The 72,089-nt window shown below is 34.6% G+C and overlaps 3 protein-coding genes across 4 annotated transcripts in view; 1 reads left to right on the forward strand and 2 right to left on the reverse strand.

The window, feature by feature from the left end:
- The first annotated feature begins 1,036 nt into the window (after window positions 1-1,036).
- LOC110447263 lies at window positions 1,037-14,191 on the forward strand. The gene is made up of 7 exons (XM_021492836.1): window positions 1,037-1,160; window positions 2,360-2,530; window positions 4,573-4,739; window positions 10,566-10,659; window positions 11,172-11,292; window positions 12,085-12,157; window positions 12,815-14,191. Exons 2-7 carry the CDS (start codon window positions 2,395-2,397, stop codon window positions 13,172-13,174), a joined length of 951 nt encoding a protein of 316 aa, XP_021348511.1. The 5' UTR covers window positions 1,037-1,160; window positions 2,360-2,394; the 3' UTR covers window positions 13,175-14,191.
- Window positions 14,192-24,416: 10,225 nt separating this feature from the next.
- On the reverse strand, window positions 24,417-47,925 carry LOC110447264 (NFX1-type zinc finger-containing protein 1-like). Its single transcript, XM_021492837.1, has 3 exons — window positions 47,834-47,925; window positions 31,018-36,348; window positions 24,417-30,086 (listed from the first exon to the last, which is right to left on the reverse strand). Exon 2 carries the CDS (start codon window positions 36,266-36,268, stop codon window positions 31,037-31,039), a length of 5,232 nt encoding a protein of 1,743 aa, XP_021348512.1. The 5' UTR covers window positions 36,269-36,348; window positions 47,834-47,925; the 3' UTR covers window positions 24,417-30,086; window positions 31,018-31,036.
- Window positions 47,926-58,579: 10,654 nt separating this feature from the next.
- LOC110447265 overlaps window positions 58,580-72,089 on the reverse strand; it is a 49,231-nt gene continuing 35,721 nt past the window's right edge. For both annotated transcript variants that reach the window (XM_021492840.1, XM_021492839.1), the window contains exons 2-5: window positions 66,485-66,674; window positions 65,479-65,711; window positions 63,568-63,867; window positions 58,580-60,902 (exon numbers count right to left, since the gene is read on the reverse strand). In XM_021492840.1, coding sequence (XP_021348515.1) covers window positions 60,370-60,902; window positions 63,568-63,867; window positions 65,479-65,711; window positions 66,485-66,672 — 1,254 coding nt within the window. In that variant the 5' untranslated portion in view covers window positions 66,673-66,674 and the 3' untranslated portion in view covers window positions 58,580-60,369. The remainder of the gene's footprint in view (window positions 60,903-63,567; window positions 63,868-65,478; window positions 65,712-66,484; window positions 66,675-72,089) is intronic.

A 72,089-nucleotide genomic window follows, 5' to 3' on the forward strand; every position in this document is an offset into this window, starting at 1 on the left:
CCATACTCTAAATTGTTTTATTTGTTTATGTTTCATAATGGATATTCGAGTTTCAGCGAGAAATAAATACCAAAGAATTAACCTATTCCTGAACATAAATCAAAATATGTCATTAATCCTTAAACTTTCTGTTTCCCTTTGCATGTAAGTAAATAAACGTGTGTATCACAACTGGATATGATATGTTATGGCAGTTTTTATTAATAGATATTATCGGTTTGTAGTGAGGTAACTTACATCATTGATAGACGAAGTTTCCAAAAGGATAGTGGACGATTATCATGTTCATTACATTAGATATAATGTCAGATCGTCTGAGGACACGGAGGTTACATATTTGCAGTTTACAGTTTGATAATTTATTAATGATAATTAGATAAAGATGATAACCAGCTATCATGAATTAAATGTGGTTTTTTTTCCAATAGCGTTCATATAGTATCAGGAAAATAGGATTCTCATGAAATTACATGATTTCTGTTTCTAATCGGAGAAAACCTGCCACGAATTGCGAGGTCACAATTGAAAAATCCCTTTGTACATAATATTTTGCTTGACTGACGAATTAGGAAATATATATGCTACAGGAAATATACAAACATTTTGTATGTTTATGCAATATTTCAGGAGTAAAGGAAACATAGTGGTTATATGTGAAATATATGTATGTATCATTAACTAAATCTGTCAGAATTTCAAACATAACAGTTCCTTAAGCTTTCTATAAATCCAATACACTATACTGTTTCTTTAACACATTTAATGCAAATCATAATTGTAAACAGATAGTTTCATCCCTGTCCTTCTAACCTGCGTAATTAAGTATACATGTATGTGTAGTCACTTCAAGTGTTATCGTAAAATATGCATTATTGCCGAGATAAAATCTACTTTAAAGGGTAATTCTACGTGTGTATAAAGTGTCGACCGGTCTTCGTAGCAGCAATGAGATATTTGCATCACATCTTACGTGATTGATTACAAACTTTACTGAATCATCTGAAAGCGAGTGTCAAGTACAAATTTACCAATGACATGTGTGATATGTGTAGTCACCCACACACGGTCACGATCCTATAATCCGTTGAAGTGGACAGGAATGATAGTTTTATTTCGGTCAAGGTGCAAAGTTTATCTTAACTGAGAGTAAACAAGCAAATGTAAGTATATAGATGGTATAAGAGAAAAACATGATTTTTTTTGTTCAAGATTAAGAATTATCTACTGTATTGAAACATAATATTTAATATTTGTTAAACGTTATATTTAAAAAATCCTATTGCTTTGTTTTTGTTTTCCAGTATTAATTTTTTATTTATAAAATGTCAATATAAACAAGATAGATATTTCTTTATTTACTAAAAGGGCAACTGCGATATAATGAAGTAATAAGTTTGTAGGTAAATCAGAAAAAATAAAAATAATATAAAATAAATGTAACAAATAAATACGAATAAAGAGTACCATATTTTAAGGACAAAATTGGATTCGATATACAAAACCATGATCAATTATTAAACAATTAGGATAAGCAATAGGTATCAGGAACTCATACAAGTATTCGGAGGTACACTCGGGTTTTCTTACAAGGTATGCGATTTAAAGATAACAGTTCTTGGTTAACGACCTAAGTTTACTCAGGTTTAGTTGTGCTACATTGTACATGTATATGCTATATAATACATGTGTTGCTTTATAATCCGTTTGACCACCTTATCTATTCACACATTCATGTTCTGGAGTAGCCAATAAAACGAGTCATGTAGACTCATCATCATAGGATGCTTGTGTGTTATTACTGGTCAATGGAATGTTAATAAGGATGAAATTAATCTTCACTGAGTGCCGTAGCGAGCTCATTATTTGTTATATTTTTACTTTTACTTTAAATTGTGTTCGAGTATTTAAAAGGAGATATTTTTTTGCCATTTAATCTGGATATATTCTTTGCTTACAAACAGTTGTATTTAGGGGAAATCAGTATATTAATTGAAAATTGCCACTCTCGATGTTGGTGCTAAAATAAAGGTATTTAATTTAGTATTAGGTGAAGAGTTTGATAAAATCCCTGTATAGCTTACTTTTATAAGAAGTCGGAAATAATTGCCTAGAAGCGGAGGAAAGGAAGTACCGATTTGTGTATAGTAAATATGTGTATAGCAATTCGGCATTTATATGAAATACAAGCAAGTGACTATATCTAATTTTCGGAATAAAATTCATCAGTTTGGTGTTAAAAGCTAAGGCTAAGGTTAAGCTTGTTTAGAACAAATTCAGGAATACTGAACAGTTTTTGAACTTCTGTTTGTGTTCAAAACAAACTTAGCCTTTATGAAATATATCTGTTCTATATTTACAGTAATTCCGTTATCTGACAACCAGGTGCGCCTATGAATGTATAGGGCTGGAGTCGTATACTGTTCCGTATTCACACGCCCACCTCCGTTCATGAAAATGTTGACGTTACTTCTCGCTTGTTTTTCATTTCTGGGACAGATATACGGCTCCTCCGTTCCCTTAAAAACCAGAGGTTAGTTTTAGCAAACAACTTTACATTTACATTTTTAGTAAACCGTAGTTTTATGTTTATTTTCTATGTATGTATGAAACTTTATATACTGTTTATGTATTATCAGTTTATACAGTACACATGTGCATATTTTGATACAAAACTACTTGTAAAACAGTGTTGTACTTGGTAACGCGTGGCTGTATGTATAACAAATGTATCTAGTAGGGGGTGCTTGTATGTATGATAAATGAATGTAGTAGCGGGTGGCTAAATGTATAAAAAAATTACCAAATTTATCTAGTAGAGGGTGGCTGTATGCATAATGAATATATCTTGAACATGGTTTCTGTTTGTAAAATAAAAGTGTCCTCTAGCGGGTGGCTGTATATATATATAAAATATCTTTTAGAGGGTGGTTGTATGTATAATAAATGTATCTTGTTTTGGATGGCTGTATGTATGAAAAATGTATCTAGTAGGGGGTGGCTGTATGTATAATACATGTATCTAGTAGGGGGGGACTGTATGTATAATGAATGTATCTAGTAGCGGGGGGCTGGATGTATAATAAATGTATCCTGTTGTGGGTGTCTGTATGTATAATACATGTATCTTATAGCAGGTGGCTGTATATAAAACGAATGTATCTTGTAACGGGTGGCTGTATGTTTGAGCTGTAGTATAAGTATGTATAATGAATGTATCTAGTAGGGGGTGGCTGTATGTATAATACATGTATCTAGTAGGGGGTGACTGTATGTATAATGAATGTATCTAGTAGCGGGGGGCTGTATGTATAATAAATGTATCCTGTTGTGGGTGTCTGTATGTATAATACATGTATCTTATAGCGGGTGGCTGTATATAAAACGAATGTATCTTGTAACGGGTGGCTGTATGTTTGAGCTGTAGTATAAGTATGTATAATGAATGTATCTAGTAGAGGGTCGCTGTATGTATAATGAATGTATCTAGTAGAGGGTGGCTGTATGTAGGAGATGTAGTATAAGTATGTATATAGCATTACAACACTCACACATAATAGGAATGACAAGACGAATTCATCCATATTTTCAGGATTGCCTTGGAACATATTGAATGGAACTTGTTTAGTGGGACCTTGCAATGATTTAGTGTAACTTTCAAAGGCGTTAGACAAAAATTGAAAATTTAGGTAATGACGTCCACATCACCTTATCAAATGATAATATTTCATTCAAATTTGCTAGTAAGCATTCTTAAGACCAGGGTAGAAAACGTTTTAAAAGAAGATAGTTGTCTCACTTTGGAATGAGAGGCGTTTGCTCCTTGAATTCTATTTTGTACATGTAAATCGGTATAGAACATATGCTTGAATTATACAGAATTTGTTCAAATAAAAGACCGCAACTTTGTTATGAAATTTTGTAATACTTTTCATAACTTAATTTCGACTCACAAAACAACAACAAAAAACAAACAAAAAGTTGTTTATGTACTGTTTAACTGCTGGCTGATATATGATACTTGACAGGACAATCTGAGAAGTAAGTTAATGGTTAGTTTTTTTCCGTTTTGGATGAGATCAGCATTTTCGATAATGTTCTTCTGAGTTGAATCTGCGATACACATACCGATATTTCTTTGCTCAAACAACGTATAATACCTAGTATCAAAGTTTTACTTTACTGAGTGAGCGATTTGTAGTGTGTACCTGTACAACGATGTGACGTTATTTGAACATTTCGCTTATCGGTAGAGCGTGTATACACACCGTACCGAATAGGTTACTATTGGAGTGTAGTTATCACCCCTCTCCCATATAGGTCAGTAGTGGGTCATACAATGGACAGATTTTACAAATCGCACACTCAGTCAAAAGCTTGAGAAAGAGACTAATTAGTCTTGAAACGTTGCGACACGTTTCATGCGTACAGTATTCGTGTATAAAGTAAAACTTTGATATTACATTCTTTGAATTTAGTTTAAGAACGCATAATGCGTGATTTTAATGAATACTCATTCGGGTGATATTGTTTTAAAGGGAATATTGCAAATAAAGTCATTGATTTGTTTTCTAGCTTTTCCAAGTTTTCTACCTGGAACTCAGTTGGGTCACGTCAATGCTGTTGAAGAAGCTTCCGGTTTATGCGCCAGCAGAGTAAACCCGAACATCTTGTATACCCACAATGACAACGGAGATGGACCCAAACTCTACGCCATCAGTGCTCTCACTGGAGAACTAAAGGTATACAAAATACATGAATTGAACGAAGGTAAAACATGCATTGCTTGTCACTATTTTACCCCCCCCCCCCCCCCCCCAAAAAAAAACAACAACAAGAGAATACCAAGCATATACAAAACCACAAGGCATTCTAGTAAGCATACTAAAATCATCGACCTTTATATCACACAAAGAAACAACATATTTCCATGCGAGATCCTGATGACGACCAGAAAACTCGTACATAGCCTTCATCCTAAGAAACCATGTGTTACACGTTTGTTCGTCAACAGTCGAAATCAAAGACCGAAGTCATTTTATTCAAAGCAAGATTTTCAGTACCGAATTAACCGCGACATGTAAACACCGGTAGGGGGAGTAGGGTTGTAGCTATCAAGAAAAAGAAAACTCACAATAGGAAAGCTATACTTACACATTTGATTCCTTCTTTTGACCGGTTTGGTTTGGTTTGGTTTAGTGTTGTTTAACGTCTTATCAACACCTGTGGTAATTTAAGGACGGCCTCCCCTATCTGCAAGATTCATGCGTGTAGTACTAGTGTATGTATGTGTGTTTTGGGAGGCCGCGATATGTTCGTGTGTGTTTCCTTGTGTTAGCGCGGTACTGATGCCGACTTTTTAGTGCTACCTCACTGAAGCATACTGCCGAAGACATCCAGCAGGACACCTACCCGGTCACATTAACCTGACAACGGGCGAACCAATCGACCCACTCCTGAATTTCTGAGCGTTATGCAGGAGTAGATACTACCATTTTTACAGACTCTGGTATGTCTCGGCCAGGGGAGAGAACCCAAAGCCTTCCTCACAGTGGCGAACGCTAAACTAAAGGCCAAAAGTGAAGCATTGTCAAGAGAGACATTAGGAAGGAAGTTGTTTAGAAAGAAGAGAAAAGATAAGGTACCAAATTTAGTCGCCTCCTACGTCTTTTGACGGGATCATGATATTGTCACACGTGAACGGGAATCAATGTCCCGAATCTATCGCATTTGGTTCAGCCATCGTTGTTTGTCAATGTTCATACGTCGTTTTGTTTGTTAGTTCTCTGGGATATTTATATATCTTGTTGTTAATTGGTACTCAAGTAATTAACTAAAATGTAAGTTTTAAGGTACATGTTTAGTAAACAAATGTTTAGAATAGCACACACGCCGTTTTACAACATGTGTTACAATATGTCGGGTGCTAGATGGGACTGGTCCAGTTGTTTAGCTCTGGCATGAAAACATATATGTATTTACTGTACACGTACTATTAAGCTCTTTCGGTTATAAGCGTTGATTGTTTGTAAATGATTTGAATTGATTGATGGACTGTGCATTGCAGTAGATGAAGAGTGACGCTACATCATATATATCTACTTCGTGTCAAGTTGACCAAAGTTGTAACTCTTTACCTGGTAAACTGAAAGCGCAAGCTTATTAGCTTGGTCGGAAAAAGGAGTTTATTTCAAAAGTTGACAATTATATCAGCCTCCACCACACTTAGCTACGGTTGTGTTTGGGATTGCGTATCGGTATATAGCTTATATGGTTTTGCATATCTGTATATAGATTGTATGGTATTAAGTCTCTATATATAGATTATATGCTATTTCGACTCTGTATATATATACTGCATGATATTATGTCTCTGTAAACATATTGTATGGTATTATGTCTCTGTGTATATATAGTGTATGGTATTATGTCTCTGTATATATATTGTATGGTATTATGTCTCTGTATATATATTGTATGATATTTGTCTCTGTAAACATATTGTATGGTATTATGTCTCAGTGTATATATAGTGTATGGTATTATGTCTCTGTATATATCTTGTATGATACAATGTATTGTGTCTCTATATATAGATTGTATGGTATTATGTCTCAGTGTATATATAGTGTATGGTATTATGTCTCTGTATATATCTTGTATGATACAATGTATTGTGTCTCTGTATATGGATTGTATGGTATTATGTCTCTGTATATATATTGTATGATACAATGTATTGTGTCTCTGTATATAGATTGTATGGTATTATGTCTCTGTATATATATTGTATGGTATTATGTCTCTGTATATATATTATATGGTATTGTGTCTCTGTATATATATTGTATGGTATTGTGTTTCTGTATATAGATTGTATTGTATGGTATTGTGTTTTTTATATGGAATGTATGATATTATATCTCTGCATATATATTGTATGTTATTGTGTCTCTGTATATATATTGTATGATATTGTGTTGCTGTATATATATTGTATGATATTGTGTCTCTGTATATAGAATGTATTATATGGTATTGTGTTTTTGTATATAGAATGTATGATATTGTGTCTCTGTTTATAGAATGTATGATATTGTGTCTCTGTATATAGATTGTATGGTATTATGTCTCTGTATATAGAATGTATTGTTTAGTGTCACTGTATATATATTGTATGGTATTATGTCCCGGTATAGATATTGTATGATATTGTGTCTTTGTATATAGATTGTATGATATTGTGTTTCTGTATATATATTATATGGTATTGTGTCTCTGTATATAGAATATATTGTATGGTATTGTGGTTTTGTATATGGAATGTATGATATTGTGTCTCTGTATATATATATTGTATGTTATTTTGTTTCTGTATATATATTATATGGTATTGTGTCTCTGTATATAGAATGTATTGCATGGTATTGTGGTTTTGTATATGGAATGTATGATATTGTATCTCTGTATATATATTGTATGAAATTGTGTTTCTGTATATATAATGTATTGTATGGGATTGTGGTTTTGTATATTGAATGTATGATATTGTATTTCTATATATATATTATATGGTATTATGTCTCTGTATATAGAATGTATGATATTGTGTCTCTGTATATATATTGTATGAAATTGTGTCTCTGTATATAGAATGTATTATATGGTATTGTGTTTTTGTATACCGAATGCATGATATTGTGTCTTTATATATATATATTGTATGGTATTATGTTTCTGTATATATATTGTATGATATTGTGTTTCTGTATATATATTGTATGATATGGTGTTTCTGTATATAATAGATTGTATGATATTGAGTTTCTGTATATAGAATGTATTATATGGCATTGTGTTTTTGTATACCGAATGCATGATATCGTGTCTTTATATATATATATTGTATGATATGGTGTTTCTGTATATATATTATATGGTATTATGTCTCTGGATATAGAATGTATGATATTCTGTCTCTGTATATAGATTGTATGGTATTATGTTTCTGTATATATCTTGTATGATATTGTGTTATATATTGTATGATATGGTGTTTCTGTATATAATAGATTGTATGATATTATATAGATTGTATGACATTGCGTCTCTGTATATAGATTATATGACATTGTGTCTCTGTATATATAGTGTATGGTATTGTGTCTCGGTATATATATTGTATGACATTGTATTTCTTTATATAGGTTGCATGATGGTGTGTTTTTGGATATAGATTTTTTGGGATTGTGTCTCTGTATTATGTCTCTGTATATATAGTGTATGGTATTGTGTTTTTGTATACCGAATGCATGATATCGTGTCTTTATATATATATATTGTATGATATTGTTTTTCTGTATATATATTATATGGTATTGTGTCGCTGTATATATATTGTGTGGTATTATGTCTCTGTATATATAGTGTATGGTATTGTGTCTCGGTATATATATTGTATGAAAATGTGTCTCTGTATATAGATTACATGACATTGTGTCTCTGTTTATAGAATGTATTATATGGCATTGTGTTTTTGTATACCGATTGTATGATATTGTGCTTCTGTATATAGATTATATGACATTGTGTTTCTGTATCATATATATTGTATGTTATTGTGTCTCTGTACATAGATTGTATGACATTGAGTCTCTGTATATAGAATATATTGTATGGTATGTATATAGGTTGCATGATATTGTGTTTCTGTATATAGATTGTATGGTATTGTGTCTCTGTATATAGATTGTATGACATTGTGTCTCTGTATATAGATTGTATGATATTGTGTTTCTGTATATAGATTGTATGATATTGTGTTTCTGTATATAGATTTATGACATTGTGTCTCTGTTTATAGAATGTATTATATGATATTGTGTTTTTGTATACCGATTGTATGATATTGTGTTTCTGTATATATATTGTATGATATTGTGTTTCTGTATATAGATTGTATGATATTGTGTTTCTGTATATATATTGTACGATATTGTGTTTCTGTATATAGATTGTATGACATTGTATTTCTGTATATAGGTTGCATGATAATGTGTTTCTGTATATTGATTGTATGATATTGTGTTTCTGTATATAGATTTATGACATTGTGTCTCTGTTTATGGAATGTATTATATGATATTGTGTTTTTGTATACCGATTTTATGATATTGTGTTTCTGTATATATATTGTATGATATTGTGTTTCTGTATATAGATTTATGACATTGTGTCTCTGTTTATGGAATGTATTATATGATATTGTGTTTTTGTATACCGATTGTATGATATTGTGTTTCTGTATTTATATTGTATGATATTGTGTTTCTGTATATATATTGTATGGTATTATGTCTCTGTATATAGAATGTATGATATTGTGTCTCTGTATATAGATTGTATGATATTGTGTCTCTGTATATAGATTGTACGACATTGTATTTCTGTATATAGGTTGCATGATATTGTGTTTCTGTATATATATTGTATGATATTGAGTTTCTGTATATAGATTGTATGATATTGTGTTTCTGTATATAGATTACATGACATTGTGTCTCTGTATATAGATTGTATGATATTGTGTTTCTGTATATAGAATGTATGATATTGTGTTTCTGTATATAGATTGTATGACATTGTGTCTCTGTATATAGAATGTATTATATGATATTGTGTTTTTGTATACCGATTGTATGATATTGTGTTTCTGTATATATATTGTACGATATTGTGTTTCTGTATATAGATTGTATGATATTGTGTCTCTGTATATAGAATGTATTATATGACATTGTGTTTCTGTATATAGATTGTATGATATTATGTTTCTGTATATATATTGTATGACATTGTGTTTCTGTATATAGATTGTATGATATTGTGTGTCTGTATATAGATTGTATGACATTGTGTTTCTGTATATAGATTGTATGATATTGTGTTTCTGTATATAGATTGTATGATATTGAGTTTCTGTATATAGATTGTATTGTATTGTGTCTTTGTATATATATTGTATGGTATTGTGTTTCTGTATATATATTGTATGACATTGTGTTTCTGTATATAGATTGTATGATATTGTGTCTCTGTATATAGATTGTATGATATTGTGTCTCTGTATATAGATTGTATGATATTGTGTTTCTGTATATAGATTGTTTGGTATTGTGTCACTGTATATATATTATATAGGATTGTTACTCCGTATAAACATGTACACTTTATTATATTGTGTCAATGTATATAGATTGTTTTGTATTGTGTCTCTCAATATAGAGATTATAAAATTGTTTTAATTTGTTCCTGTTTAAGCGAGTTATGTTATACTTACACGCAAAGTGAAACAAACCTTAGGTATGTTAAATGTTAGGACGTATTTATCTGGAAACAATAATTCTTTATATTGAAGCTTGTTTCGTGTCCAAGTAAAGTTTACAGTCAATGAAGTATTTTCTGTTGATGTCTACTTAGTTAATATTATCAATTTGCTAAAGATGTTAAGTGCTATTCTATTTTTTGTTGTTGACGCTTTGGGTTACAATTTTTATTTTACTTGATAGAAAACCATTCACGTGCATGGCGCTCATAACTACGACTGGGAGGATATCGCTTGTGGACCTTGTGATGTAAATGGAGGAGACTGTGTATATATAGGTAGGTTCGAAACGCGGAGTAAATAATGATATTTATTTTTGGGGTGTCAACTGAAAGTGAATGGGTTTGTTATAGAAAACGTAAAAATGGTACCTTTCGTATTTCTATAATTTGGTTTACTCGATTAATAATCAATACAAAATAAATATCAAATTAAAATAAAAATGAAATTAAAATGAAATCCAAACTTGAAATGAACAAAGAATGTCCCTGTAATTATTTTAAACTTAGCAGAATCACTTCCTAATATCTCTACACACGTAAACCTAGGAGTAGGTTAAATCCAGTTAAAAGCTCTTTATTTTGTCTCATTTATTCTGAATTATTTCTCGAAAGACTATGATTCGTTAAAAGCAGATACACAAAATAAAAATTGGCATAATTCGATACTTTGATTTTCTATATCGTAATGCTGTTTCGCCTTATTCCACTTGTAAGGCCGACAATGCTATTTAAGGAGGATTAAAACGTTATATCAATCAAATTTTCGAAATGTATTCTCCATTTTGCAGGAGATATTGGCGATCATTCCGGAGATGGTGCTCGGAATATAATTTACAAAATTCGGGAGCCATTGATCACAAATTCTCATGGAGACGTGACTGTCGATGTCGACGCACAGATTCGTTTTATGTATGCACACGTTATGTTTATTGTTATTATCCTTATCATATAGATATATCAATATGTTTGCTCTTTCTTGTTTCACTTTTAGTGTGCACGATTTGGGCAGCCTGTCTATACAAAATGTAACACAGGCTAAAGGAGACTGTAGTCATAAAACACCTTAACAAATAATAAATTAACTTACGGTATCCTAGATCTGTTCTAGGTCTGCATCCTCCCCTAAAAAACGTCCATAATGTGTAACCTTCAAAGTCACGTCGATCGTAAATTGTATACAATGTAAAAACCTACCTGATCCTGAAATCATTATCACCTCGGACTTTTTCACATCAAACTTTTTCTCTCTGTCTTTAGTTACAGCTGAACCATTTGAGCGCCTAACTACTAAAATAAGATAAACGTAAAGATTGCGATTACCAACTTTCTTTTTATTAATAATTATATCACTGTTTCCCTATAATACGGTGTTTTAATATCGTCTTTTTTCATAAGGTTTTAAAAAGATAAAAAGAGATCCCAAACTAGTGTTTGATTTACAAGTTGATCTAACTCGAGGTACCTAATTTTCAAATTGTATAAAGACGGAAGGTTTATCGAGCGTCTTTTACAATTTGAAAATAAACGAACAAGTGTTTGATAAACATGATAATCAACCATCACTCGAGTAACAAATAAATTAAATAAAAAAACCCAAATAAATCGTTAATTTGGAACAATTACTGGTAATAAGGATAAGTGTTACATAAAGTGCAGTTAACATGTCGTCATTATACCTGACACAAATGTTTATAAATGCAGATGGAACCCACATCAACAGGACAGTGAAACACTTATGGTGGATCAGCATCGGAACCTTTACATCATATCAAAGGTAAACTCAATCTTCAAACACATGTACAAATATGTGTTTGTTGCTGTTGAAGATAGTAAATTGGACAATTGTGACATTCGATCCTCAATACTCCAGGGGCTTCGCTCACTTACGCTCTCTGCACCCCAGGAACATGTCGTAGCAAAGTTGAAGGCACGCGGTTAGCTATTTGGTCGGTCTCAAGAATAAAAAAGATCCAACTTTTAGAAAACAAACGATCCAATTTTTAGGCTGATATCTAGATTACAGAGGAGCGACAGCCGACTTCAAAGCTTTTCCATTTTACCGATGCATGGCCGCGTGATTATTTTGAAAAGCATCACAGAATCTTTTCTCATCCACATGACTGCGCACACTGAACCCTGGATTTGTTAATGATTTATTCCAGGAGTGCAGAGAAGGCAAGTGCACGTAACTCCTGTATGATTGAGGATGGTGCAATTCAAGCACACGTAGATAATACTGTGTAGAGATTTTCTTTGATTTAACAAGTTTAGTCATTTTGTGTAGCGAGTGACATGGTACTTCACTGGATAACGTGAGGCTGTGTATCATTTCATGTTCGGCCCAGCTGGACAAAAATGATATTATTTTAAAGGATAACATTTCTCCATTTTAGTCTCTAGAGTACATAACCAGATGTTATTTTACGGACAGGTGTCAGACGGCCAAGGAAAGGTGGGAATGATTGAAAGCTCCGCTTGGGATACCTCTACAGCGATAGTCACGGTCAGTAACCTTGTCACCCTCCCACTCTCGACAGGAAATAACGACCCGACGGGCGGGGACATCTCCCAAAGCGGTCAAGAAATTATAATTCAGACCCACCATCAGATATTCTATTGGCAGGTAGTAGATGGAATCGGCATTAAAGAGACATTTATTCAGAACCCGATAGGTGTCCCGTTCCACTATAAGAAGAACGTAGAATCAGTCGCCTGGGATGCGAATGGGAGAGGGTACTATACTGTCGCGGAGGGACACCACGAGAATCTGTATTACTACGCAAGGCAATGACACCAGCAGTACGACATTTGCTGTGCTTATATTTGTTGTTCTATTGCACCCTCGGACATTTTAAAAGTAACCAAACAAGAAAATATACGATACTTTATATGCACAAAAACTTTCTTGTTATTAAAGTTTACACTTATTTTAAAACCCAATTTTTCATATTTGCTTAAATGCTTAATGACTTTCCAAATGCTTGGGTGCTGGTAGTTTTAATATATACAACAGTATTACAGACATAATCAAGTTATGAAAACGAAATATTTACAGTTTTAAATGTTATTGACTCAATAACCTTTGTTGAGCTCATTGTCATTATCACTCGATGGCGACAGGCATTCTCGTGTGCGTAGTCACCGTGTACATGGATATGTGTACGTCAACAACCCGGGGATTTCCATTACTATTTAGTAATTTCATTAGTGATTTCATAAAAAAGATTCATTGTTGAAATGTTTACATACATTGTTGAAATTTATACATTCCGATGACGTCACACCCGATGATTTTTCTGACGTGTTTGTGTTCATTTACATGGGCGGAACCACCATTTTTTAAAAGGGGGGGTGGGGGTTCCAACTTCATGCCAAAGGTCATGTGAGGACCGAAGGCCGCCGGACGCGGGCCGTAGGCCGGAACTAGGGGGAGAACACGAGAGGGGGGCTGATAGCCCCTTCTTGGAAGAGGGGTACGGGGGGTCTCACCCAGAAAAAAATTGAAATCCTAGATGACCGAAGATGGCTTTTAAGTACGTTTGAGAACAAAATGAGGATAATTGTTTGATTGCCTCACTGGACCGGTTATTGTTTTATCATCCAAACATATATAAATAGCGTGTTTTTCTCAATAAAATTCACTACTTATAATTGAAAAAACACTCGATTGTTCTCAATCTGTACTACATCATTTATTGACTATTTCCGGGTACTAGATGGGTCGCACGCTACACCTGTATATTTTATATTTCCATCCGTACTTTCTTTGACTTCGATTGTTATCCTTGTGTGCTTTAATATTAATGCAGTACGGCTTTGCTATTTAATCTTCATAGTTCGTTTTCATTTTTGTTTTATGACGTCATTAGGTATCTTCAAAAACATGTAAACGTACATGTATATAAGCCGTTGCATGCGAGGATGAATGTCAATATATACGTATTGGAGAGGAAAGTACAGTGTCAGATCAAGTAACTACTAACATGATGGGGTCTTTACCAAACATTGCGAGTCCGCGCGTCCGATATTGCGTCATTTTACACAAATATATATAATCGTTAAACGATATATATATGTGAAGGACTTTGCACATACTTTTAATCACAGGTGTAGCTTGTCATGAAATATTCCGTCCCTCCATCAAGATCCCTACCCGACCCGCGGGCAATGACGGGTAGTTGTCGGATTCTGAGATGCGATAAAAATAATCCTTACTTGTGCAAATGGAAATCATGCCTATTATAGGCAAGATTTCCATTTGCACACACACCCTCACACCCTTGAAAACGTTAGTGTGTGTGTGTCTGTTGAGAGGTTATAGTAGACAGTTCAAGTTAATTTTGTGAAGTTTTAGGGGGATTGGATGGGGGTTGGGATGCGTACGGCAGCTACCCCATCCCCCCAATAAATCTGTGTCTGGCTGTCAACTGTCAGGTTAAAACATTCATGTTCCATCCCGGTATCTTTTTATTGTTCCAAATAATTCCGTGTTTAAGCCTATCAAGCGAATACAAATCAAAAATAGAATTGTACCTTATGATTTCCGTAGAGTATGATGTAGAAACAAGCATCTATACTAGCTATAGGGTTTGATAAGATTAACATTAGTACCGAACCTACACCAGTAGTCTCATGCTATTGGGAAATATCTTTACGGCGGTAAGTAAATATATGGCCGAGCGAAACGAGGCGACATGTTTAGGCGTAAGTTTTTAAATAAAAAAAAACAAAATCGGTGGTAAAAAAAGGGGGGGGGGGGTCCGGACACCCTGGACCCCCCTCCTGCATCCGCCTATGATTTACATACGCTTACTTTGATGATATAGTGTAAACAATACCCAGAAATACGAAAGTAAATTCAATTTTGACAATAACGGTCGATATACGGCAATTTCGCCGTAATATTTTCAACTGCACTCGATAAGGCTGGTAGATAATGATAATCACAGGACGGGTACGAGTTTACATGACCTACACGTCATATGGCTGAATACTGATATTTAGATCACAGCACACGAATTCGGTTTTATAATAATTGAAGTTAAAAGCAAAATGATAGAATTACTTCGTGTGTTTGTGATTTTGTAGATACAATGTACTATGCCTGGTTCCTTTGAAGTGCCTCTAGCCAAACACTAGACTATGTATAGTATTCTGTTGAAATCTATGATATTTTAATTATTATTTTCTGCGAACATGTATTATTTAGTTTTAGCATTCTCCTATTCATTTGAACATATCTTACATCTTCGCTATAATAATCTCTCTCTATATATATGAATGTATGAACTATGTGAATTTTTGGCAAAGGGCTTTAATAGGCAATGTATGTGCTTAATGATCCAACTGTATCCTTGATGCCGCGGCAATAAAATTCATTCAAAATGAAATAAACATTATGGTATTTGCGCAAGAATTTTCCATTGTGATCTCATTTTTTATGTTGTCTTGAAAGAAAGATAACATAATAAACAATCATCGTTTTTTCAGGAATCTTTTCGTGACGGATTTGATCACTAACAACCATTTTCTTTCACCTCTGCACAAGGAGAACAACTCTTACGCTTTACAAGTTTCATACGGACACCAACTGTTGGAGAAAAAAAGAAAGGGATTGTTTGTGCAGTTTGGAGGATAATTTCCGTAAAAACCCATTGAAGCCTGACAAACTAAAGTGTATCCACAGCTAACATGTATTCTATTTACTGGAATCATTTGCTGATCAAACGTATTTCATATAAGAATAAATATACTTATAGCATTAATGTTCCGTTTAGGAACCGATAAAGAGTTAAGAAAGCGTGACACAGATATCAAAAATAGACTCATGTAAAAAGAGTTTGGGCCAAGGTGCAAAGTAATGTTATCTCAACAATTAGTATGAGTCACTAAAAATAAATAATATAATGAAGGCTGATTTTGATCTTGATAAAACTATAAGAAGACTGTGATCTAAGCGTTCACGCTTTAGAGGTAGTCTTATTTAAGCACTATTCGGTCTTTAAATATAATGCTAAATTATGAATGCGCCAATTGCAGTTCTTGCATGTTGTTCTCCAGTGCATATTTCCTTGGTGCGCCAATCCATGAATGCTCTTATCAATTAAAATTCGATAAGGCGCTCAAATTTGATTGCGCTCAAATATGTTCGTTGACAGTGTCTTCATTAGATTTCAGAAAGTAATCACTTAGATCAGCTTTCTATTACCACTCCCTCCCCAAACACAGATATATATTTTGAAAAACATAAAAATAGAAAAATAAAATGTACGAAATAGCCATGGACCATTCGAAATTTGCAATGCCCCTATTATCTTACGAGCATGTGATCAATTATCAAAGACACAAAAAACGCAAACACCGATTTAGCTAATATGATATTTTTATTTTTTAAGGTTTGGCGATTATATGGCCACGGCTTCATACATATGTGGTTACCGACTCTAAATTAGAGTCATAGGGCAGATCAACTTGATCAAACTTGTGTGCAAAATTGCAAAACTTGGGACAATTGAAATAAGGACAAATTAAGTGATAACTGGGAACAGATGTACACCTCATTTTCCCCACTTTACCAATTATTTATTCGACAATAGTTGGTCTTATTAAAAATATTTGTATTTTATGTAAACACAGGAAACAGCTGTCCACTTCAAATTGATTATGCTATTAAATTGCAAATACTATTTGTTAACTTCACAAACTTTTTTCAAGTGTAACTGTTCATTGAATGACAACTGGTCAATATGGTAAAAGTTTGCACTGTAGCGGTACTTGTGTTGCCTCAAAAGACCACCAACCACATCTAGAAAATACTGAAGACCGTGACAAAGCAACCATCTTACCTCATTTCTGCACAAATATCAGATTTCCTCCCAGCGAGAGCGCAATTAATCCGTTACCGCCAATGTTGAAAACTGAAATGATTCAACAAAATTCCACCAGTAACAAGTTCTTAAATATCATACAGCTTGTGGATGTGGAGTGGGTTGATGGGAAAATAGCGAAAATTTAGATACAAAACCTTAAATTTGTTTTGACAAAATATGAGTGTGCTTACAACGGATTCTGAGTAGCAAGAGGAAGTTATAGGGGCGATAACTCTAACATCCATATGCTCCACTAGGCTGAGGTAACAACCAACCAATAAATATAAACCTGAGTAGTTATCTAGTATTTCATTACCTCGAGACACAATTATGCTGGCACAACAGGTACTTCTCGTCTGTCTTTCCGTTTCCACAGGGATAAATGGTTCTTTCGCTGATTTACAAGGCAAAGATAAAATTACCCCGTTACAACTGTAAATACATTATTTACAACTCGATTCTGTTATCATAGAAAAATGGAGACAGTGTGTACATATTGAATATTACATTCAACTTTATAAGGTAAGGTGCGTGTCGTAATGTCTAAGGTACAATGTATGTATTCTTGTCTTTCCGTGTCTTCCGAATTACGTTTTTTCATCTATCTAAACGATGTAATATCATTTTCTTTATTTTGTGTTAAATGAGATATATCGATTAGTTTGATCAATTAAAATTTTATTTCTAGCTGATCCAAACTTCCTACCTGGGACTGTATTGGGTCACGTGACTGGTATTGATGATACTTCTGGATTGTACGCCAGCAGAACAAACCCTAATATCCTGTTTTCTCACAGCAACAAGGGGGACGGACCAAATATATATGCCATCAACGGCCTCACTGGGGAATTAAAGGTATATAACTGCCATTAGCATACAATATTATGATGTACCATCAGTCCCAATTTAAGAATTGACTTAGGCCGTTGTTCTCTGGATTTTACTCTAGATAACATGATGAGGTCACAGGAAATAAGATCTCTTCTATAAAAAGAACAACTGGGCTGGCTTTCAATATTCCCGTAAGATCAAAAGTGAGAAGTTTCCTGTCGAGTGGTAAAGCTATACTATATTTTGTTAAGCATCTCCGTACCATTTGCATAATAATTAACGATTCCTTAAAAAATACCGCCATTAATAAAGCATTAAATCATTTCTTTAATAATTCGATTCTCTTCAGAATGTTTATAACGAAAGTAAACAAAAAATGAATTTGCACCAGGGCCAGACCAGGCTTCGAAACCTTGTCCTCCGATCATTACACTGTCGCTCTAACCAACTGTGCTACCTATCAGTGGTAGTACTCTTACCCAATATGCGTTATAGTTATATCCGAAGTATAATTACGGGATAAGGTTACTTTATTGATTATTTTAGCTGCAGCGGGACAGAGATCTAACGGAGTTCTAAGGCAGATATGATCAAACGGAACAAATACAATGAAGTGTGGTAGTTTTTGACTTTGTGTGATTTTAGTTTGTATGTACATCTGTAGCCGGATAGAGGAACAACTCAATTCGCAAATGTAAATGAGTATTTAAACACCCAGCAACAGTAGTCAACAATGTTACAATTATTAGCAGCAGAATTAAAATTTTACAAATGGCACAACAGTCTCCACATGATGGTGGTGGAGCCGGTACGAGAGCGAGATGGGGTGATCCATAGATGGTAGTGTCCAGACTGACAAAGCACTGTCCTGCTATCAGCTACATACTTAAATATTTGCAACGGAGGCACAATTCAGGACAATATAAATCACCAGTGTGATTTACATAAGTCAGGTACTGGCCGTACTATATGTATCATTTAATTGTTTTTTATGTTTCCTCTCCGTAAAAAAAGCGACAATCATTACCGGACAGCCAGATCCAACATATTGTTGTTGACGAAAACAGTATTATCTACTTGATAATTGGATATATAGAACATTAGACAAATACAATTCAATTGTTAAGAAATTAAAGGACCACTTATATTTTTCCAACATATTTGAGTTCAGGTCAATAATATACAAACATCTGTAATTATATCTATTTTATAACATGAAAATGTAATTGAATGTACATTTGTGTCTACGTGAGAATTTTAAAGCAAGAAAATTAATGATTTAATTATGTAGGCTATCAAACTTCTTTCTGCGTGCAAACTTTTGTTCCATAGTGTTTCGATTAAATTTCACCAACGAGCCGTACATAGATTAGAAAATCATATGTTTGTATCTTATCCGTTTTTATACGACTTTGCGACTTTTCTTGCGAAATGCTGAACATAAATGGGTATTAAAAGAGTCTAACACGTTCATACTTACTATATATCTAAAGGCAGTGCATATTGTTTTGTGAAAACTCGGCTTCGCCTCTGATTATATCAACAGTCCCTGGTATAAACTGTTTTTTCTTTATCTATGGTCAATGCAGTTGTTAAGACTCTAATTTGAGTTGCGTTTTCTTCTTCTTGTGTGATGCTCTGATACGTATTTATTCGAGTTAACTACAAAGAAAACATTTCAAGTAACTGGGGCGCATAGCTACGACTGGGAGGCCATCGCGTGTGGACCTTGCGGCGACGTGGATGGGGGAAACTGCATATATATAAGTAGGTTCGACCCTTATTTATTTTTCAAAAAAAGCAAAAGTGGAGTCACTCTTGTTATATTAAATTTAGATATTCGTGTTTATCAAGATCGTCAGCAGACTCTTATTATGCAGCTGGATTTGAGGTTTTATCTATCATTTTCATTCTCGCTTTGTATCTAATTATGTTTATTCCTAATTAACACAGCAACATGTCTCACTTTGTTATATCCTATCATTTTTGACAGTTTTGTCTTTTTAATTGTACGCGTTGACAATTTCTAATTTTTGTTCAAATGTTTGAGGGTTTCCCTTTTTCTACAAAATATCGGTGCAACTATGGTGTAATACATACTCACATTAGAAAAAACTTGGACAAAATACGAACAAAGGTAATGTTCGATTCGCGACCATTCACAAAAAACTAGGAGCGAAAGAATCCATGTGTTCCGGAAGATAAAGCGTATTCAGCTTCATCGGCAACCCCTATAAAGAAGATCTGTGTCACAACCAATAATACACTTGTACCATGGTATAGATTTTAAATTAGATGTTGTTTTTACTTCTAACTGATATGAATCACACTTGATAAACGCGTGTACTGTGTCATCGCGAAGGCGAATACACCTACTAATGCGCCACAAGATAACTAGAATAAAAATGTTAATTAAAATATACATGTATGCTTTCTCCATTTGTAGGTGATATTGGAAATCACCGTGGAGATGGTGCTAAGAATATCATATACAAAATTCCGGAGCCATCCATGCTGTATATTTACGATAACGTCGCTATTGAGTCGCAGATTCGTATAATGTATGATTTCCAACCGTATTTCGCAGGGTTATACACATGTAGTGGCCATGCCGTACGATAGTAACTATATTATGATGGATGAGGATCATTAAGTTTTCCTTAGCATTGATTTACTTCTCCCAGGTCGTAAAAACAAATGACTGGTAAACAATCAAGATCATTAATGTTGAGGGAGGTAAGAATACTATTAAGTGGCTAGAGTTACGGCACGATATCTCATCCCGACATGATTTATCACCCGGGTGAGAAATCCTGCTAATATTGCTGTGTTCGCAACACGATTTCTCACCCCTACACGATTTCTCAACCGTTTGAGAAATGTGCAAAACATATTGGCATAGGTGACACGTTTTTTCACCCGGCACGATTTCCCACCCCAAACTCTTTATCTCAATTGGGAATGGATTTCATCCGTGGTGTCTTAAAAACTTTCCTAAGTGTACATGTCGTAGATAGATTAGCTGGCATGCTGTCAAATTACTAATAATTCAATGTACAACATGCCTAATAGCTATTGATTGATTTGTCTATCAATTTATTTATTCATTTACTTTTGAAATGTGTAACAGAAGTCTAAAAACCATCTTCACAGATCCAATTGGACGATGAAAAAAAATACTGTTGCCTGATTCATACAATGCACGTGCGCGTACCTTCTTAAACACATTCAAACGCAATCCGGTTCACCTAGCTTGTGAGAGAATTAACACATATGCTACCACCTGTTTCGATAGCAGTACATGTATTTATCTTTATAGTTATTATTCATTTACTTTTGAATCAGAAGAATTGATTTTGTTCGAATTCCACTGAATATATTCTAAACATAGAGACGTTTTCAAAAGACAATTTTCGCGAGATATACGTATATAAAACAATATGTAGGTCATATCTAACAAAGGAAACTTTCTTTGGCAAAAGGAACAAAGGACATGTACTTTTTACACAACATGAACTTACTAAAGCAGATGTAAAATCATAGCTCTGGAAGGGTACATTCATTTTTTTTTATATTATAAAGTATAACAATATCTACTCGTTACAGGGACAGTTACATAAGGTACCGAAACTAACCCTGTAGTCGCAAGTGATTTATCAGAAAATGATCGCAATGCCATATTACTAGGGTTGTCAAACCGGTCACATTTTTGTAACCGGTTACTCGAACAATCTACCGATCGCGTAACCGGTTAATCGGTCAATTTGATAATCAAATAATAGGCAACAAACAAACACATTACATGTTGATAAAATGTTCTATCTAAAACGTATTTACACCACAAACATACATGTATATTAATAAGCATGATAGTTAACTCGCATTTGGATATTGGACAATGCATAAATTTCGACCAATCAGAAGCCAGTCTGCAGCAGCCGTTTTGCGGAAAAAGTATTTTTTCCCCGTTTTCAAAAACACCATTAAAATAGTCAGTTAAACTACATTCATTGCAGTCAATAAATCAGCACAGAAATTATTATGGCCCCAATGATGGGCCATGTTTTATATCTGTTCGGAAACTAACATCGAATATTATTAGTGTATATATGTATTATATATAACTGCAGTTCCCTCTTTACAACCATGCAAGCTTATCACTATACATGTAACACGATTTCTCACCCGGGTGAATAATCATGCAAGAGTTAGAAATCGTGTTATGAACGAAGCAATTTTAAGAACGGTTTCTCGCCTGGGTGAGAAATCGTGTCGGGGTGAGAAATCGTGCGTAACAGTCGTCTTTGTTGAACGGACATTATCGGTAATAAAATCGAAAATAAGATTCTCACTACAATATGAAACCAGGAAGAAATATTTTATTGACAGGTATCTGACGGTCAAGGTAAAGTCGGTATGATTGCCAGTTCTGTTTGGAATACCTCCTCGATACCTGTTGTTCTCTCTTACCTAACAAGACTCCAACTCTCCACAGGGCATAGTTACCCGACGGATGGGGACATATCCCCCGACGGTCGCGAAGTCTTAATACTGACCCATCGTCAGGTATTCTACTGGCAGATAGCTGACGGGAGCACTGTCGAGGACACGCTTCGTCAGAGCCCGATAGACGTCCCGTTCCACCAAAACACGGGAGAGGGTACTATACTGTCTCCGAGGGATCGCACGATGATTTATATTACTACGCAAGGCAATGACAGTTGCGGTGATGTGTTTCTGTACCTATGTTATAGCCATGTCAAATATGAAAGTAAAGAAACAAAGATATAAACGTTTTATTAAGCAAGCACACTTCTTATATATGATTATGTAGTAGCCGAGGTAGGGTGCCCACTAGCAGGGTGGCCGGAAGGTCGCTGCTGTTCTATGTCAGCAACGGTCTGTGTAGGAACTCCACTGATACACGTCCAAATAAAATTAAGACATGACGTCATTGCATGGTGTCGCTGTATGGACGACCAATGTCATGGAGTGAAAATTGTCACGATAAAAACATACTGATAGTTACAAAAAATTGTTATTTGCGAATATTCGCCCACATTCTCTGTGTGTGATAAAAATTGGATTTTGAATAGTTTCCCATTAATTTGAGAATTTATGAAACTGAAGATATTGTCAATAAATATGGTCATCCGTTTCTGCCTTACAATTTAACATGAGTGGTGACCTTCAATTATAATACACATTGCATAGGCCTCTCCTAATAAGAACGGCATCAATGAAAGGTATATATATGTACCGGCCGATATTGTGATAAATACTCTTTTTAACGTAGACGGTATTGATTCAAATACAAATGTAACCAATATGATATTGTCAAATATTTACTTCGATACATTTGTTTCCCTATAACACAGGTAACATTTTATATCCTTATTATGACCCTTAGCAAGCTGTTAATGTGGTAACGTTTTGACGTCCTTGTATTGATAAATAACGATGAATAGTCCCCCACCGGTTCCCCGTCCGCCCGTCCTTCCTTCTTTCGTAACCAGATTTAGTGCATAAGGACATCTTTGAATGACGGAGTGCAGAGTGCGAGCAAGAGTTAGGTCACTGTGATCTATCATTTGACCTTTGACCTTAATTTATAAACAAAAACGGGGCATGTCTTCTGTATTATTTCACCCAGAGTAACTATATTTGGTGTACAATGACATCTTGGGATGACAGAGTGCAAAGTGGAAGAATTATATCACTTTGATCTATGACTTGCCCTTTTTTTTTTGAAAAAAAAATGTCCGGGTCATATCTTCACCTGGAGTAACCAGCTTTAGTGTACATCTTCCTCTTGGGATGACGGAGTGCAGAGTGCGAGAATAAGGTCATAAGTCTTTTTCGTTGCGTATCTTCTGTACTATTTCCCCTGTAGTAACCATATTAAGTGTACAAGGACATCTTGGGATTTTAATGATAGACTATGGAGTTGCATGTATTAATTTTTTCAGCAGACCAACACTTTTCCAAAAAAATACCCGGCAATGTAAACAAATGAGCTGCGGGACTGTTTGCCTTTGTCGAATTTATAGTTTTCGTATGCAATTATCTCTTTATATATCTATATACTGTTTTTTCGTTGACTTACTCGTTTGAATGTGGGTCCTCAGAGTTATCGACGCATGAAATCAAGCTACATGTACGTCATTAACTGATGAAACCAGATAACATATAGCTAGGTCATATCCCTGGATTTCTTTATCAATTTGTACCAATACCTGGCACGTCCAATATGGTTATAAAATAGAACAAAGGCAATTCATTTGTAACATATTTAGAAGATAATTTTCACTATAAATAAAGAAAAAAATGTAATTCAAATCAATATAGTGATTTATTGTAGGAAAATGCATCCAAAGACAATTTAGAAAAATAATACATAGGTAGTTCATTTGTATAATCTTCAATTGCTTGAATATTGCATTCAGATACATGTAGATAAGGTTAAATATGTGTATGCATCATTGCAGTTGCAGGGTACATCACTTCCTTATCTCTTATTTCCTGTTCTATAAATCCAAATTGCAATATAATGACAAATGAACTTACAACGAAAACACACATGAATGGGTATTCCAGTTTTAAATATTTCCGGGACCATCAATTAACTTCAGTTTTTCTGAAGTTAATTTTGCTCGGGAACTGACATGGACTCTTTCGAAAGTTACATTTCATTCGAAACACATGCAAAACAGTAGCGAAACAGTAATTAAACTACTGGGATAACCATTCTTACAAAAGTGCAGCTCAATACGTCTTATAGATATAAATGTACATTGCCATATTGTAGATTTAACACATCATTTACATTAAAATGCAATATCTTATACAAAAGCAATAAGAACAAGTATTAATTGTAATGGGGGACCATTACAGATGTCCCCCAAACTGCCCACATAGTCGCAAAAATGCATCAGAAAAGGTTCGCAAAGCCTTAATACAACTACAATATACGTACTTAATTTTAGTGAAATCAAATAATTTCTCAACTGCGACCAATCAAACGCCTCAGTGTAGTTGCTATGGCATAGAAACCTATGCGATAAAATTCGCAGTCACCTAATACACCTATATACATTGTACCAATTTTCATAAAAACAAAAATACATTAATGTCGACCAATCAAAGGCCGGGAAATGGCGCCCATTTTGTTGCATTATAAAACGCACACTGCAGTTGTTTTTTGTAGTGCCATATTATACCTTTATACCAAATTTCATCCAAATCGAACAGTATTTAAATTTTGACCAATCAGAGGATAAAAAGGCGGCCATTTTGTTGAAACGTGAAATCTAAGTTACGGAAGTGATCATTGTCCTATGATACACTTACATATTAAATTTGATCAAAATTGGACAATATTTCAATTTCGACCAATCAGGGCAGGAAATGGGGGCCGATCGAGTGATCAAAATAGAACAATTTCTAAATATCGTCAAATCAGAGGACAGGAAACGGGGCCCAAGTGATCATTGTCCCTTGATTCATTTACATACCAAATTTAATCGAAATCGGACAATACTGAAATTTCAACCAATCAGAGGTCAGGAAATGGCGGCCATTCTGTTTAATCATAAAACAAACATAGCAGTTGTATTCGTAGTGCCATACTACACATATGCACCAAATTTGATCTAAATCGGACAGTATTTAAATGTTGACCAATCAGAGGAAAACAAACGGCGGTCATATTGTTGAAATGTGAAACCTTACTTACGGAAATGATCATTGTCCCATGATTCACCTACATACATGTACCAAATTTGATCGAAATGCGACAATATTTCAATTTCGACCAATCAGAGGTCAGGAAATGGCGGCCATTTTGCTTAATCACAAAACAAACACCGCAGTTGTTTTGGTAGTGCCATATTACATCTATATACTAAATGTCATCAAAATCGGACAATGTCTAAATTTCGACCAATCAGAGGCCGCCGTCCGGCTGACCAGTCGGATGACCGATCGAGAAACGAAAATACTCTTGTCACCGCCTGTCATACACGAACACTCATTTAAAGTTTCGTTGAATTCCGCCCTAAGGTTTTCGAGAAACATGTCGGAAACCTAGTCTGTGGAAGAAATTGGAAGAAATAAGAATAATAAAAATACCAAAATATAATAAAAATAATGAGAAATGTAGCAAAAACAATATGTCCCCAAGATGTTTATCAGTCACAAAAATCGAGAAACAATCAAAGATGTGATAACGCGGAATAATGCATTCAAAATTATTTACAAACAGTTCGAAATTGTAAAGCAGTCTTATTGCGTAAAGAGGTTAAATCATCATCCCGAAACGCTGTAAGTAAACCACTTAACATTTTTGGTAATATTTTTCTAGGTTTGAGTTTCAATGATGTGTACGATCAATTACACAGTACACAATATCCGTTATCCTGCAATTAATCGAAGTTGCCGTACGTGAATGTTGTGAAATTTTAAAATCAGTAGTCTAAAAGGATACATGTACATGTATCTCGCCATTCAAATGATCATGAGCAATGCTCCTTTATGTTTTAAATTTAGACCGTTTTATAAAAGGATCCTAATTGAAAAAAATAAAACATGTTGAATTTACACTTTTCAATTTTGTTAAGGCCAGAAGGCATCTATCCAATAGCATGTGATCAGCTAGAGTAACATCACATCACTTAACGAAAATAGAACATTTCCCCTGATGTTTACAGCATATTTCATGTTTTAAATCTATCTAATCAGATTAGGCAATAGTACACTCAGTTCACATCTACAGTCGATGACGTCATATAGCTTTGTCCTGTTGGCAGAAAAAATATGCAATCTTCGGACACGTTATAAACGATAGCTTTAGTTTACGGAAACGATTGTAATGGTTACAACTAAATTGTGAAATGTGAGTATTATGTTATGAACATCAAAAATGTTGTTTGGGGTAACTATGTTGTTCACATTATAGAATGAGATTGCGTTCGTTTCAAGCATCATATGGAATATATATGGAAAAATATATTAAACAAATCTGTAAAAATGACCAAACATTAACAGTTACATCGATATATCATAGACTATTGTTGGCACATCGTTGATTTGACTAGCCATTGATTTAAACTGGTTTCATAAGATCAAACCAATCAAATTTGCGGTATCCTTAATACTCATTAAGTAGAGATACTTTGTGTCAAATTCGGTTTTTAACAACTCTGTAGAAACAAAATTGTTTTTAATTTATTGAAAAGGAAAATTGAAACGTTAGTTTAAGACTGTGATCTCTACAATGTCAAGAAATCAAGAAATTGCGGAAGTAAGATCGTAAATGTTGAAATGTTTTCTATTAGTTGATGTGTACTGAAAATAAACTGCATACATACAGTTTAATAATATTAAAAAGGGAAAATTTACAGAAAATAACATATGTCAATGGATCTTTCAACATCCAATAAAACAATGTTGTTTAATGTAGAAGTGGTAGATGAGATTGCACCATCAAGTGTTGTAAAATAAAAATGCTAATGAAAGATAGAGAATGTGGTTGGTATTTAATTCATCAAATACAACTAACTCGAACAAGACTAATAATACCACGCTTCAGACGAACACAAAAATAATGTAACAAATATTTGTTTTGCAAATCATCAACTTGTTAAAAATATAATGTTATTATTCAATTACTGAACTTGCTTGACAACCGTCATAAAACACTTTATAAAAGTATCAAAATAGTATGATAAAGGTAAAAGAGCGAGAGCATACTTACATGTACAATTGACGCTGTCATTTAAATTATTTCTTTCATTTTGAGTATTTTCGCGAAATCTTATTTAATTTTTTATACTCTGATATCATGCAAATCGCCCCGTCGACATTTATCAGCTATGGCATCAAAATAATCAGAAAAAAATATATTTGAAAAAAGCATTAACGAAAAAAATAACGACCTATGAACTACTTTGTTGAAGCATAAAATGCTATAAAACAGAAGTTTGTGCTTTATGTGAATGCGGAGACCGCTAACACAAATCAGATTAACATATCATTCATCTTACATGTATCTGAAATTTTTCAACAAAACCCCAATCATTAGAAAAAAAGAAAAAAAAATCATAGATACATGACACATCATATTATTAACAATCATGGCCTACTTTTATCTAAACACAATGAAAAAAATAAGTTAGAAGTTTCCATGCGATCGGATATTGTATAGTATTAAAAAATAAGAGCAAACATATTTACAAGTGAACTGTGGTCAAGCATAAGGCTCTTCGGACAACTAGTTTTTTTTAAAGTCATGTCATGGTTAAAAAAAGTTTAGCAAAATAAAGACGTCAAGATTTCAACAAAGTTCAGTGCAAAAACAATAAGCAATGTTAACACATATACAATAATAACAATTGCAGTACATGTATATATCATAATGATTGTGCAAAATAATTACAATGCGCTAAAAGTCCAACAAATACATTTCTTTCTATGAAAAACTTACTTACACATATTTATACTTGCCGATACAATTCCAAAAATGCAAAAATATTCTAATACTGATGGCAACGATGGAAGTTAATTAGCTTCGTTGTCGTGCGTACATGTTAAAATGACTTTACTCATCTGGAAACTGAAATAAGACATCCTGTCATGGAATTTAGATAAAGTAAAACAAAATAGGAATGTTTTTGAATATTACAATGTTTCTCACTTATCTTTTTACCCGCTTATTATAAATCATTTGATTTCAGGAAAGCAAAGATCGAAAAAACATATTAAAGATATTATTTGGTAGCGGGTAAAATCAATGTATTCCATGTACGTAATTTAAAAGGTTATTGAATGCCATGTGGGAAAACACTTCATTCTTCCAGTTCACATTTAATCATACTTCAGATTTCCCGTGAGAAACAAAGGCCATTAAAGTTACCACGCAATATTTTCTGTGCTTGATGTTCTCGGCAAAAGATATAACAGGTTACAGAGTTATCATAACACTTATATGTATTATCCATTAACGGTTCCCATGGCCAGGTAATTGTTTCACACTCAAAGACGGTCCACACTTAGTATTCCCGTTGTGATGCAATAGAAAATGAAAACACTGATATATTGCCATTGTAATCTGTCCTTGGTATCACAATATAGATATACACGTTCGCATGTCCTTGTTTGTTCAAAGTTTACTTGGTTATCTCGAGTAGTGATAAAGCAGTTCGTCCCAACGATACTTTCATGGAATACGGTACACAAACTATCAAACACCGTCAGTATAATCCAGAAGATACAATGAAAAACATCTGCGATCGTACATCATTAATCCTTGGCAAAATGTATCATACCCGGACGGATTACAGGATATTTGATCACATCAATTAGTTGTACTCCGGACGCATACAGGTTGTCGCGAATTCTTGATAGAATAAAACATATAAACACTCTACTGTAAGACATATATAATTATCATCCCTGGCTGTAGGTGACTTATCAAATACTTAGATAGTTCGTCATTTGTTATTTTGTGGTTATCATACATGTTTCTCCTGCGGTATAATACATTACATTAGCTGGTTTCTCTTCCATAAGAAATACTTAAGTACTTGGTTATCAAAAACACTTCAGAATTAGCCGTCCACTCCTTTCGTCATTGTAAAGAGCTGTCATATTTGCTCATAATACCCGACGTTTTGAAATGGTAGAAATTATCACGATGTTGAAATATTCGCGATTTTCGAGTAGAGTAAATTAGCGCGATCAGTTTCCATTCTTACAGTATATCCCAAATAGTTTTTCTCTCTTTTGTGTCACAGGGGAAGAGTAATCCGACAGGTTAAGCATACACAGTACTTTAGCAAGTCAAAATATGCTACAAACACATTCGTATAACATTGTATATGTATTCGTTGTCTCTAAACTGCCAGTTACAATGTACCTACTGAAACCACACTTTGTCAACAAGGTGCAATGTCACTCATCAACAATCATGTTCTTCGTCTGGGTTTTTTCGTTGGACGTTCACTCCTACAAGAATCCAAACAAAGATACTATTTAATTACATATACGTATCAGTATGTACACGACGTATATATGTCATATCATAAATCTACATTGGGTGTTTGGGTGTTGCAGTGGATAGCGCACCAAGGCGGCCGGGATTCTATTCCCCGATCGGACGTGAAAAGGTATGGAGTCACCTGCCCGAGCACTTGGGTTTCTCCGGGAACTCCGGGTACTCCGGGTACTCGTGTTTCCTCCAACAGCAAGACACCCCCGCGCGCTAACATCCGGTCCAACAAGAGTGATTAATATAAGTTGAAATAACTTGTTTCATAATTGATGTAAAATAAAAAAAGTTCATATTTTATAATCTTTAATAATACCCTCTAAACGTAAATATTTTAGCCGTAGTGTTTTTAACACTTTTACGCTTTAGAAATTGCGTTCACTTATGAATTCGTCTATTAAAGTTCTTGTATATATTTCTTTATGCACTAAAATTTGAGTGCGCTAAAATATGTACGTTTACTGTATCTTGTATTTCATGTAGAATTGAGGAACATTTTGTGTGCTATATTACATAATTAACGTTATTCTCCAAATATATCGATTTGCATTAGAATGTCGAATAAGAAAAAGAATAAAATATTTTGATATTACCAATTTAACAATGGTTTGCTAAACATTGCTTAGTTTTTAGGAATAAATATTTTTAGATTATTTTTTAATCGTATTTTTTGAGAACATTACTACATGTACATCTAAAATGGCTAATTTGTATACAAAATTATTCAAGTTATCCCTCAAATAAAGGCCTCTATTTCATGATACAGATAAGCAAATATCGCAAGCAAGCTTGTATTTTTAAGCTACATGTACCTGTATAAATTCTGAACCTTTTCTTTATAATGCAACGTTAGGAATACGTTCAAATGCACATGTTAAATAAACTTACATTTTGCTTGCTTTCACCATCACGCTGAGAGTTGCTGGATAGAAGGCAAGATCATCATCAGAGTCGACCCTTTCGAAGTCGTGTTTGCAAATTTGTTTAATTCGTCGTTTGTTCCAGACTGTGGAATTTTAATGTCTTCCATAAAATTGGCAAATATGCTGCTACATTTGTTCTCACATACTTCTAAATGAGAGCTTAGCTCCTCGGACATGCTTTCTGGGTTTGATTTGCTTCTTTCTTTACACATTTTTAGTGATATTACCATTTTTGGAACAATCAATGAGAGGTCTCGGAGTTCCTGCACTGAGAACGCATTGCGACTTCTTTCCAGCCGGTAAGATATTCGATAAAAAACTGTTTTATATTTCAGATCTAAGGATACATCAGGAATGAAACGTTCTGCAATGTTTTCAAGGATACCAAGAACTTCTTGAAGACTGTTTCGCAATTTAATATAATCCTTGTTACGACATTTTTTGCCAGAGACCGTCAATCTTCTTGTTCTTTTTAAGAGGTTGTGGTAGCGCATATCAATGATATCCTTGCGACACTTCGGGCAACGCGGTGACGTCTCTTCTTGATGCATCAAGTACGCGTCTAGCACCTCGGTTTGAAAAATGCACATACAACGCTGGAGTCTGATGTAATGTGGATTTCTTACGTTGAGCTGTGTTCTCGGCAATCCTCCATTTATCAAATCCCTCGAACATTCTACACACCAGTGAGCACCATTGTGATCACACAACAACAGAGCACACAGATGGCTACATCTAAGCCGTTGTGTACATCGCACATTACATGGCCATCTCGTGCACGATTCTCCACATCTCTTCTTACAAGCCAAATGTTTACATTGCCACTTACAATCCCTTGGACATTTTTCGAGGTGTCCGCCGTATGTTTGCTCCCAATATTCTAGAATACAATCAATTGCGATTGTGTGTCCGCACTTTAGCTTGAACTGTATTTTTTCCCGACATTGCTGATGTAAGTGACCAGAGAAACATGATCGGCACGTTCCCTTACACAAATGACCACAGGTCAGTTTCGTCCTGCACTTGACCGAACAGATCGGATCCTTTTTACTGTGGCATGCTGTCTGAATATCATGCCCGCAGTCCGCGGTAACTTTCACGAGTTCATCACAGTTTTCGGAATTGTTACATGTCGTTCCACATTTTCTCTGACATTGATGTCCACATTCTAAGATGCTCCTACATGGTTCGGTACATATGCATTCATCTAGTTTTTCAAAACATGGTACAGGCACATTGTGTCCACAATTTGGTAGAGTCTTTAACACTTTGACCTTACAGGGCAAGCATTCCTCGTGACATTTGTAACACAAATACTGGCATTTGTGCCCCAAAGAACACGGTTTTTCGCATATCGACTTGCATGTTATAAGTTCGTGATTTGGATCATCTGTATGGCATCTTCGTGGACAGTCATGACCGCAGACGAGTGAAACAGAACATTTCTGACTGCAGCCGCCATCGTGTACTTTTTGAAAATCGACTGCCTTTGAAACGTTTGTTTTAGTCTGAGGATGATTCTTGCAGTAAAGAGTAAGTGAAGATCCTACGCATCCTTTTGTTTCTGCTTTATGAAGGATTTGCCTCCACAGATCATTCTTCTTTCGAAGTAAGTTAAAATCACCTATTATGTAAAGACCAGCTTTCGCTCTGGATAAAGCTACGCAAATTCTGTTCGGTTCATTCAAAAATCCTATTTGTCCCTTTGAATTGCTTCGAACGAGTGATAGCAAAATAATTTTGTTTTCTTCTCCTTGAAAATTGTCAACTGTGGTGACTCGTGCCCCTGGAGAGGTTTCCTTGCACTCTTCAAAATTCTCTAATTGCAATGCGTCTATCGAGCTGTATTTGCTGATATGATACGGACCCGTTTTGTCAGATCCAGTTTGTTTTGAATTCAGATCGCAATAGCTGGTCTTCGGTTTTCTAAATACAAACCTCTCACTTTTCTCGATAGTTCGGATGGCTCTCTGTAGAAGTCTCTCCTGTTCCTTGTAAGTTGTTAACACCGTAATATCTCCACTGTCATAACCTTGGAGCCGCAGGTATCGGTATAACTGTGCGATAAAATCAACTTCATGTTGATTTTTGTGGCTCTTCTTATCCTGATGTGAATCAGCATGTTCGTTTTCGCTGTGGTTCAGAAAAAACATATTATTCTGCAACCCACGGACATCTGTAATCTCCATAACGCTTGCGTGGTTTTGTAATTCACTGTATATAGACGGAGTTAACAAATCTGCAATTACAGGTCTCATCCTATGCTGGAACTGCAATTGTTGAAATTTAAGTCCTGTTCTTATCAGACGCTCAAAAATTGACACATTCAAACCAAATCTCATTGCAGTCTTGTAATCGTTGTATCCTGGCCTGAGCTGTAGATGATCTCCGATCATCACTAAATGCTGAAGTGATGGGACCAAACTCGCCAATATGTGATGGTCTGGTACCTCTGCTGCTTCCTCAATAACCATGATCTTTGAGTTAATCCTTCGAAGTTTTCCATGATCAATAGCAGCTCGTGATGTGGTCATGGCCACGACTCTTGCGTTTTTGAAAATTTCAATGTCTTTGGAATGCCGACATTCCTCGCATCTACCATATGCACTCTTGTAACTCATCTGAACTGACATCATGTCATCTTTCAATGTCCTGAGAATTTTATTGATCCAGAGTTTATATAATCTCCATCGATCATCGACAGATAGGACCCAAACATCTGCAATGCTACATTCTTCTGCTTCTGACATTGGCTTAGTCTGCATGATACGGCGTTTCACTTCTTGTAGTACTGCGAGCTTGGCCTTCGGTGAAATGAAAGACCAGTATTTGATTCCCTTATTCAGATCCTCTTCGGTTTCAGATGTCAAAATAGGTGTTGGTTGTTTCATTAAATCTTTGGCACGGTCTAGATCTTTTAACAGAATCGACTCAAATTCAAAGTCTTCTAGGTCAATTCCGAGACCGAACCTGTCGTTAGATGTATTTTCAGCTGATTCCATTTCTTCACTTGTATCGAAACATTCCGCGTTCTCTCGTTTCTGCAGGACAAAATCATCCACGAAAATTCTAAGCCATTTGCAAAGATAAGTTCCATCTGACGGCAATGACGATATAATTCGTTCCTTCAGCGACCAGAAAAGGTTTTCCGGAATTGCGTTGACTTGCCGCAAAAAATCTTCGTGAACGAGCGATGTAAGGTAAGTCCTGGTGGCTTCTGACAGCTCTTTGTGGTGATCAGCAGTCACGTGCAATTCTAAAAGTGCTTTCTTTCGAATTTTTGTATGCCTCTCTTTTCTACGATGTGCGAGATTATACTTATCTAAGCTTTCAGTTTTGCATCGCGAGCCTACCCTGACAATATCTGTGCACCGGGCTGATTTCATTATTGGCATACGTGTTATACCTTCAAGAAACTGATCAAGAGCGTGGTTTGTATAGCTAAGAAGAATGATTGGTCCAATAATCTCTTTGCTCCAGACATTTTGATTATTCAGCATCATCTCCAATATGTTCAAAGCAATGACTGTTTTTCCCGTACCTGGTGGACCTTGAATAAGAGACAATCCTTGTGTTAATCCGTCAGAGAATGCCCTGTACTGGGAAATATCCATTCCCAATTCATCTGGAGTGGCCCATGTTTCTGTTTCGAATATGTGTACATCTGACCTTTCAGCACAGATATTTGAAAGCATTCCTTCAAGTATGTCTTTGACGATTCCTGTCTCGTCGTTGGAGTTTCTTGCTTCAATACTCTCTTTCCTAATATCAGATTTCATTCGGAGACATTCAAAAGAAATTCGTCTTTTATCATCATGCTCACAAGTGAGATAACCTGGAGGATTGAAGTTTTGCTGGTGATATACAATCTGTTGTTCAAACGGAAGCTGCTCATTTGCATCCAACTGTACCTGAACAGCTATTAGAGCATCTATGTATGCCACGCAGTTACTTTTGCTTTCTACCAATGTAAACAATTGTCCGCTGTTTCCTTGGTTTATAGTAAAACTTTGCTGAAACTCGACTCGGACGATGCCATTCCTTGTCATATCCTCTTTTTTGTCACTTTCTACAATAGTTCCATACACGATGTCTCTTTTGAAGACATCATTTGATATACAAATCAAAGTTCCTCTCTGTAATAGCCTTCTGTGTCTATTCATTATGGTTTTGACTAATGGCTGAGTTGTATCTAGCTGCATCTCCCATATCAGACCATTGGATTGACTAGCAATACTTGAGATGATTTGCAAATCACGAAAGACACGTATGTCATCATCACGAAATTTCTCAAGATCCGTGCTGTTTTTCAAATAATGTCTTAGTTTGCGTAAACCACGGACCAGTGGACGAGTGATGTCTTCTTTGTACAGATAGTATACCCTCTCAAGAAGACTGCGTGAGTTCTCAAAAGAATCTGTAATTTGGCGTTCTTCAAATTTTGGGTTATTGTATAACGCTGATATGCCAGGTTTAAGAACCAGACCGAGGTCGTGGTCTGCCGGAGATCTTAGTTTTCCAAAATCAGCCAGAGAGCGTGGATGCGAACTATTAGAATTAACTACAAGTGCTTCGAATCGGTTCAAAAAGTCTTTCATAACCTCATCAACGTGTCCAATACTGCTTAGGAAGGAACAATATGACTTAACAATGTCTCCTGTCAGCAAGACAGTGGTGTCAAGTTCATCCGTTGTTTGATCTAACAAAATTTGTTCTAGCAGTATTAAAACATCTTCCCGCCCGAAAAACTTGTCTTTCCACAAAGTTTTGAAGACACTTCTTACGCAATGTCTATTCGGCGATTGGCATATTTCGTGAAGAAAATTGATCGTTTCTGTTTTATTTTTATTAACGTTTCTCTGAAGCTTCGATGTCAACTTCATAGCATCAATTCCACACGTTATGGCTGCATCAGACGGTTCAGAAAAAAAGGAGTAATTTCTGATCTCCCTTCCTCGCCATGAATGATTTTCTCTTCTCCATCCGAATCCTCTTTCCCTTCCTCTTCCCCTTCCTCTTCCCCTTCCCCAATCTCCCATCCATATTTCCCTGTCATAGGACCCTCGTCTGTCTTCTCTAGATCTGTTTCTCCATGATGGCGTGTAGCTAGAATATTGGCGTTCATAGTTTGGTTCTGAATGGGTTCTTTTTTGGATTTTTGTCTCAGGGGCTCTTAGTGGAGGAGTGAGAGATCGTTTACGTTTATGGAACTCCATCACTCACGATTCGTTCTGGCCATTGCTCATAAAATGTGATGTAGGTGTATCGTACAGATATCGTATTGCCAATCCATTATCTGAAAAAAAGACAAAATAATCGGAATAATGATCAGTGATACATCACCGGTGTTTATTTTAACATATCGAGCACTTCAGTGGTAATGATAGCGTAGATAAGAACACATCCGTCTGTTCTCGATATTATTATTATGACTTTTTATATTTAATTCCTCAGCAGCAATTTTCATGTGTATGTATATATAAATCGATTAATAATCTTTATGACCCTTTTTTAACATCCAGTAAGGAGCGGAATTGGTAAACATTTCACCCGTCCCCCTGACTGCCTGCGGTATACAGAATTTGGCGAAATGTCTCTATGGATTTTGACAGCAAACTTTACTGATTTGGCCCACTGTGGTTTAGTGAGTTGTTTTAAGTGGTTTAGATTTGGTACACCGGCCATTTAACTCTTTGATTGACAAAGGAAACATCCATTTTTGAAAGCGCACAAAAGAAATTTTCAAGTCCTGTTTGTGTTCAAAACAAACTTAGCGTTTTATAAAAAAAAAAACTGGTTACATTTTTCAAAAATTGAAAACAAATTGTCATCCTTCATAACTTTACTTCCATTTTTATTGATTTGCATTACATTCTTACATTACAATGTAGTTAAAAACAAAAGAAATGAAAGTGTTGAATAAGCTGAGTGAATGACATTTAAAACCATTAAGATTTTTTTTTTATTTACTAACATATGGATTAAAGGTATAAGAGCAACTTAAAAATAATTATCGATTTCTTTTTCGAAATTTCGATTTACTTACCAGAAGTTTTGTCTTACCTATACCTTTTAGAAAATTTTGACTAACTCAAAATATTAGCAAACTTTATGTTCTTTCTCGAAATTTCGAGTTTTCTTTCTCATAATTTCGACTAAATCAAAATTTTGAGGAAACATGTAGACAATTTGACTTCTTTGAAATTTCGACTCATTTAGTCGAGATTTCAATGTTTTTTAACACAAAGGAATTGCGTATGTATGTAAATATTGATGTTACATACTGTAAGTATTTCCTACCGAACATTGATTTAAACTAATTATTTCATACCAAACCCTGGTGTAAAATAAATATTTTCCTAACAAACACTGGAGTAAAACAAGTGTTTTCTACCAAACACTGGAGTAAATAAGAATTTACTATCAGACATTCGGGTAAATACGTTTTTATCACCAAACACTGAAGAAAAACAAGTCTTTTCCTATCAAAACCTTGAGTTTAATATGTATACCAAACACTGGGATATAATTCATATTTCCTATTTAACTCTTGAGTAAAATAAGTATTAGCTACAAAAGACTTGAATACATAAGAATTACTATCAAACATTTGCGTAAAACGAGTATTAAATAACAAACACAGGGGGAAAATGAGTATTTACTATCAAACATTGTAGTAAAATAAGAATTCATTACCAAACACTGGAGTAAAATAAGTATTTACTACCAAACACTGGAGTAAGATAATCATTTACTACCGAACACTGGTGTAAAATAAGTATTTACTACCGAACACTGGAGTAAAACAAGTATTTCTTGCCAAACACTGGAGTAAAACAAGTATTTATTACCAAACACTGGAGTAAAATAAGAATTGATTACTAAACACTGGAGTAAAATAAGTTCTTATTACCAAACAATGGAGTAAAATAAGTATTAACTATTAAAAACTGGGGTAAAATAAGTATTTATTACCAAACACTGCAGTAAAATAAGTATTTACTATTAAAAAGTGGAGTAAAATAAGAATTCATTACCAAACACTGGTGTAAAATAAGTATTTACTACCGAACACTGGAGTAAAATGAGAATTGATTACCAAACACTGGAGTAAACTAAGTATAAACTACTAAAAACTTGGGTAAAATAAGTAATTGTTACCAAACACTGGATTAAAATAAGTATTCACTACTAAACACAGGAGGAAAATGAGTATTAACTATAAAACACTTGTGTAAAATAAGTATTTTCTATTACACACTTGTGTAAAATAAGTATTTTCTATTAAAAAGTGGAGTAAAAGAAGAATTCATTATCAAACACTGGTGTAAAATAAGTATTTACTACCGAACACTGGAGTAAAATAAGTATTTCTTACCAAACACTGGAGTAAAACAAGTATTTTTTACCAAACACTGGAGTAAAATGATAATAGATTACCAAACACTGGAGTAAACTAAGTATAAAATACTAAAAACTTGGGTAAAATAAGTAATTGTTACCAAACACTGGATTAAAATAAGTATTCACTACTAAATACAGGAGGAAAATGTGTATAAACTATAAACCCCTTTTGTAAAATAAGTATTTTCTATTAAAAAGTGGAGTAAAAGAAGAATTCATTATCAAACACTGGTGTAAAATAAGAATTTACTACCGAACACTGGAGTAAAACAAGTATTTATTACCAAACACTGCAGTAAAATAAGTATTTACTATTAAAAAGCGGAGTAAAACAAGAATTCATTATCAAACACTGGTGTAAAATAAGTATTTACTACCGAACACTGGAGTAAACCAAGTATTTATTACCAAACACTGGAGTAAAACAAGTATTTATTACCAAACACTGGAGTAAAATGATAATAGATTACCAAACACTGGAGTAAACTAAGTATAAACTACTAAAAACTTGGGTAAAATAAGTAATTGTTACCAAACACTGGAGTAAAATAAGTATTCACTACTAAACACAGGGGGAAAATGAGTATTTACTATAAAACACTTGTGTAAAATAAGTATTTTCTATTAAACACTTGTGTAAAATAAGTATTTTCTATTAAACACTTGAGAAAAATAAGTATTTTTTATTTAACACTTGAGTAAAATATGCCAAAGTAATATGGACGATCAATAATAAATTCAACGACCACCCGTAGGTGAGCCATTTACTGCATTTCGTTGTTTGGAGTTATATATTTATAGATTTTGATGAACGGAGGAAACAGCAGGAGGCAATTATAACATATGCCAAACTTGATGTTTGTAGTTATTTAGTGTATGTGGACTTATGTCAAACCCTAAGTGAGTCGTCAGAAGAAGAAGGAAATGAGCAAGAAAAAAGTATTTACTATCAAACACTGCAGTAAAATAAGTATTTACTACCAAACACTGCAGTAAAATAAGCATTTATTACCAAACACTGGAGTAAAAAATGCATTTGCCATCAAACACTGGATTTTTTTTTATTAACTACCAAACACTGGAGTTCAATATTGTTTTCTTTTCAATCACAGGAGTAAAATGTGTATCTCCTATCAAACATTGATGTGACACATGTAAGTACAGTCACACAAAAGTATTAGATTTGTATTTACTGTCACACACAACAATGACACATTTATTTATCATAGCAAAGACATTACACATTATTTACGGGTCAACTCTTTGAATAACTTAGTCAAATATTTGAGTAATTCGGTCGTATTTCGAATTCGTAAATCCACATTTCAAGAAAGTAGGTCAGAATTTGGGTTATCCATTAAAAGTGAAACTGAAATCCCACTTAACCAGAAACCCCGCAAAAGGCATATGCTCGCCCCAACAGAAACGTAACATTTTAATACTAAAAGGATTTCGTTAATGTATTGAAATTGCTGTAAATTCTACATAAATATTGTTGTATCAAGGCATTGACTTCGGTTTCATTCAAATGTCTCCATGAATTGACGTCTTTAGCGTATACCTAGCATACGTAAAAATCTTTACAGAATTGATATCGCAAAAAAGATAGAACCCCTGGCGTTGATCAACGGACTGAGAACGATAACGACATCGTATGAAAGCGATGAGTCGGTTCACAAACCCAATTGGGATCTCCGCAAGCAACTAGTCCAAAGTTTGAGGCTGCCGACGTCGATTTCTCACTCTTCGGTGCAACTGATACCATGGGAATGAGATCTAGGGAAAGCGATGCCCATTCAAACCATTGGTGTTCGGTTGACAAAGAAAGCCCTTGTTGACGAGTGCGACAAGAGGTTTTGTGTTATCTTGCTGAAACGTGCCGCTATTTTTCACCATAAATGGAACCAATATCTGCTCTCTGCAGCGTTGAGCGTTCATGCTACCGTCGGTGATCACACGTTCATTGCCCGATGTTCCAAACCCAATACCATGACATTGTAACAACCGGAAAGATCATGACATAAATTGTAGGACGTCCTGATAACGCTCACAATGCATTATATACACTCGCGTTTTGCCCCTAGCGATAGAGTTGATACAAGGACTCATCCGTGGATGGAACCTTTTGTAACTGTGGTAAGGATAATAGTTAATGTCGTCGTGTCCAACCTGAGCGATTTAGAGTTTGACGTCGGGTCAATCGAGGGACACGGTACGATCGACGAGAACGTAGCCCTATTTCAGCCAACCGACGGATTACAGTGTGTGGACTAAACAGACGGTACATTGGGAGTTTGGAAGCAGTACTTGGTGTCTTAACTGTCCGATAACGCAGACAGCATCCGCAGATATACATATATGTCTACGTGAAGTACTGCGTGGCCTCCCTGACCTTTGAAATCGGCCGTCGAATTTGTGGTTGCAAACCTGCTCCAAACCATAGCTAGTGTTATTCCGGCCAAATAAAACCGCTGGGCAAGCTTAAACGTACCAAACGTAACGTCATCAAGCCATAGCATGACTGATTTTGTTATAACACCATAATAACTATATTTGTCCTTGTACTGACTAATAATGTTACCCGATAGAACGACAAGAGGCCCAATAGGCCTGCATCGCTCACCTGGTATTAATCTCAAATTGTATCCTTAAAAGTGAAGTAAAATAAAGGTACAGGCAAAATATTAGTGTATTGACTTAAAGTCGTTCAAAAGAAGCTGTTAAACGATTTAAACACATATGAAAGTCCAACATGGGCATTAAGTTGAACAAACTGTATAGCCCTTCAATCCAGACTTTTAAAGATGTATGCACAATTGACCAAATGTGCCCTTGAAAGTTTGTCAATGTCATTCACATGAACAATCAATCACTCTGGACGTTTCGGTTTTTCAGAAGAAGTCGTTTAAAGATTTCAACATATCTGACCCCTGTGACCTTGAATTTAGGCAAAGGTAATTCATTTGAACAAACTTGGTATTCCTTCATCCCAACATACCTCTTTCCGAATATCATCACCCTAGACATTTAGTTATTCAGAAGAAGTTGTTTAAAGATTAAAATTATTTGACCCCGGTGAACTTGAATATGTGCGAAGGTCATTAATTTAGCCAAGCCCTTTATTCCAGCATGCTTCTGGCCAAATATCAGCAACCAAGACCTTTTGGTTTTTCAGAAGTCGCTTTATAGTGTTTTTAAGACAATATACCCATGTGACCTTGAATATGGGCAAAGGTCATTCATTTGATCAATCTTCGTAGCCCTTCCTACCAGCATTCTCCTGCCTAAATATCATTATCGTGGTACTTTTGGTTATTCAGAAGAAATCGAATAAAGGTTTTAAGGGAATGGGCCCCTGTGACCTAAAATATAAATCAAGGTCCTTCATTTCAACAAACTTTGTATCCCTTCATCCAAGCATGCTTCTGGCCAAATATCATCACCCTTGACAATTGTGTTATTCCGAAGAAGTCGTTTAAAAATTTCAACATATTTGGTCCCTTTGACATTGAATATGGGTAAGGTCATTCATTTATCCAAACTTGGTAGCCCTTCATCCCCTCATGCTACTGGCCAACTATCCTTATCCTGATTCTTTTGATTATTCAGAAGAAGTTGTTTAAACGTTTTTAAGACAATTGGCCCCTGTGACATAGAATATAAGTCAAGGTCAATCATATAAACAAACTTGGAAGCCCATCATCCCCGCATGCTACTATCCAAATGTCATTATCGTGGTTCTTAAGAAGAAGCTGTTTCAACGTTTTGGATATATTTGACCCCGGTGATCTTAAATTTGGGCGAAGGTCGTTCATTTATTCAAGATTGGAAGCCCTTTATCCAAGCATGCTTTTGGCCAAATATCATCACCCAAGACCTTTTGGTTATTCAGAAGAAGAGGCTTTATAGTGTTTTTCAGACAACTGACCCCTGTGACCTTGAATATGGGCAAATGTCATTCATTTAAACAAATTTGGTGGCCTTTCAGCCCAGAACGTTTCTGGCCAAATATCATTATCCTGGTACTTTTGGTTATTCAGAAAGAGTTGTTAAAAGATGTTTAAGAAAATTGACACCTGTGACCTTGAATGTAGTATTCAAAAGAAGTTATTTGATTTTTTTAGGATTATTTCCCCGTTACCTTGAATATAAGTCAATGTCATTCATTTGAACAAACTGTGTAGCCCTTCATTTCAGCATGTTACTGGGCAATCATTATTATACTGGTTCTTTTTGTTATTCAGAACGTTTTGAATATATTTGAATCAATGTTCACAATCCATGTGTGACCTACATGCATAAAGCTGCCCCCGCAACATACATTTAATGTAACTCTTGGTTCAAATTATTCATGTAAAGTTAATGCTGTGTGGTTATTCCGAAACTTACCTATGTATTTATCGTAAAATCTTATTCGTCACTTGTGAATAATATAATCCTCAATTCAGTTTGTATATATCCATTTATCACTACGTGTACAGTCACGATCGTCTCTCACCCGCAAGATTCATTGGGTTTCAATTATAAATACTTTCCATATCTCCCTGTAAATCTTCTTGCGAATTTTATTACTGTGTTTAAAGTACCAAATGTCGCATGTCTGTCTTAGTCGACAAGTATAGATAAATAAAGCCAACCTGATTCACATGGACCTGTTTGACTTGCATTATTTTATCAAATATTTCAAAAAATACAATAATCTACAGCTTTTTTTAGATCTATTGGCTGTATCCTTTTTTTCATTTTTTTTTTCAAGAAATCGGTGTGAAATACTCAATGTTTACCAGGTGCATGCTCACTATTTATATCTAAATATTCAAGTCCTTGTATCTTCTAGCGTCCCAGGCGCTTAGATCGTGATGAGTCACATCCGTTTCCTGCTTTGTTAACCATGTGTTTTGATGAAAACTGTGTGTGTGTGTGTGTGTGTATTTGTTGTGTTGTGCTTGTGCCATATTTATTATACAGCCATGCTCAACTATAACCTATATATCAAGTTAAAAAACCTATTCAGCAGCTCGAAGATCGACAGAACCTACCAAATCCTCATCCTGTTAATGGTCTAAATCTGATCACTGGCTGATTTTTAGGTTATTTAAAGCGCATTTTCAAAATCTACATCTTGGCTCACACTTAATTAGTATACTTCTTGATACTAGATCTGTATATTTTGATAACATATGTTTTCTTCTGAATTCACATTTTGTTGTGATATTGAAAGTAATCCAGGGCCAGTACAGAATATAAACTTGGTTCATTTGAATGTAAGGTCTCTCAGAAACAAGACAGCCTTGGTAGAAGCAGAATTTGAGGATAATGATATAGTCTGTATAACAGAATCTCATTAAAACCCTTCAATATCTAACCTTGACGTTCAGATGCACTCCTTCAATTCCAATCCTCATAGACAAGATATAACTACTGGTCCGGGGGGTGGGGTTATAGTTTATCACAAGGATAATATTGTTATGAATAAGCGAATGGACCTAGAAAAGGATGATGTTGAACTTATATGGTTAGAAGTATTTGTTAATAATCATACATTTCTTCTTGGATGTTTATACAGACCAGAAAGTAATGTTGAATACTGCAATAAATTAGATGATACGTTGACCAGAGCTACAGATACTTCACTGGATGCGGTACTGACAGGTGATATTAATATCGATATGTTAAATCTCCCGTTGAATGATCACTTATCAAACATAATTTACTTAGTCTTATTAATGAACCCACAAGAATAACACCTGACAGTGCCACATCCATTGATATTATCTGTACTAATAACCAAAACATAGTTACAAATACTCATGTATCTTCACCATTTTGCAGTGAAATCTTCTCAGTACATTCTTCAATTTCTTATTCTGTATTTTGTAAAAGTAAGCTATAAAAAAACTATTTTAAAATATGAAGAAGCAGACTTTGATAGAATGAACAATGCCTTATTTGATATTGATTGGTTGAATTTGTCTTCAAATCAGGATTCTAATAATTTTAATAGCTCTATAGTCAAAGCAATCACGGAGCAGGTCAATAGATTAATACCTACAAAAGTAATAACTGTGCGCCCAAATGATAAACCTTGGATGAATAACACAACTAGATTGAACATGAGACAACAAAATAGAATTCACTGAAAAGCTAAATTAACAAATAATCCCCATTATTGGGAACAATTTCGAACCCTACGGAATGAAACTATTGACCTTATCCGTGAGGCAAAAGCAAACTTTATAAAAAATCTTGAAAAACCACTAAATAATAATATGGTTACTCCAGATAAATGGTGGAAGATAGCTAAATCTATTACCATTTTTTCTAATAAATCATCTTCTATTCCGCGACTTGAATCCAACGGCCAAATAATCCATCAACCAACTGACAAAGTAGAGCTTCTTAACAATCACTTCACTAATATTTCTACATCAACACCTGACCTCAAAATACCCCAAACAGCACAACCCAATTAAAATCCCCCCCCCCCCCTTCACTATCAAACATTCATATCACTGAACAAGATGTTGCCGGTCAAATTAATATACTCAACGCTAATAAACCCCCAGGCTCTGATGGTGTTATTCCTAAAATTGTGAAAAAGCTTCATGCTTCTCTTAAATTACCTCTTATGTTATTATTCAATAAGACACTAGAGTCTGGTATAATACCCTTTAGTTGGAAACAAACAAATGTTAATGCTATTTATAAAAGACCGACCGATTTCAATTACATCATGCTTCAGTAAAATAATGGGAAAACATATCTGTACAACTTTTTGATTGAGAATGATATTATTACTAAGCATCAGTCTGGCTTTATACCTGAGGATTCTACTGTCAATTAGCTTGTGTTTATTTATAATGAAATTGTAAGCAATATGGATAAAGGAAAGGAGCTTCGATCTGTCTTTTTGTGATATCAGTAAAGACTTAGAGTAGGTCTTTTATTTAAATTGAAATTATATGGTATCAAGGGAAGTTCACTTTTGTGGTTTGAGAATTATCTATCTAACAGAATGCAAAGAGTAAATACTGAAGGTTACTTTTTACAATTTACGAATGTAAATGCAGGGGTACCTCAAGTATCTGTCCTTGGACCACTATTATTTCTTCTCTGTATCAATGATATCACTACTAATATACCAATATCTAACTTTTTGCTGATGACACTTCTCTGTATGTAATTATAGATAATAACCCAGCACAGGCCACACAATCTCTCAACACTGATCTTACTAACATAGGTGAATGGGCAGCAACCTGGGACATTATAAATTCAATCCAGGTAAAACAAAATCTATCATATTTTCTATGAAAAACAAGACGCTCATCACATCCCAATATTTTTCAAAAATAGCCAAATCATAGACACATCATCACATCAGCACTTAGGACTTACACTGAGACTTAATATTCTTCGCCACGTGAAAACTAAAGTCAATAGAAAATCATTAATTGAAATATATGTGGGATGTATTAGGTCAATTTTGGAATATGCAGATATTATTTGGGATAATTGTACACAACAGGCAAAAGATCTTCTTGAATCTGTACAATTAGAAGCAGCTAGGATAATAACAGATCTTCGTTCTGGGGCATCACATGGCAAACTATACAATGAACTAGGTTGGAAAACACTATCTGTAAGACGTAATAAACACAAACATGTAATGATGTACAAAAGTATGCATGGGCAGACATCTCAATACTTACAAAATGTTTTAAATCCTTTAATCAAAATGATAACCCCTACCCTCTCAGACAAACTAGGCTTTTCAACCCACCGTTATGTAGAACTAATAACTATTTCGACAGCTTCTGCAGCATTAAAAAATTATTTGAATAAAGATATTGTTTCTGATAGTGAATCAGTATCAATGTTCAAAACAGAAGGTACATGTAACAGAAGAGGAAATATTATTCTATGTTAACTTCGAAACTCTGGTAGTAATTTAAATTATGATTTACATGATGACCATCTTACTAATAGTCCAGCGTGTACCTGCTCTGCTGAACATGAAACAGTATCTCATTACTGTTTAGAATGTCCTATTTTTAATAATCAAATAACTACTTCGTTCACTTATCTTAATAGTTATGGCAACCACAATCACATTGATATAAACATTCTTATCCAGGGCTGTCCTGATTGTGATGGGCTTACAAATAGACGAATACTTGATGATGTGCATATTTTTATTGGAAAATCCCGTCGTTTTAATTTTTATATGACTTAAAGCCATGATGGTATACAAAAATATACTATATATTCTATATTTCATCCAGGAGATTCTAGTTGAGCATGACTACTGTCTATTGCGTGTACTTATCATGACATTGTAAATAATTACACTTTATATGTATTAAATGAATTTATTATTTTTAATTGTAACAGTTGTTGGTAGCAGTGACCTGTGCAATATATGCACAGCGACTTTTGGTCTAAGCCTGCCAATATCTGTCTGTGATAGTGTTTATATATGCTGAAATAAATGTATTTGTACATGTACTTGTATGTGTGTGTACATGTGTATGAGGTGTGTGAGATGTTTCCTTCCTGAGTTACTTCACCTAAGCCTTGTGTTAATATGAATTATTTTGTGTTAATTTGTTTGCATTTCCAACATGTTTAAAATATTATGTCTCATTGTTTATTCCACTATGGCCATTTGACGGAGAAAATGTATATAGGCTTTGCCCGTTATTCTATCCAATTGACTATAACATCTTGTCAATAAAATTTGATGAAATGAAAAAAATATATTTGACCACTGTGACATTGAAAATTAGTCGAGGTAATTCATTTTCACAAATTTAGTAACCCTTAGTACCAGCATGTTACTGGCCAAATAGCATCACCCTTGTCCTTTTGGTTATTCAGGGGAAGTTGTTTAATTAAAAAATTGATGACGGACGGACGGACGGACGACGGACACCGCACAACGGCATAAACTCATTTGGCCCTTCGGGCCAGGTAAACTAAAAATATACTTTACACGTGCAAAACCTTCCGTGGTTAAACAAGCACAATGCCAAGTTTGACTGAATTTTATCGACGTTTACATGACTAACCCCAAACTAATACCGAGGACATTATGACAAAGCAATTATTTTTTTTCAGATGTTCCGCTATGCCATATTTTAAATAATGTAACGTTTCTTATGAGGGCATATACATTTTGATTTATAAATCTGTAAAGCCCGCGTGATATACTCAGAACAATTACAGTAGCTACAACCAAACAAACAAGCGAACAAAAATGCTTCCAATGAGCATATATCGACTATATGACTGAAATAAAAACTTAATATTTCAGATCCTATGAATAATTTTCCTTATATGTAATAACAAAGTAGCAAAACATGACAAACACTTACTTGAGTGACATGAATTCACTTGTAATACCCAGCACACAGGCAATCGCTAGGTCATTAAGACGATCCTGATATAGCAGTACATGGGTTGCAATGTACCGATTGTACAGCTTGTGTGTATTTATATACTGATGTGAAATTCTCTTTATCGGAAAAACATACCTACACTTTCGGTTTCAGTTTGTGATTTCTGTAAACATATCTGTGTGTCAATTCTGTGTCGGGTGTGGTTTATTTGTTATGTTTCTGCCAAGCAACAACAATAATACAAATGTTCTTATTATGTTCTGTATAAGTATATTTTAAAATATATGTGAACGAACAAAATATATGAATAAGGCCTCCCATTAGGAAAGACTAAAAGTAAACGCAATCAGGTTTTTATTCCGTAATAAAATTGACCATAATTCGATACTACATAAGACTTTCATATTAAACAGTTATTTGAATAGTAAGACACCTTTACAAATCAAACTCCATTATCATTCCACACGTATTCCATTAAATTTAAAAAAGTAATATAAATCTTATAGGAAGGCAAATACAAACTAAGAGCACGGGTGCATTTGCTATTCACATATTAAGCATGCCACATGTAACATGACTGCATTCTTTATAGAGCACTTGTCGAGACAAAAGACTAAAGGTAATATCAGTTGTCGAAATCTAAACACGGCAATATGATTAATACCAAGAATTAAAAGGGTATTAAAACGAACGGACGATATTTTTAACGTATTCTTCAAAAACAGATGGTACATACTTTAAGGGTTATAAAATAGAACAGTGACATTTAAAAAACCCACCACAAATCGATGTAGTCCGTTTTCAGAGATATTTAAGAAACCGTGAGAAGTACTTTATAGTGTAGGATACCACAGTACTCGTGGGGTTGAAAAAAGGGGACAATGTAGGACAAAACAATAGGAAAGTATTTAAGATAGTTGTATGCATACACTCAAATGCAGTGGTACACACTGCCTTAAACATCTCTTATCATTTATTATTTTACCATTTCATGATTTATTTATAACTAAACTTATTCGTAAAAGATTCACCATTTATTCAGCATATGGTGAAGCTAGTGTGACAGTGACTTTAGAAGTATACCTACGTATTCAATGTCATACTGTGTTTGAATTTAGAGATCTCGGTTGTAGAAAGGTTGTTATGCAATGCGTTTATAATTGATATTTAACATATATACAAAGAATAAATAAGAATAAAATATTGCATAGTTAACTGTGTATTGAAAAAAATCTGTGGATAGACTGAATCAACTGACCTTTTGTTGACTAGTGTCGATATTAGACAGATTATCTACATTTGTTGATAGATAATTGATATGTTAAGGAAATGTTGCTATTTCACCATACATAACTCCGTCAACATCACACTTACAATAATATATAACTAGCTAATTGGTAGAATCTATACCCCTGTTTGAGGGCAATGGTGTAGCTGTACCCTGCACATGAGTCATTGGCCGAGACAGACTCATTAATTTTCATATACGCTTGAATAACATTTCACTGTAGAATGCATCCGTTAGGTCGGTGGACTCTAGTTTATAGAAAAAGAACTTGAGAACTCCATGACACATTAATATGTCTTTGACTAAATAATACGTGGGCGAATTCAATATCGAAACTAAAATACCAGGAACTGAAGGACCTTTCCGCGTACAAGCGATGTCTATTGGAAGACGATTTAAAAATAATTACTGGTGTATACTTAATAAATACACATAACCTAATGGAGAGATCATCATACTGTGATCTTGAACACAAGTCGCTTCTATTATGCAAAACAAAATGCGAACTTTAATACACCGTCATACCTACTTTGTAATCTACACTTAGGAGTCGGTTTTATTATATACAGGATACAGACAGGAGTGTGTATGTAGATATACACCTCTTATACACACGCAGTGTACGTATATATATATAGGTTTGTTTTACCTTAGTATACGTAGTTTAGAGGCTTGACCGAATGGTATTTTCAGAAACATATACAAGGTGTATGTACCTGTACCTGTTACATGTATTAATGAAATTCGTTGAAAAAGAAACCAGTCTATATATTTTTTAAATTCAGGTAGGGATTTGCTGAACGTCAAAAGTGTTGTTTATAGCATTCATTGGATGTTATATTGAACAATAATACACATTGTTTTACAGTTATATATATTAATAAATGTACAAAACTAAACACATAGTTTCATAGGATTCAAAACAGATACCAGAAGATTATTACCTTTACTATACTTTTGTGTTGTTCTCTATCATGCCTTCCATAAAATGAGTATAAAAAACAACGAAATGTGTAAGGTCGTTTATTTTACTGTTTCGTTAGGTAGTCATTGTCTCTATATTCCTATGTTGGCTGTTCTTTTATTGAAAATTATAATGATTTATCAATATGCATACCGTGTAGCTATGATTAATAGGATAATATGTATGTAGTACCTGTACCTGCAATTAGCAACTACTCCCAATGATACGATAGCCGCCATCTTGTTGTTGTCGTTTGGTTTTTGCAGACAATGAAGACATCCAGAATAGGAAGGTGCGTTCTCACTTTTGTATTAGAATGTTCTGCACATATAATTAGAGCATTTAACTGCATTTAACAGTTGTCGCCTGGTCACAGTTTTTAATGACGACCGTTGTATGGACAGTTTTCTGTCCAATAATGGCCGTCTGCGGCTGTTCCAAGAATTGGACCAGTGATGTTTTGCGGCAGCAGAAATTATAAATTAAGCTCATCCGACTTTAATAAAAGACAGTTCGTATTAGGAAATGCAAATATAACGGACGTCATTCTATTTATCTGTCTCCCAGATTGCATTCATATTGGCTGTTACTGCAATCTGACAGACCTTCAATACTTATATAACAAACACAATAAAACAACATAACACAGATAAACCAAAGTCTTCACTTTTCTTCGTGTACTGTAAATGTAACGCATAAGCCAGTACTGTAGGAGTGGGCGAACTACAGTTTAAGGGTTAGAATGACATGTACATATATTTGTGTCAGCGAGGTAACATGTTAAGAGACTGCAGCTTGTTTTGTTGTACATATTAACTAATACACAAAAACACAGAAAGTAGAATTGTTGTTAAATGGTCATTTATTAATGACAGGTACAAACTTGTGACACTACAAGTTCACAATTTGTATAATCAAATATTAGTTATGTTGGATAATACATAGATAAGAAGTACATTTACTTCTGTTTATATGTAACAACAAAGGTGGGGTACAAATGGTAGGCACCGAGGAAGAGCGCAAGATACATACATGGATGAATTCATGATATGTAGAAAAATGCAACTCATCACCCCTTCATACCGTGACACGAATCCCCATTATGATCGGATAACGTCAATGCATTCAAACGTATTTGCGTAAACAATACCTGGATTTTTTTCTGCTGCTAGAAAAATCGTTGACTCCACGTAATTTTATCCACAATGGAGTAAACGGTTTGTTCGGGTACTTTAGTACATGTCACAATATGAAGGTAACACAGTATTGGATATTTTAAGTTTACAATGTCCCAAGCACAAATTATTATTCCAAAACTGTGTGGAGCTCAGCAGCAGAAAATATTTTGCATCGAAGTGATGCAGAAGCAGAAGGGACGCGGACAGACTCTCGTATAGGTGCACGCATCGCTGATTGGTCAAGATAGGTCCATGACAATCGGGCATGATGACCCAATAAGCCAACCAAGGGCTATCCCCTTGTAATGGGAGCGTGATCATAACACTAACACGTGATAAAATCAATATAAATAGATAACAGATGGTCAACAGCTGGGTGGTATTATAAAAATGGGACATTACTATCGATTACGCAAGCGCCAACTTATATAATTTGCAAAACACAAGTTTGTAATGATTGACTCCGAGCACGAGTGAACTAATTACTAATAAAGTTACCATCTTACCCAAATGTATTTATTTTATGAAATTAATCTAATATATATTGAAATGTATTACGTTTTCATTATATATATATACATATGCGTGTGTGTGTGTGAGGTTGTGTGTGTATGTGTATCTAATCTAGCCCGAGTGTCAATAGCCACCCCTATTATATCTTTCACACTAGAACTATTATGTTACAGTATTATGTATCAGAGTGATATGTCCCGAGCGAATTATATTTCATATTGTTATGTTCAAAGTGTCTATATACCAACATACTGACTAAACAACTTCAAACCAACTAACCAGCTAACCAACCAACCAACCAGCCAGCCAGCCAGCCAACCAACCAACCAACTAGCCAGCCAGCCAGCCAACCAGCCAGCCAGCCAGGCAACCAACCAACCAACCAACCAGCCAGCCACCCAGCCACCCAGCCACCCAGCCAGCCACCCAGCCACCCAGCCAGCCACCCAGCCAGCCGGCCAAATAAATAACCATATTTTGTTTTTATTTTAGCTTAACAACAAATGTAATTAGCATAGTATTGCTTTTAATATATATAGCATCTCTTATTTAACCAACTTCTAAGTACATGTACTTGGTTTCTACACTTTGACATGTTATGTAGTGTGAAATTCATTTTGAAATAATGTAACAAGTTTTGGTCAGCATTTAACCTTAACTTCCGCAAACACTGAGAGGATTATATACATGCTATGTATTTCAGTCACGTGTTGTTGCAATATATTTCCCGTTGGCTATTTAGCATGTTTGAATGAGTTTCCTCCCTTTAATAGTATATTCGAGTAGAATAACAAATGTTGTTTCAGATTTGTAGTGTAAAATCGAAGGTGATGTAAGTGATTTTTGTCAAATAAACTAATATAAGTAAAATTATGATATGTTAGACAAACGGGGAAACATTTCGTTCAAATGTATTCAAACATTTACATACGTGTTGCAATGCCCCTAGAAAACAATACCAACAAAAAATGCTGGTATAAAAGCAAGTGTGAAGTGTGTAGTAATAGTAACAGTGCCAAATGTATCGTTACATGACCTCTGACCCCCAAACACAAAAAAAAAAAAAAAAAAAAAAAAAAAAAAAAAAAAAACAAGGCTGTTTATTAACGTTAAAAAACACAAAAATATTTTTTTTTTTGTTAAATTAAAGTCCGAGTAATCCGTCGTGTGCTTACTCCAGCCAATTAAGTTTGACAGCGACGTCACGGACGTGTCGATAGAATATGGAATGACTGGTTTTAAATCAAGCCACATCATGTTTATGTTGGGCCACCTAAGCGTGTCTGCTATTAAGAACAGAGTATTTCGCTGTCCTCTACATTAGCGTCCGTTGCAAGTCGCAAAGTAGGTCAAATCGTCCTGTCTCGTCGACCAGTCCACTCAGCGACAGTAACACTCAATCGATGAGCAAGTCCTGTTGAGACAGCAGCATCTTTTAAGTCATCTTTTTTCTTAATAAACTCCACATTTCACGGATGCACTTTCAATTTCCATTACATGTAACCCATCTCGTTGAAAGTCCAACCGTGTCGTCGCCTGATAAGCGTAGCCGCTGCAAAACCGTTGTTTAACGGTCAACACTTTCCGCGAACACGAAATAAATTTCTGACTTTTTGCAACTATATTATTTAACAGAGTATTTTTGTTTCAAATTAAGACCTACTGTCAATTTTTCAGATAATCAATGCTTGTTAAACATGCTGGTAATATGAATTAAAATATTAAAATATGCAAAGTGGAACTATTTGTGTATTGCTCATCTGTGTATTTCGTCACGTTGACATCGCATCATCTTTTCCGCGAGAAAGGCTGTTCAATAAATGTTGTTTTCATCATTTTTTTTTTTTTTTAATGTGATAAACATGTTTATCACATTAAAAATTATGTTTTTTTCGAAATTTCAAATACTAAAAGTGGATGTAATCGAATGTAAATATAAGGTTTGCAATGCATCGTTTTTACATTTATGAGGGTATATGCAATACAGTTCCGTTCGAACATATTTTCCAAGATGCGCTAACGCGCATCATGGAATATGATTGAACGGAACCTCATAAATGTTAAAAAGGTGCATTTCAACCCGTATATACAGCAGTTTTCCTGTATACATACTATTTGCTTTTTTGTTCAAATTTTTTAATCTTCATAGAATGAAATGATCTACCAATTTTGTTCACCACAATTCCAAAAGTTAGAAGTTATGAAAGAAAAAAAGAAATTCTATGTATAGCAAAATACGTATTATATTTGCAAATAAGGTAATAATGGTGACTATAAAATTGTTTATCGCATTTTTTACCTGGTTATACTGTACTAAAACTTCCCGAACAACATTGTAAAATATACTTGTATCCCTTTTTTATTTTTATTTAATTTTACGTGTTGACTATTTAATTTGTTTGATGGTAACATTTTTTCATTATATATCCCTGATTAGTTTAACCTATATTTTTCTTATATTTGTTCAGGGAAACAAAATACAGTTTGACCATTATGTTATAGGACGAAGTGCTCTGATCAGAGAAAGGACATGACTACACTGGTTGTAACACCAAACGAATTAAATACGTAAAATGTACATCCTTTATGCACAGAAACGTAACTGACAATCGTCACATCGATAACCAGTTATATTTATATCCATTCTATTTGCTCAACAAAAAATCTTCAATAGTTCATTGTTCATTTCTATTGAACCCCGATATTGCGTCAGACGTGACTTGATTAAAGCATTTAGTTCAATGTAACTATGCACTGTTGCTACACACTATCGACCTCCAGTTAGTCGGGTTTTTTTTGTCCTGATGAAGGGATTGTAGAAGTAATTGACATTAATATTCTACATCCAACGCAACACAGGGGACAATCGTTAATTTTGTGTATGTCATATGCTGCCATATCCGTGTATCCCCTATGTGGCCAGTGTGTGTTGACGACGGAGGAGTGAAATTGTTTCTTTTCACAAATACAATTATAGTATTATGATTAAAACACATAATGAGTTTTTGTGTCTTAATCATAATACTATAATTGTATCATCCTTATACGACGATCTTTTGTTAATATATGCTACATTCTTATCGTTATATGAAGATTTTTTTCGCCTTATCTGATGTGGTTATGCCATTGACATTTCCAGATTATGAATTGTACATGTGTACGATTCACTTTATACATATTGCGATTAATGATTAACGGGAAATTGTTTAATGGTATGCGAAACAAGCTATACCAAGTAATACAATAGGCAAATAACAGCCAGGAATACAACTGATATATGAAATAGACCGTTTATTCCGACATAATATAGAAAAATATATACAATTCATGTTACTAGAAACTGACCTGAATTAAATGAAGTGATTTTGCAATATCCAATATTTCACGTATAAAAAGTTGCAGGATAGAGGCAAAAACCTCAACGTGGAGAAAGGAGTTCTGCATCAGATCAAAGCTAAGGAACTTGTAACTTTAACGCCATCCTCCACCCAGTTGTGTGACTATTCAGCTCATTCGAGTTAATGCATTTACAAGCATAAACAAGTATCTTCAATAAGATTCATCAGTTTGGAAATATGTGATATCGAAGTTTTACTTTTTAACACGCAAAAAATGGATATGGGTATATTCACTGGATAACACAGTACATTAGGTGATGAACAATATATATCTTGACCACGATGAAATGGTTGAAGTATTTCTAAGTAACACACCTTCACTATTACCTGATAATCGTTTTGCATAGCATCATGTTAACGACTGACACATGACAACATTTTACACCAGATTGGAGTTGTTCGAAAAGAACACAGCGGAATTAATTTGGAGAAGCATTTCCCTAACTTCAAGCGCCACCGTGATGAAAAGAACATCTTTATATTGATGTGATAGTATTTCATATCCTCTTGCCACCATTTAACGATCCACTGATATATGATTATACATTTGTAGCTCCAATAGTCCTTTTGTATCTGTAAACATATTCAGTTTTCTGAAATCACATAGAATTTGGTAAAAATATAATGGAGTTGTCAAAATGATCGATAAAATTTTACAAACCTCTAGATAAGGATAAGCTGTTTTGATCAACCTTAAATGATAGCGAGGCTTTATCAGCCCTCTTATTTAATTGATCAGTGTCCCAGGCCAGTTTCTTCACGGAACAACAATCTTACAAGCACATCTCAAACGACCATTTGAAGCTCGCTGAGTGTAACGTTTTGCCTTTGTGTGAAATCTAACAAAGTTACCGATTTTTTTTACCATATCAATTGGTAATTGTGCTAAAATTTCCTTCTGTGTTTCCAACTGTAATCATAAAAATAATGGTAGGTGTTACAATTTGTCCATGTTTAAACGGGACCCCATCTGCTGGCACATGCTTTCAAGGTTATCCCAAGCTAGTCGGCACTGGTAGGTGATGGCTGGACCAAGAAGATAATCCAGCACAGGAACAGTCTCCGGAGATTGAAAATGATTTTGTATAACCCAGGTTAAGGCAGATCTTATCTTTTTTGAAGAGCTGACAACAAATGGAACATTCCACTGGCAGACACTTATCGTAATTAAAAGAATCCCTTATCTGCATCCTCAATTATTATCATTAAATGGTCGCACGTTTACAATTCAGAAAGCAAATTAAAAGATTTGATCTCAAAGCTCCTTTGCCGAACCATTTTATCCGTTTTCACCAAGAGCTTCATAATAAATTGTGTTTCTTTGTCATTCCTTGCCATCGTTACTGGCGTTTCATTCTGGTCAATATAAGCAGTTGATAAGTCTATTCTCACACATTTGTAAGACGGCTGGATTGAGAAGAGGCATGGAATCCGATGAAGGGTTATTTCTTTATACATATCGTGTAACAACACTTCAAGACTACTTGTAGCTGAAAATTAGTTTTCACTTATGCTATGTGGGAAGGCAAACATGCATATCAAAGTGGCAATAGATGCTGGACGTAACAGGTAATATATGTCGTGAGCTAATGTACCTGTAATGTTCTGTCAACTGTTATGCGCAAGTCATATCCAACCTTGTAGCGGCAGCGTAAATTTGGCGTAGTTGTACTTGTTAATAAAGTGCCCTTTAGAGACAAGACGACCATGCACATAAAGGTGTAAAATGTGTACGAGTTGTCCACAAAAATCGATGTCGATTCGGCGACGCTGTAAGCGTATGCACAATAGTTGTTATACATGTACCGAAATGACTCAATTCATCTACGCTTTGTTTAGTACTTGTTCATAGATGTGCGAGAGTCTTTGAGCCCCCTCGTCTCGATTCAGAACTGACCCAACGCGCGTATCCAGATGGTTACCTTTCTCCGCCGCTTGAACAGATTGCTCTTTCTGCCCAAAACTTCAAATTCAAAACAAGTCAATAGCTCCGACTGCTTCCTTTCTGATCTGAAGAATTACCTACCTTTATGGGTTTCCATATATTTCCGGTGTTCACCAAGGCGGACCAAAATCGCCTTCCAGTTTCTCCGATATACGATGCGTCGCACACTTGGACACTGTTTTTGAACCCGTTTAGGGCACGTTCGGGATATGCATATGTTCTCCTTGTCCTAGCGATGTGATATGCACTCACTATGTAAGGAACAGCCCCCCCCCCCCCCCCCCCCCCCAACACACACACACACACACAAACAAAAACGAGATTGCTTATCAACTGTTTAAAAAATAATTAAATATATTTTTATTATCTTTTTAATTTGTTGAAATTATCAACAAGTAATTACACTTTTTAAATCCATTTAAGTGTTCGTATTAAGCGATTAAATTCCGTCGTGTGCTAGCTCCAGCCATTTTCTGACACTGACGTCAAGGGCGTGTCCCTGACTGTGGTTTTGAATCAAGGCAGGTCATTTTTCATTGAACTGAATTAATCGCTGTATCTACACTAGCGCCCATTCAAGTGGTAAAGTAGGTCGAATCGGCCAGTCCCCTCAGCGACAGTAACACATGCCGAATGCTCCAACGATGAGCTAGGCCTAATCATGTTGTCATAGTCGATCGACACAAAACTTAAGTCAACAGTGTCTTTTAAATCGCCATCTGTTTTTTAGGAAACTCCACATTTCACTGAGGCATTTTCAATTGCCATTAACCCATCTCGTTGAAATCCCAACCGCTTAGTGGCCTGATGAGCTTAGCCGCTGCAGCTATCTTCGCAAACTCTGAATAAATTTCTGACTTTTTGAAACAAAAATATGTAATAGGGTATTTTGTTTCAAATCAAGATCTAATGCCAAATGTTAAGATAACCAATGCTTGTTAAACATGCTGGAATATAAATTAAATAAATAAGAATAGGCAGATTGTAACTATTTGCTCAGCTGTGTATTTTGTCACCATTGACAACTCATCATCTTTCCCGCGAAAAAGGCTCTCCTAACGCGCCTCATGGAATATGTTTGAACGGAACTGTGTTGCATACCTTAATAAATGTTGACAAGATGTATTTCAAACCTTTAAAGTTATTGTTCATACAGCTCTACAGAGGAGTAATTGCCCTTAAACAACATTACTATCATTGTTGAAAATCCACATTAGACCTCGCGAGGACTGCACGTGCCTGACGTTGCAAGTGAGCCTAGTAGCCATTGCGTATACTCGTCTTTAAAACACGGGCAATATATAAGAGCGGCTTATCTTCAGATTTTATTTCATAAACATTGTCTTCTGAGGTGTATGGGTGTGTTTAATGATATCAGCGGTTGACTGAAATTAATCAATAACATTAACCAATTGAGGAACACATCAACTCACTCTTACTGTTTATTGATAAAAACACAAAGATACAATGTTTATAAAGCATATTTACAGGGCAATAGACTAAATCATATCCAGAGTTATCAGACGCTATAGGACTGCAACTGACTGAAAAATAGTGTTGTAGTATATGTACACAAGCTATTAGCAAAATTAAAATTTCAAACTTGCGCTGAAGGTGTCTTTGAACCAATACAAGTACCTTTCGTATGCATTGTGTCATTTTTACTGAAGTTGAAATACATTTTATGAGTGAAATACATTTTTGATAATTAAATGATAAAGCTTTTTATATAAGTAAAAAAGAGCTAAAAGTATTCATGACCAAACAAGCAGCTTACGTAAAAGACTAAGCATTCCTAGGGTTTCCAGAATATCCTTATAAATTAGAATTAGTAGAAATTAGTGAATTTTGAATACTGTTTTCCTTTTTAAACCATAAAGCACTTGTTTGAAGATTTCTGCTATACGAACATTTGAATGAATTATCCCCGTGACTCTATTCGAAAGATTGCACTATATATTAAAGCAGTCAATCGTCAATTTTAAGGGTAGTCTTACCACTGCAAAAAATAAATACGCATCGGCATTTGTTTTGGACTCGTCAATACTATAGCTTTTGAAAGAACACGTACTTTGCGGAATGTTCATGATCAAATAATGAAGATGTAATCAACAAAATATAACAGTGTTATAGGTGTAACACTTCAGCGTAGCTAGTCTGGAACTCAAGCCTTGGTTTTCCGATTGTTATACTATCGCTCTTAGCGACTGGGCGTCCCTATCGACGGTGGTGTCATAGCCTAAAAGTTATACATTTATAACAAACATTTGAGTTTATTGTTTAGATAACAATCCCACAGTGGGCCAGAGATCCTTTATAACATTACAATGCATGGCAATCGATTTTGGAAAGAAAGAAATTAAATGTATGCATACTGTACATTAGATATACTATTGTCAAAGCTTATATTATGTAATATTTGAAAGAGGTTTAATGCCCTCAGAACAGCTGGGGTAACAAAAAGACGTGTATTAAAAAAGGATGGGCAATTCCGTCATATGAAGACAAATCTCGGTGATATGATGGCAAATCTCAGTGATATGATGACAAATCTCAGTGATATGAAGACAAATCTCAGTGATATGATGACAAATCTCAGTGATATGATGACAAATCTCAGTGATATGAAGACAAATCTCAGTGATATGATGACAAATCTCAGTGATATGATGACAAATCTCAGTGATATGATGATAAATCTCAGTGATATGAAGACAAATCTCAGTGATATGCTGACAAATCTCAGTGATATGATGACAAATCTCAGTGATATGAAGACAAATCTCAGTGATATGATGACAAGTCTCAGTGATATGAAGACAAATCTCAGTGATATGAAGACAAGTCTCAGTCATATGAAGACAAATCTCAGTGATATGAAGACAAATATCAGTCATATATTATAAATAACACATGTGGAATGTGACAAGCGCATTAGCATATACCATAGAAAACCGATTAAATAGTATATATACAGTGTCTTTGTACATTGTGACTTTCAAACTGTAAGTGGTGCTAATACGTGACGTCTAATATGGCGTTTCTAGATGTAAAATTCCTGTAAGATGCAATAAAGTCGTACAAACGGTGGTCTTACATTTGAACAATGTTAATGTACATCAAAACAACAGCTCCGGTAGATGTTACATGTATTACACGTGTGTTCATGATACAGTTAATGCAATCCTGGTGTTATGATGTTGATATCGGGGTAGCCGATCAGTGTTTACAGCACCATCTTGTTTTTGTCAACTCCATCATCATCGACATCATCGTCGTCATCGTCGTCATCCCAGCGACCCCTTATGTGTTTGTACAAAATCGGCATGTCAGCAATGAAGAAAAGCACAGGAATCACAACGAGGAATAAGCTTCCTATCACCCCGATATTGACCGCGCTACTCCGACCATCGTACACACTCGTGAGCGTTCTCATGTGTCGATTTGTACTAGTTTTTAATACTGTAAGATCCGCCTTGAGTTGAAGCAGTTGTGCTTGAAGTTCACTGGCAGTGTAAGATATTGTTTCATTACTGTATTTTAAACATTCCACACCGTCCGTTGTTTGAGTAGCGGCAATGGTTGTTGGTTCGGTAGTTGTCGTGGTTGTTTTCTGTGCAGTTGTTGTTGTCATCACTGTTGTAGTTGTTTGCGCTGCTGTAGTTGTCGCAGCAGACGCTGTTGTTGTTGTCAGCTCCACACATGCCGCCTCAGTCGTTGTTGTCGATGCTGTAGTTGTTGTTTCACCATAAACAGCAACTGGAACAGCAACAGAACAAAGCATGTTTGAAGTTTGTACAAGACAGTGTATGTCCTGTTTGTTTAAATATTCGGTTGATAATTAAAAAGAATCATATAAGGAAACAGTTAATGAGCAAGGGGACAAGGCAGACAAAGGAAGACAACTCGTATGACGGTATTTGCGAACAGAGACAAATCGCATGCCTTTAACAAACTACAATCCTATCCTGACTCTAATACGAAGGAATAAGTATTGCCAGCATCTCAGACAGAAAAATCGGAGGTCATACCCTATGCTAGAATTTTCTATCTCGTCCGATCTGTCCAGGACCCTTACGTGACATTTCACTGAATTTTTACAATGCGATGAAATCATCCGCGCGTTAACGGCTTTGAATTGACAATTTGCATAACAAATATTCTATTTTGTCGTTAGATGTTTTGTTTTGAAGTTGTGTGGTATCTAATGTTGTAGAGAAAAATATAGTTCACAGTGTGAAACATGATGCCTTCCTGTAATGACGGACAACAGCAGCTCTCAAGTATAGCTTTAGTAGTGTAGAGGCCATTTCCATTCGAGGCCCCAGGTGGGATACCTGTAGTCTTTAGCAAATTTAAACTAGAAGGTGCGTGAAAAAAGTTATGGTCCCAACCGAGAAGTAGGTCGAGGTTGGGATGTTACAGGGTCTTAGCCCGAGATTGAGATAACCCGATCTTGCTCAGTTACCGGTAATATAATGTATAAGTCTACCGATGTCAATTTGTCACCAATACGTGTATCGTCTATATACACAAACCATGTACGTAACAAAAACAATTTGATAGTACATTGTTTGTGTATAAAGTAAAACTTTGCTATTACATATTTGCAAACTGATGAATTTAATTGAAGAAATGTTAGTGTATTTGTGAAAAATATTTGGTTGTGATTATAAATTGTAGCGGATACAAACGTTAAAAAGTTGTCAGAAATTGTCCCTATTCCCATCTTTTGGACCGTATCGGTAGCTTCTACAATGTATGCTTTTAATAGAAGGGTACAGAAACTTGTCGCATTATGACGTCGTTCAACGACAACGACAGAATTGAATAAGTCTACACTATTGACCTTAGTGCCACTGATGTGTCCTAACTGACCAAAGTCCCATGAGAAACAGGGATATTTGATATGGCTTTCCACATCTGGATATGTTCAAAAACACTGTATTTGTTTCCTATCCTCGTATTTCCAGTGTTTATTTTAGTGACCACATGCTATATTTGTCATAATGGTAGGATTCACTATTAAATACTTAAACCCATATTTAGATTCGATCTTTGTAGTTAATCAATATTTCCTGTGGATTGTGAACAATTGGATTGAGCTATATAAAAACTTGTTGCATACTGTTTATGTCAACTTATATTTCTTTTCTATAATTTAACGATTATAATGTTTTATTTCGTTTGATATCGTGTACGATACATACAAGCAATGTTTACTTTTTAGTCATAACCTTTCCAATAATAATAACCTGATTCGGCTAAAGTACTCACGACAAGTTTCGTAAGAGTAATATAGTGATATGTACAGTTTAAAGTGAATATATACACATTTAATCTTTACAAACGTGGGATGAAATTTGAAGAATATATCGTTCAATGTTAAGTAAACCCAGTGTTTATCAACAAGATTAAACATTAACACTGTCCACCCAATATAACTTCAGTGTTAACCGTAAAAAAACATGCAGTGGAGTCTATTTTGTATCATGAAACTTTGAAGTTAGTAATCAGATCCGACGTTTCATTTTCCTCAATATATAAACACTGTCGGTCAAATATAGCTCAAACATTAGCCTTTGCTGTATCTGGTTTGGCTTGGTTATACATAGCTAAGTCATTTAGGACGTGTCTCCATATTTGTAATGTAGGCGTGAATGCATTTAGGCGTGTATGTATACATGCATGAATGATGGATGTAGGGTATCTGGGTGTACTTGCCTTCTTGTGATAGCGCGATACTGATGTCGACTTTATAGTGTTACATAACTTAAACAACATGTCGTGACAACTAGTACAGCATGTAAACCGGACTCAGTTACTTAAAACGGGTTGCCAGTTGTTGCCATTACATTGTTCTCTAGACGCTGTTAAGCTGGGAATAGGCAGAAGTGAGGTATTGCCAAGCAACAAAGATAGTTACATTTTAGAGGGAAATCCCGAATTTTGCAATTGATACAGCAGATGTATTATGGTCGCTTGGATATCCCCAAGTGAAGGGCACAAAAACAAATTCCCAATTCTGCAGGTTGGTTCCCGCACGCACTTTCGAAGAACAATTCTACAAAGTTTCCATCAAACCTGTCTTATAAAAACAGCAATCTAAGTCTATGCATCTATTAGTAAATCAGAAGTAGGCCACGGAAGCCATCTTGAAAATCGGATTGAATATAGTTGATGCATATTCAAACATACACTGCAATAAGTACGTGCAGTTTCATAACAATCAAGCAAGTAGACTTTGGAAAAAGAATAGAACACATTTTGTAGAAAGAACCAAAAGGAAAAGTACACTATATGTATATAATATATATAAAAAGTAACAATGTTAAAATAGTATGTTCATAATGTTGGTTTTAAAGAAATAAAAAATGCAGATAGAGATAATTTCTTGAAATTCAATTTTTATTACTATGCTCACCGCTGCCACATCGCTTGACATGGATGCTCGTTCCCGTGGTTTCCGTTATGTGTTCAGCTTTGTCTGCCAGGTATTTGTCATGGGTGTAATACAGATAACATATGTCTGCGTTACTGGTGTTTGTCAATACAAACCAGCAATCCAGGTCACCAACGGAAGAGGTTTGGCACGCCTCCAGGCACATTGCCAGATTAGCTGTCGACTCCATCTTTACAAAAACGTTTTGAGCATCCAGGATATCGCTGCTTTCAGGTCCTCTCGTGAACATTTTGTCTGCCACAGTTTCAAAGCCACATGTTCCTGTAATAAAAAAAGGAAATATGGTATTTTACCACAGGAGGAACATACCTATACCATTAGATATCACTAGCAGTGTAATGATGTCGTTGAAAAGTGGAGCATCATATATATGGACAGGGTAAGGATCAAAATCAAAAACGTCCTATCACAATGAGGACGCCTTAACTAACTGAACTACGGGATCAGGGTAAGTTCTCTTGCCAAGCCCGACAGTTATATCCAAAACAAAGATATAGGGAGGTTAGTGTATTTTAGAAAAAAGGTAAAATGCTGTGGTATTTAGCCTGAAGTAGACAAGGATCCTTAAAGATTTTCTTCATATCATCGTTCAATACAAAGATACCTTTCAACGATATTGGTATCTGGTTAAACTATGGGTTTCGTTTTTAAGATAAGCGAAGCAGTCTATTCACAAAGACAATATGAGTAAGAATGCAAAAGAAAAGTTTCAGTAATCATTTGATATTCAACACATGGGCTGAGAAACATGTAGTTCAAAAAACAGGTTTGGCTGAAGTTAAAGATAGATGTTTTCTAAGACATGTTTGACAGTAGCTATAAACAAGTGGAATTTTTGCTTATGAAATATGGTTTATGACGCATGCGCAGGTCCCTATTGAATTTATTGACAGGTAGTCTTTAAGGCAGGATTGACTGTAGTTTGAGGCGGAAGTATTTGTTCGCTATATGGTTTTAAAAGGCAGGTTTGACTGAAGTTTGAGGTGGGGTACTTTTTGGCTTAGTCAGGTAGTCTTTAAGGCAGGTTTGACTGTAGATGGAGGCGTGGGTTCGCTTTGGCGGGTTTGACTGTTGTTGGAGATCAGTGATAATGTTTTTACCGACAGTCAGGTGGTATATAAGGCAGGTTTGACTGTTGTTGGAGATCAGTGATAATGTTTTTACCGATAGTCAGTTGGTCTATAAGGCATGTTTGACTGTTGTTGGAGATCAGTGATAATGTTTTTACCGACAGTCAGGTGGTCTATAAGGCAGGTTTGACTGTTGTTGGAGTCAGTGATAATGTTTTTACCGACATTCAGGTGGTCTATAAGGCATGTTTGACTGTTGTTGGAGATCAGTGATAATGTTTTTACCGACATTCAGGTGGTCTGTAAGAAGGCAGGTTTGACTAGTTAGGTAGTATAGTTTATATAGGTGGTCTGTGAGGCAGGTTTTGAATATAGTTTGGGACATTAGGAACATTGTGGCTGGAGCGAGATGGTCTCTTTTTCATGTTTAACTGTGGTTGGAAACAGGTGGTACAATTTAGCTAAATAAGGGGGGTCTCTAAAGCAGGTGTCACTGTTAAGGACAGGTGATACATGTATAGGCATGTGGTATGTAAAGAATATCGATAGTTTATAAAACCTGTCCTTAGATAAAGCTTGCTTGAGATAATGGGAGATACAAATGTAAGCCATGGTGATATGTAAAATATGGACAAACATTCTTTATGTTTCAGTATTTTATAATTTGCATTGGTTATTATGAAGCAGTGTTACGTTTCCTTTGTAAAACACAGTATAACATTTTGTTTCACAGTGAAGCACCATCGCAATACACACCTTAACAATACTCATTATTAATTGATGTAAATAGAACATACTCTACCTCCGAGATATTCGCAAACAAATCCATATTGATTGGTACAACCAATTGTCTTCCATTTGGATGCGGAGATGCGGCTACATAGGTCAGACTCGCAACTGTTAGGTTCCGTGTAAGATCCAGCAAACCAATCCGACCAACTCCCTAGGGGTTCTCCGTCATCCCATTTATACTGTACCAAGTTACAGGAGGCGCCTACATCAGTGTGTAATCCGAACCATAAGTCCGCAGTCATTCTGTAACGGAAAATGTCAAACTGATGCTATCTATGTTAGCCATTTATCAAATCAAAATGATAGAAACATGGACATTTGTTTCACTTTGTTTAATAAATCATCAACTCTGATGATTACGAGAATTACATATCAATGTCATCTAATTAATTTTTCATTCTTATTAGAAAGAAATGAGAAAAAACCTACATTGAGTCAATTCCCAAACCTCGATTATCTGAAGGAAATGTTAGCACGCGCGAGGGAATTGTGATGGTCTACTTTGCTGGCATATTAATGTTTTCCATTATTATTGTTTCTAGTCAGATACATTGTTTTGTGACATCATTGTCAAATTTTATGGTCTTTGAATGGCCATTTTCCGACTAACTAAGCCATTTTTTTATCGTCCGCAACATTTTTAACTACCTCATTCAGGTATGATGACGTCAATGTTGTGCAGAAAATACAAATTTAACACCCAACATAAGATGATAGCAGGATCTCAGATACTGAAACAATTTAAACGGAAAATAAAATTTGGAAAAAAAAAAGATTTTACAAAGAAGAAAGTGGCTAGTTTTTGCGTCTTCAATTTGCTCAACAGATATCACAAACAAAACTTCTGAGTTTTGATTCTAGGCCTACATATCGATTTCCTTCAGTGGGGCATTATAGATTGTGCAGGACGCTTCACAGCAGTCTCCCTTAAAACTGAAGCAATATAATGGAGTAAAGAGGTTTTATCCCCGAAATGTGATTTACGTCGGGCACGTTACACAACAATAAATACATACACTCTGCTGTTCCACGACGGTAGAGAATCCATATACAGAAGATCCGCTAACTTATAAGGATTTTGTATTGATAAGAGCTTTCCACCGTCCGCGCTGCACACTTGTCTAGCCTCATTCCATGACTTTGTCTCCTGATGTAAAACCATAGTGGTTAGTTGTGTGGCTGGACCTCGGGAAACACACCCCATTACTATTAACAAGGAAAATATTAACTCAGCATGGAAACAAAGTCAATTAAAAGTACAAGTAAAACAAAAAAATCTCGCGACAGCGACTATTGTTTCGTCGATAATGAATAAAGAAAATGTGATTGTTTTGGGTTGTTCCCTGGTGAGATGTATGAGTATTTTAATGTTTTTCTCCAAATACAAGATGCCGTAAAAGACGTCCTGCAAGCCTAAATAAAACACAAATAAAACAGAAAAGCATATTTTTTTTATTCTTTCTAATATAATTTACTGTAATTCTTATCGTGAATATGATGTAAAGGTAACAGTACGTTATTTCGTTAGGTATTGATTAATGTCAAAACCAACGTCTGATCATTTGTTTTAATAACGGGACAATTCATCCGTTTGATTCAAGTTATGAGGTAAACAAAATAAAGAGAACAGCTAGAGCTATCGTCAGATATAAGGTAAACAAATAAAGGGAACAGTTAGACCTATCGTAAGGTATGAGGTAAACAAAATAAAGTGAAAAGCTAGAGGTATCGTAAGATATGAGGAAAACAAAATAAAGTGAAAAGCTAGAGGTATCGTAAGATATGAGGTAAACAAAATAAAGTGAAAGCTAGAGCTATCGTAAGATATGAGGTAAACAAAATAAAGTGAAAAGCTAGAGTTATCGTAAGATATGAGGTAAACAAAATAAAGTGAACAGTTAGAGCTATCGTAAGATATGAGGTAAACATAATAAAGTGAAAAGCTAGAGTTATCGTAAGATATGAGGTAAATAAAATAAAGTGAAAACTAGAGCTATCGTAAGATATAAGGTAAACATAATAAAGAGACCAGCTAGAGTTATCGTAAGATATGAGGTAAACAAAATAAAGTGAACAGCTAGAGCTATCGTAAGATATGAGGTAAACATAATAAAGTGAAAAGCTAGAGTTATCGTAAGATATAAGGTAAACAAAATAAAGTGAATAGCTATAGTTATTGTAAGATATGAGGTAAACAAAAATATGTGAATAGCTAGAGTGATCGTAAGATATGAAGTAAACAAAATAAAGTGAACAGTAAGAGCTATCGTAAGATATAAGGTAAACAAAATAAAGTGAACAGCTAGAGCTATCGTAAGATATAAGGTCAACAAAATAAAGAGAACAGCTAGAGCTATCGTAAGATATAAGGTAAACAAAATAAAGAGATTAGCTAGAGCTATCGTAAGATATGAGGTAAACAAAATAAAGAGATCAGCTAGAGCTATCGTAAGATATGAAGTAAACAAAATAAAGTGAACAGTTAGAGCTATCGTAAGATATGAAGAAAACAAAATAAAGTGAACAGTTAGTAAACAAAATAAAGTGATCAGTTAGGGCTATCGTAAGATATGAAGTAAACAAAATAAAGTGAACAGTTAGAGCTATCGTTAGATACAAGGTAAACAAAATAAAGTGAACAGGTAGAGCTATCGTAAGATATAAGGTCAACAAAATAAAGAGAACAGCTAGAGCTATCGTAAGATATAAGGTAAACAAAATAAAGAGATCAGCTAGAGCTATCGTAAGATATGAGGTAAACAAAAGAACGTTAACAGCTAGAGCTATCGTCAGATATAAAATAAACAAAATAAAGTGAACAGCTAGAGCTATCGTAAGATATAAAATAAACAAAAGAATGGGAACAGTTAGAGCTATCGTAAGATATGAAGTAAACAAAATAAAGTGAACAGCTGGAGCTATCGTAAGATATGAGGTAAACAAAATAAAGTGAACAGTTAGACCTATCGTAAGATATGATGTAAACAAAATAAAATGAACAGCTAGAGCTATCGTAAGATATGAAGTAAACAAAATAAAGTGCACAGCTAGAGCTATCGTAAGACATTATTGTTTAAGTTAGATATACAGATGGAATTGATTTCATAGAGATAAGGAATATTGGTATATGACGTTGGTTTGAAAATTTGATAAATGAATACCGGATTATTGTGTAAGAAAATGAGTAAGCGATGACTTTTGGATATATAAAAGATCTTTTAATTGCAGATTCAAGTATTCATGAATAAAACTTACAGTCTTAGCTCGTGGGGTAAAAACGTGTGAAACATAAAGTGAGTTACGGTATTGTGCATGAAGAAATATTAAAAAATAGAAAATGAGTAAACGATGACTTTTGGATATATAAAAGATCTTTTAATTGCAGATTCAAGTATTCATGAATAAAACTTACAGTCTTAGCTCGTGGGGTAAAAACATGTGAAACATAAAGTGAGTTATGGTATTGTGCATGAAGAAATATTTAAAAAAGATGATCTATAAAGTAATTCTACCGACGAATTGACATCGATTGATCGACATGCTATCTGATGTATGGGATTGCCTCTTGTAAATGACTGATCAAATTGTTTATTTTGCAAGTTGTTATTTGGTCAGCTAGAATAGATATTTACTATATACAGATATAATGAGAAAAATCACCACGATAGCAATTGGAAATATCGCGAAACAGTTCTTGGTAGCAGACATACGTTTTTAAATAGAATAGATGCGATAAGTGGACAAACGGAAACATACAGTGTATGACAAGAATATACATATAGCCATTTTGATATTTTTTTGCCTATTTTGTTTTAGAACTTGCTGTCAATTTAATTAGGTTTTGAATAAATATAAACACGAAAAAAGATACCATAGCGTCAACGCAATTTATAATTTTTGAAAACAAATATAAAATAGTCAACCAGATGAACTGTAGAAATTAAAAAAAGGAATAATGGAGATGGACTGAATAAGCTGTTCCGGATGGAGAGCGTTTCCTGAAATTCTGAGAGTATGTTTCTTAAAGCAAAATATTTATGCATGTATTATACGATATGATTATTTCACTATCGATCTTCGAGTACTAGGTATCATGAACTATTTACATATGCCCTTCTCATTTTCCACTAACTCCATGGAAAATCAGGGGGAGTTCTTACTTTTGTATTTGAATGTTCAGCATATATAATCGATGGTGAAGTGCACTGACAATGTTTGCCAAAGCCGTAATAATGTATGCCATCATGTAAGTTTAATGACTTGCAACATTTTAGGTACACAAGTATTGGTGAAATTAAGTAGACAGTAATCAGTAAGCGGATTTAAAAAAATAAAACAAATAGGACATCATGAAAGTTAAATTGTATCGTAGTATAGAGTGTTTCTTGGATTCTGTTATGAAGGAAATTTCATCTGCAAGCGCCATGACAACATTGGAGGAGAAACCGAACGATTGGTCTTACAAATACATAATGTATGCCGATAGTTGAAATGTACCTAAATGGCAAAGGCAACAGACGATGATAGTATTCGTTACACGGATTGTTGGCAGGGTATACGGGGCGGTATGACTCTAAAGAGTTTCGTATTTCCTGAGGCCGATATGCCAAAGGAAATACGAAATCCTGTAGGGTCATACCATCCCGTTCACCCTGCCAAAAATCCGTGTTACGAATTTCGTATTCCCCCTGATATTTACGAATGCGGTTTGGTACACTGTAGTTTTTTAACCAATCAGATTCCTAGATATTTCTTAAATGTGTAATAAACAGCTGGATACCATTGATACGCCCTTTGATCTGACTCAGTTTTAATTGGTTCAATAAACATTGTCGACATGTTACAATGTATAACGCTTCAACATATCTAATTATTATCAGACACAATAGATAATAATAATTAATAGCTATTGAATTGTCGCTATTAAACACATAGTTTTCTAGTATATCTTTCTGTAAATACACAGTTTGTAATCTTCAAAGGCATTTTCGCCTATTAAGTCGTGACACCAAACGTAGGTCAATACAGGTTAAACATTATAATTAGAGAGTATGTTTACCCTCAAAACATTTCCTTTGTCCGTTATAATTTATGAATGTATAAGAATTTTAGTCAGAGACTGGTCGATGAACGCTTTCTTTACCTGTAGATGTGGCTCAGTTCTAACGAAAATGAAGGCGTGAAGATGTATACAGAGAACTCCCCAAATCTAAATTTTGATTATCCAAACATACAATTGTTGTAACAAAATCATTTTTTTTTTTGACAATTGTGGTATTAATTTCAATTTTTTTTATAGGAAAATGGAATATTTTTTAAAACCTGTTGATAAGGCGCAAATCTAGCAAAAATAAAGGTGTAGAAGATGTATACAGATAACTCTGCATGCTTGTAGTTTTGAATATCGAAAAATAAGTTTTTTTGCAAGAAATTTCAAATTGTTGAAGTAAAATAGGATATTGAAATTTTGTATTGCAATAACCTTCTATATCCTCTTGGCTTGTTCGCAATAAGTGTGTGATGTATACAAGTCGGTTTGTAATATTGATACAAGTATGTTTGTAATATTGACACAAATAGATTTGTAATATATATACAAGTCGATTTGTAATATTTATACAAGTAGGTTTGCAATATTTAATCAAGTAGGTTTGTAATATTTAATCAAGTAGGTTTGTATTATTTATTCAAGTATGTTTGTAATATTTGATCAAGTAGGTTTGAAATATGTATACAGGTAGGTTTGCAGTATGTATATAAGTAGGTTTGTAATATGTATAGAAGTAAGTTTGTAGTATGTATATACGTAGGTTTGTAATATCTATATAAGTAGGTTTGTGATATGTAACAAGTCGGTTTGTAATACGTATACAAGTAGGTTTGTAATATGATATAAGTAGGTTTGTAATATTTATACAAGTCGGTTTGTAATATTTAATCAAGTAGGTTTGTATTATTTATTCAAGTATGTTTGTAATATTTGATCAAGTAGGTTTGAAATATGTATACAGGTAGGTTTGCAGTATGTATATAAGTAGGTTTGTAATATGTATAGAAGTAAGTTTGTAGTATGTATATACGTAGGTTTGTAATATCTATATAAGTAGGTTTGTGATATGTAACAAGTCGGTTTGTAATACGTATACAAGTAGGTTTGTAATATGATATAAGTAGGTTTGTAATATTTATACAAGTCGGTTTGTAATATTTAATCAAGTAGGTTTGTATTATTTATTCAAGTATGTTTGTAATATTTGATCAAGTAGGTTTGAAATATGTATACAGGTAGGTTTGCAGTATGTATATAAGTAGGTTTGTAATATGTATAGAAGTAAGTTTGTAGTATGTATATACGTAGGTTTGTAATATCTATATAAGTAGGTTTGTGATATGTAACAAGTCGGTTTGTAATACGTATACAAGTAGGTTTGTAATATGATATAAGTAGGTTTGTAATATTTATACAAGTTGGTTTGTAATATGTATACAAGTTGGTTTGTAATATGTATACAAGTTGATTTGTAATATGTATACAAGTAGGTTTGTAATATATATACAAGTAGGTTTGTAATATATATATAAGTAGGTTTGTTATATATATATAAGTAGGTTTGTAATATA

This window comes from Mizuhopecten yessoensis, unplaced genomic scaffold (assembly GCF_002113885.1).
Source record: "Mizuhopecten yessoensis strain PY_sf001 unplaced genomic scaffold, ASM211388v2 scaffold3253, whole genome shotgun sequence".
Lineage (NCBI taxonomy): Eukaryota > Metazoa > Mollusca > Bivalvia > Pectinida > Pectinidae > Mizuhopecten > Mizuhopecten yessoensis.

Excerpts from the sequence above, each read along its gene's own strand:
- LOC110447263 (XM_021492836.1), top strand. The coding sequence starts at position 2,395 with ATGTATAGGGCTGGAGTCGTATACTGTTCCGTATTCACACGCCCACCT. Across the intron at positions 11,293-12,084 it reads GACGCACAGATTCGTTTTAT|ATGGAACCCACATCAACAGG; the intron begins GTATGCACACGT and ends TTATAAATGCAG. Across the intron at positions 12,158-12,814 it reads ACCTTTACATCATATCAAAG|GTGTCAGACGGCCAAGGAAA; the intron begins GTAAACTCAATC and ends TTTTACGGACAG.
- LOC110447264 (XM_021492837.1), bottom strand. The coding sequence starts at position 36,268 with ATGGAGTTCCATAAACGTAAACGATCTCTCACTCCTCCACTAAGAGCC.